The sequence below is a fragment of the Coregonus lavaretus genome (assembly GCF_964263955.1).
Source record: "Coregonus lavaretus genome assembly, chromosome: 12".
NCBI lineage: Eukaryota > Metazoa > Chordata > Actinopteri > Salmoniformes > Salmonidae > Coregonus > Coregonus lavaretus.
The window spans coordinates 41938049-41992060 of NC_139999.1; the positions used below are offsets into that span (position 1 = coordinate 41938049).

Below are 54012 nucleotides of genomic sequence, written 5' to 3' on the forward strand. Positions count from 1 at the left end.
GCGTTTCTACGGGCTAACAGCAGTAATGTTTGATTAAATATTATTATAATAATTTTGTCCTAAAATCCCAAATCAAATAGCTAAATTATCATTGGTATGACCTTCTTAACTTAAATCCAGCCCCGGGCCCTTAGACCTTAGGGGGTACCTTATCCCAAACCTTAACCCTTACCATATTCATTTGGAATGAGTGCCTAAATTTAACCCTTTAACTTAGAAATGTGACGTTTGGAGAAATGGAACGATAGAGAGCAGCAGAAGCAGCAAATTCGAAATGTGATGTTTGGAGAATGTGAATGAACGTCTAACTCTGCAGTGAGACTGTGAGAGCTTGTTTCAGAGACAGTCATAGATTACTTTACACATTAGGGCTGCCCCAGAGGAGTACTATTTGACATCATTTTGAATACTTTATCTGTGCTTGACTGAACTTGCCTGGTTTAAAACCAAAAATAACAAACCAGTGTCTAAGACTGGGATCAAACATGCAACCTTCTGATTTACAGTCATAGGATATTTTTGTTTCTCCTGCTGCTCTCTATCATTACATTTCTACACCAAACGTCACATTCTTAAGTTAAAATACTAAGTTTAGGCACTCATTCCAAATTGTTTAAGTAAGGGTTAAGGTTTGGGATAGGGTTCAAATATTAAGTTTAGGCATTCATTCTAAATGGTTTAAGTAAGGGTTAAGGTTTGGTATAGGGTTAAATATTAAGTTTAGGCACTCATTCCAAATGGTTTAAGTAAGGGTTAAGGTTTGGGATAGGGTTAAAAACAAAAATAACAAACCAATGCCCATGACTGGGAACGAACACACAACCTTCTGATTCAGAGTCATGGGATTAAGCCTACTTGATGGTGATAGCGCTCACTGTTGCCCCTAGTGGCCGTTTTTGACTGCATTTTCCGACGTCCTCAGGACATGGATAGACTTCCAATTTCGACTTCAATCTTGAACGACCTGGCATCTCTCTGTTCCTCCTGGAGTAAGGTGGGTTTCGCAACGTGCTTTTAGAGAAAATTGTTTTGTTCTCCAAATCCAACCTTTGGACCCATTATCAAATCCTCTTCACAAGGCTATTAATAGGACAGGAGCTGAGCAGCCTCATCAAGGCAGTCTGCTATGGAGTTAGGCTGGCTGGGGAGAGGTGTCCCTCACACCACCTAGCCAACCTGTTACTGTTATCAAAGACAAGGAAGCCGTAAAGGTTTGTCTTTGTCCCCAAATCATCAAGACCAAGACCAGCACAGTAATATTAATGATATTTTATCTACACTACAGTGCAAAATGAATCAAAGATATACTGAACAAAAATATAAATGCAACATGCATACATTTCAAAGATTTTACTGAGTTACAGTTCATTTAAGGAAATCAGTCAATTGAAATAAATTCATTAGGCCCTAATCTATGGATTTCACATGACTGGGAATATAGATATGCATCTGTTGGTCACAGATACCTTTAAAAAAAGGTAGGGGCATGGATCAGAAAACCAGTCAGTACCTGGTGTGACCACCATTTGACTTATGCAGCGCGACACATCTCCATCGCATAGAGTTGATCAGGCTGTTGATTGTGGCCTGTGGAATGTTGTCCCACTCCTCTTCAATGGCTGTGCGAATATGCTGAATATTGGCGGAAACTGGAACACGCTGTCATACACATTGACACAGAGCATCCCAAACATGCTCAATGGGTGACATGTCTGGTGAGTATGCAGGCCATGGTAGAACTGGGACATTTTCAGCTTCCAGGAATAGTGTACAGATCTTTGCCACATCGGGCCCTCTGTTCACAACGTAGACATCATCAAACCGCTTGCCCACACGATGAGGCCGGTTGGACGTACTGCCAAATTCTCTAAAACGAAGTTGGAGGCGGCTTATGGTTGAGAAATTAACATTCAATTATCAGGCAACAGCTCTGGTGGACATTCCTGCAGACAGCATTCCAATTGCACGCTCCCTCAAAATGTGAGACATCGGTTGCATAGTGTTGTGTGTCCTTTTATTGTCCCCACTGCAAGGTGCACCTGTGTAATGATCATGCTGTTTAATCAGTTTGATGGCTGAGAGGTAGTTTCCTGTGTGTCTACTTACCTGACCAGATGGAGACGTGGTATGCTAATGGCTGAACACCCAGGCTGAGCACCCTGCCAGATGGCCTCCGCTTGTTTGTTGACCTGGATGGTGTGTGTGTGTGTGTTCACTACTCCAAAAGGAGGTATCTGACAGAACCAATGCTGCTCCATCTCTTCTCCCCCTTGGCCTTGGCCTCTGGCTCACCTGACTCCCTCCTAATGTGGGCTCATCCCTGGGTGGTGAATAGTCATGACCTGGTCCTGGACAATCATCAGTGATAATCAATGTAATAATATCAAACAAAAGGAGCAGGTGAAAAGGGTCACAGGTGTGTTTGTACAGTAGGTGCCTGTATTAAACGAATGATTGAACTCTCATTGAACTGTGAATGTATTGGTGGGGGCTGTTTCCATGGTTTCAGCACAGCAGGTCAGACACCCCACTCCAACTCTCGAATCCCATGTCATAATGTCATGATGTCCCACTGGATGGCCAATGTCTGACATGGCCGGCAAAGATTTGGGAATAAATGTATTTATTGGGTCGACTTTAAATGGTACAAAATTGACATCTTTTAACTTTTAAAGTTAATCTCCGGTACTTTTGTATACCTTTTAGCCATTATTTCTGAATGTAGCGCCCACAAGCCAAAAGTGGTCCCCAAAAATTACGTACTACGTCACAAATGTGCAGATATGTGCACCACGTCATTGCTCTCTTGCTCTGCTGTGTGTGCATCTTGCTAGCTGTCATTCAAATGGTGAAGGGCTGAAGCTCATTGGCTGAAACGCAAATTGCTGGGGGGCTTGCCCACGTGGGGGAATATGTAGGGAAAATGGCGCTGCACAGCTTTCAGAAAACAGTCGCTTTCAAAATAGGGATCTTATGGCTAATTGAGGTAAAACAGTAATTCTTCTCATAGATTATGCATGTACAAACTACACATTGACAAATCCAGAGCATGTCTTTAATAGCAGAGATAGTGTGTGTGTGTGTGTGTGTGTGTATGTGTCCCACTCAGTGTTCAGAGCCAGTGTAATTAAATCATAAAGAACACTCCCTGGGACAGGCTCGTTAATCAAACCACGAGCTCCATCCCTCTGCTTTTATTCTTCAGGTCTGTTTCACTCATAATTTCTCCAAAAGGCTCTGCTAAAGCCACAAAACTCAATATTATCATTACATCAAAGACAGACGGAGAGTGGAAAGCGCAAAGGGGAAAAATATTGTATGTTTGTTCTTGTTTTCCAAGCCTCTCAAGTATCCTCACACCGGCTTTAACTAGCACTACCAGAAAAATGGCCAAAAGCAAAGCTTCACTTCATTAACAACATTCTATGAACCTTCATATCCCAACAGGATTCTTCTTTGGTGTGTCTGTGCTCTTCTTTGATTTACTTTGAATCTTCCCTTGAGAAAGGGACAGGTCATTGATGAGATTATGTGTCCTGGCTTTGAAAGGCAATGTGGTTCTGTAGAGATGGAAGGTTTCTGATTGTGAGCCTGTTCACTTTAATTAGCGTGTCACTGTGAAGAAAACTCATCTATATTCATTAGGGCCAGAGTTGTGTGTGTGTGTTCATTAAGGCCAGAGTGGTAAAAACCCAGGACAGGATCTAATAGGACACATCGTTATATCACCTACTTCACAGAAGATTATTTGTACAAAAATAAATACATTATTCTAATAAGGATCTGGTAAGATTTTGTATGTTTTACCTTATACACCGAGTGTACAACACATTAGGAACATCTTCATGTAGTGAGCAGGTGTAAGCAGGTGTTTCTAATGTTTTGTACACTCATTGTATGTCAGTGATGTATTTGTATATGTGTTGACCTATATGCCTCATATGACATACACAATTGAATACATTATTGTGGTGAATTACCTACAAAGATATGGTATGACATAATTGAGACAAAATATATGAATTATATGAGTCATCTTCTATGATTTTATAAGAAAAGTGTATGTTCTGAGAATGTAACCTCTACAAAATAAATGCTTCCCTTATAGGTTTCACATTGTTTTTTATAAGTCAACATACACAACTGCATCGCAGTGCTAGCTGTGCCACTAGAGATCCTGGTTCGAATCCAGGCTCTGTCGTAGCCGGCCGTGACCGGGAGACCCATGGGGCGGCGCGCAATTGGCCCAGAGTTGTCCAGGGTAGGGGAGGGAATGGCCGGCAGGGATGTAGCTCAGTTGATAGAGCATGGCGTTTGCAACGTCAGGGTTGTGGGTTCGATTCACACAGGGGGTATGAAAAAAAAAAAAAAAAAAATATATATATATATATATATATGTATGCACTAACTAACTGTAAGTCACTCTGGATAAGAGCGTCTGCTAAATGATTAAAATGTAAATGTAAATAATATTTGTATATGCATTTTAATATATGAGTTTATGTGGTTAAGACTGAGCAGTACCTCCTACTGGACAGTTGATGTATCTACAGCTATGCCTTTGGTCTCCCATCCAGGGTTTTAAACAAAGACCTGGTTAGCTTTGTTTTTTCTCACTGACTACTACTAACGTGCTATCGTGAGAATGATTGTTGAGAAATCTAAAAGCAGATTCACTGCTGCTATCAAAGTCATTCCTCTTCCTCCTCCTCCTCTCCTCCTTCTCCTCTCCTTCTCCTGTCCTCCTCTCTCCTCTTCCTGTAATCCTCTCCTTTCCTCATCTCTCCTCCTCTTCTCCTCCTCCCCCTCCTTCTGCTTTTCCCTTAGTCCTCCTAATCCTGCTCCTCCTTCCAGAGGACTTTGCTTATTTTTTCAACGTGTCACATTGTATGTTTCGATGACATCAGACAGTGGTATGCAAGTGCTTTGAAATGTGTATGTCCCATGTATATGAGACCTTAGAAGGCTTAGCTTACATGTCTCTTGTATGTTTTTTATATAATACATGCAACATTTCTGTTATGTCTAAATGTTAACCACCCATATAAGTCAGATATTACAGAATATTCTATGAATCGTGTTAAGTGTATTTGCTGCCATATGTATTACTTACAAGTTCCAGGTAGAATATATAATAATCTTGTTAAATTCTTCTATATCTTTTCCATATGGGGAAACCATTTTGAAACGTATTGTGTCCATCATCCATCATCTTTCATTTGAACAACTCTCCTCCAATGGCCAATTTGGTTGGAAAGGATGAATGAGAAGATTTTGGTTCAGTTGTACAGTGGTTGTTTTTGGTATATGATGAATCTACTGTGTTGAATCCATATGGTGAAGTCAACAATTACACAAGTTCTTACATATTATACAGTGGGGAAAAAAAGTATTTAGTCAGCCACCAATTGTGCAAGTTCTCCCACTTAAAAAGATGAGAGAGGCCTGTAATTTTCATCATAGGTACATGTCAACTATGACAGACAAAATGAGGGAAAAAAATCCAGAAAATCACATTGTAGGATTTTTTATGAATTTATTTGCATATTATGGTGGAAAATAAGTATTTGGTCAATAACAAAAGTGTCTCAATACTTTGTTATATACCCTTTGTTGGCAATGACACAGGTCAAACGTTTTCTGTAAGTCTTCACAAGGTTTTCACACACTGTTGCTGGTATTTTGGCCCATTCCTCCATGCAGATCTCCTCTAGAGCAGTGATGTTTTGGGGCTGTCGCTGGGCAACATGGACTTTCAACTCCCTCCAAAGATTTTCTATGGGGTTGAAATCTGGAGACTGGCTAGGCCACTCCAGGACCTTGAAATGCGTCTTACGAAGCCACTCCTTCGTTGCCCGGGCGGTGTGTTTGGGATCATTGTCATGCTGAAAGACCCAGCCACGTTTCATCTTCAATGCCCTTGCTGATGGAAGGAGGTTTTCACTCAAAATCTCACGATACATGGCCCCATTCATTCTTTCCTTTACACGGATCAGTCGTCCTGGTCCCTTTGCAGAAAAACAGCCCCAAAGCATGATGTTTCCACCCCCATGCTTCACAGTAGGTATGGTGTTCTTTGGATGCAACTCAGCATTCTTTGTCCTCCAAACACGACGAGTTGAGATTTACCAAAAAGTTATATTTTGGTTTCATCTGACCATATGACATTCTCCCAATTCTCTTCTGGATCATCCAAATGCACTCTAGCAAACTTCAGATGGGACTTAAGCAGGGGGACACGTCTGGCACTGCAGGATTTGAGTCCCTGGCGGCGTAGTGTGTTACTGATGGTAGGCTTTGTTACTTTGGTCCCAGCTCTCTGCAGGTCATTCACTAGGTCCCCCCGTGTGGTTCTGGGATTTTTGCTCACCGTTCTTGTGATCATTTTGACCACACGGGGTGAGATCTTGCGTGGAGCCCCAGATCGAGGGAGATTATCAGTGGTCTTGTATGTCTTCCATTTCCTAATAATTGCTCCCACAGTTGATTTCTTCAAACCAAGCTGCATACCTATTGCAGATTCAGTCTTCCCAGCCTGGTGCAGGTCTACAATTTTGTTTCTGGTGTCCTTTGACAGCTCTTTGGTCTTGGCCATAGTGGAGTTTGGAGTGTGACTGTTTGATGTTGTGGACAGGTGTACATGTCAACTATGACAGACAAAATGAGGGAAAAGAATCCAGAAAATCACATTGTAGGATTTTTAATGAATTTATTTGCAAATTATGGTGGAAAATAAGTATTTGGTCAATAACAAAAGTTTCTCTATACTTTGTTATATACCCTTTGTTGGCAATGACACAGGTCAAACATTTTCTGTAAGTCTTCACAAGGTTTTCACACACTGTTGCTGGTATTTTGGCCCATTCCTCCATGCAGATCTCCTCTAGAGCAGTGATGTTTTGGGGCTGTCGCTGGGCAACATGGACTTTCAACTCCCTCCAAAGATTTTCTATGGGGTTGAAATCTGGAGACTGGCTAGGCCACTCCAGGACCTTGAAATGCGTCTTACGAAGCCACTCCTTCGTTGCCCGGGCGGTGTGTTTGGGATCATTGTCATGCTGAAAGACCCAGCCACGTTTCATCTTCAATGCCCTTGCTGATGGAAGGAGGTTTTCACTCAAAATCTCACGATACATGGCCCCATTCATTCTTTCCTTTACACGGATCAGTCGTCCTGGTCCCTTTGCAGAAAAACAGCCCCAAAGCATGATGTTTCCACCCCCATGCTTCACAGTAGGTATGGTGTTCTTTGGATGCAACTCAGCATTCTTTGTCCTCCAAACACGACGAGTTGAGATTTACCAAAAAGTTATATTTTGGTTTCATCTGACCATATGACATTCTCCCAATTCTCTTCTGGATCATCCAAATGCACTCTAGCAAACTTCAGATGGGACTTAAGCAGGGGGACACGTCTGGCACTGCAGGATTTGAGTCCCTGGCGGCGTAGTGTGTTACTGATGGTAGGCTTTGTTACTTTGGTCCCAGCTCTCTGCAGGTCATTCACTAGGTCCCCCCGTGTGGTTCTGGGATTTTTGCTCACCGTTCTTGTGATCATTTTGACCACACGGGGTGAGATCTTGCGTGGAGCCCCAGATCGAGGGAGATTATCAGTGGTCTTGTATGTCTTCCATTTCCTAATAATTGCTCCCACAGTTGATTTCTTCAAACCAAGCTGCATACCTATTGCAGATTCAGTCTTCCCAGCCTGGTGCAGGTCTACAATTTTGTTTCTGGTGTCCTTTGACAGCTCTTTGGTCTTGGCCATAGTGGAGTTTGGAGTGTGACTGTTTGATGTTGTGGACAGGTGTACATGTCAACTATGACAGACAAAATGAGGGAAAAGAATCCAGAAAATCACATTGTAGGATTTTTAATGAATTTATTTGCAAATTATGGTGGAAAATAAGTATTTGGTCAATAACAAAAGTTTCTCTATACTTTGTTATATACCCTTTGTTGGCAATGACACAGGTCAAACATTTTCTGTAAGTCTTCACAAGGTTTTCACACACTGTTGCTGGTATTTTGGCCCATTCCTCCATGCAGATCTCCTCTAGAGCAGTGATGTTTTGGGGCTGTCGCTGGGCAACATGGACTTTCAACTCCCTCCAAAGATTTTCTATGGGGTTGAGATCTGGAGACTGGCTAGGCCACTCCAGGACCTTGAAATGCTTCTTACGAAGCCACTCCTTCGTTGCCCGGGCGGTGTGTTTGGGATCATTGTCATGCTGAAAGACCCAGCCATGTTTCATCTTCAATGCCCTTGCTGATGGAAGGAGGTTTTCACTCAAAATCTCACGATACATGGCCCCATTCATTCTTTCCTTTACACGGATCAGTCGTCCTGGTCCCTTTGCAGAAAAACAGCCCCAAAGCATGATGTTTCCACCCCCATGCTTCACAGTAGGTATGGTGTTCTTTGGATGCAACTCAGCATTCTTTGTCCTCCAAACACGACGAGTTGAGATTTACCAAAAGGTTCTATTTTGGTTTCATCTGACCATATGACATTCTCCCAATCCTCTTCTGGATCATCCAAATGCACTCTAGCAAACTTCAGATGGGCCTGGACTTAAGCAGGGGGACACGTCTGGCACTGCAGGATTTGAGTCCCTGGCGGCGTAGTGTGTTACTGATGGTAGGCTTTGTTACTTTGGTCCCAGCTCTCTGCAGGTCCTTCACTAGGTCCCCCCGTGTGGTTCTGGGATTTTTGCTCACCGTTCTTGTGATCATTTTGACCCCACGGGGTGAGATCTTGCGTGGAGCCCCAGATCGAGGGAGATTATCAGTGGTCTTGTATGTCTTCCATTTCCTAATAATTGCTCCCACAGTTGATTTCTTCAAACCAAGCTGCTTACCTATTGCAGATTCAGTCTTCCCAGCCTGGTGCAGGTCTACAATTTTGTTTCTGGTGTCCTTTGACAGCTCTTTGGTCTTGGCCATAGTGGAGTTTGGAGTGTGACTGTTTGAGGTTGTGGACAGGTGTCTTTTATACTGATAACAAGTTCAAACAGGTGCCATTAATACAGGTAACGAGTGGAGGACAGAGGAGCCTCTTAAAGAAGAAGTTACAGGTCTGTGAGAGCCAGAAATCTTGCTTGTTTGTAGGTGACCAAATACTTATTTTCCACCATAATTTGCAAATAAATTCATTAAAAGTCCTACAATGTGATTTTCTGGATTTTTTTTTCTCAATTTGTCTGTCATAGTTGACGTGTACCTATGATGAAAATTACAGGCCACTCTCATCTTTTTAAGTGGGAGAACTTGCACAATTGGTGGCTGACTAAATACTATTTTCCCCCACTGTATCAACATGTTTTAAACCACAATGCTCAAAATCATATAAAAATATGTTAAACTCAACTCAGAAATCTGGAATCAAATCTTCTCTCTGTCCATAACATCAACTCCGTGCATGGTCCATAGTACGACACTAATTGAAATATTTTGATTTATTTTAGCTCATGTAAATTCCAGATGGACAGGGATAGCAGGAGATTTCAAAACATGCAAATTGGTGTCAGTTGAACACCAAGGCAATGGTTTGTTTTAACGTGTGTGTGCATGTGTGTATAGATGTAGAGAGTTGGTGTGTGTGTATAAAGGGAACTCTAATCCTAGGCTTAATAAGAGTTGTGTCTTATTTTATGACAGCACACTGTAATCCTAAAATGTAGCATTACTCCCTCTGTGTGAGTACACGTGTGTGCGTGCATATGTGTGTTGAATATTATTTTCCCACATATGCCTTTGCATTTAGGTGACAGTTTTTCCTGTAGACTGTATGTCGTCACCAGGTTTTGTCCAGGCGTCATTATAATCGGCCAAGATTATCAAGCTCCTTCAGAAGAGAACAGACAGAGACAGAGGCTGCTGGGATCCATTGTTATAATAATAATAATAATAAATTGTTGAGTTTCCATCCTGAATACAATGCCTATCATTGTTTATTCTGGATACTCCATCTCTGTAAATGTTCTCCTGTGGAGGTGATAGTCATTTCAATATATTTGCACACCAAACAGCAGCGTGTTATCACGGTTTTAAGATTTTACAATACTTGGCCCTGAATTTAGCCTCAATACAAATACTCTGAACTGTTTTTTTTGTGTGTGTGTGTATGCATGTGTGTGCGTGTGAATCTGTTTAGGATGCATTTCCTCTGCCTCGCTGTCACAAGCTAAAGTCTTGCCCTGAATTCCCTCCAAACACCCAAGATGTTCCAACTTTCTGTCTTTCCTGGGAATTCCCATGGCAACCCAGCCAGCTGGCATGAGTGGGCAGAGCTGGACCAGGAATTGGAGCTCATTCATATACAGTGTATCTAGCTATTCCACTAATCTGTTTATTTATTTATCTATCTGTTTGCAGATTCACCTTTTTGTTTGAATCTGGGCCGCGGGGACACGAAAGGATATAAAAAATGTAGTTCATAATGTTATTTTTGTGTTGATCACCCATGTCTGTCTCTATCCCATAATACTATCCCTTAAATCTAATCTCTCTCTGTGCTTTGTGGGATTTATAGGGCAACATCATAATTTTCCTTCATTTGACACCTTAACTTGAACTGTGAACAGTGTTGTATCTCGGCTAGCTCTGCCACGGCTCATTGGTCAAAGCCTATGGGGAAATTAATGGTGTTTTTGGAGGGTTTTTGGATAAACGCCTTAAAAATAAGTTCTGTGGTAAACACAGTCTTAGGATATCTTATACGTTTTGTTCTTTGAGATAACCTTCATCAGCTAATGTCACTTTCTTACATTTAGAAGCATTTATGTAATCAAAACAAGCACATAAAGGCTTCATAATTCATAAAAGTCATGTTAACTGACTGATATTATCTCATAGAACAAAACTTAAGATGTCCTAAGCCTGTGTTAAACCCCATTCATTTCCCCATAGGCTTTGACCAACGAGCCATGGCTAAATCATTTCAGTTTTTTAGGACTACAAGCTGGCGAGCTCTATACATGTTAAACAGGTATTAGAGATGACCACATTGAGAGCGGTTATGCAATGGTTTTTCTCCTTATATATGAAGTAAAGGACATGTTTTCAGAACAGCATAAACATAATTTCTTGCAAACAGCTCCTTCAGAAGTTTATTTCCACAATTAAAGCAAAAACAACTAGTCCATATAGAAAGAAATCCCCTTTGAGGGGGCAGTCTGCCATCACCTGTAAAAAGGTAGCCTATTGAATGCAATGTGCTCTAACTTATGATAACATACACTGAGTGTACAAAACATTAGGAACACTTTCCATGACATAGACTAACCAGGTGAATCCAGGTGAAAGCTATGATCCCTTATTGATGTCACTTTCAATCCACTTCAATCAGTTTAGATAAAGGGGATGAGACAGGTTAAAGAAGGATTTTTAAGCCTTGAGACAATTAGGACATGGATTGTTTATGCGTGCGATTCAGAGGGTGAATGGGCAAGACAAAGTGATTGAAGTGCCTTTGAACGGGGTATGGTTGTAGGTGCCAGGCGCACCGGTTTGAGTGTGTCAAGAACTGCAACGCTGCTGGGTTTTCACGCTCAACAGTTTCCTATGTGTATCAACTATGGTCCACCACCCAAAGGACATCCAGCCAACTTGACACAACTGTGGGATGCATTGGAGTCAACACGGGCCAGCATCCATGTGGAACTCTTTTGACGCCTTGTAGAGTCCATACCCCGACAAATTGAGGCTGTTCTGAGGGCAGAAAGGGGTGCAACTCAATATTAGGAAGGTGCTCCTAATGTTTTGTACACTCAATGTATAATAACACATTGTTTTGTAAGAAAAATACTGTATATAGTTAAGAATATTGCAATTAAACCTAAACGGAGAACCAAATAGTGAAATTATCACATTTGATATTGTGTAATAGAAATAGCTCAACTGTACACTTAGAGTGTTCAATGTTCACCGTATTGAACATGGAATAAGTAATAAATAATCAAAGTTGTTCAGACAGTGGATGTATGATACAATGGAAATAACATTAGTCAAGTATTAATTTGTATTGTCTCTCAACTCAAACATTGTACTGGTAGTAGTAGTGGTAGTATAATATACTAGTAGTAATATAGGTGATTGGAATGGTTGGTAGTAGGTAGTAGAATTAGTCCCTCTATTAGTGGTAGTTGTAGCTAGAAATAACAAATAATAACAATAACTGTATTTTTCAGGACATAATGCACTTCAGGTATATGCTGGACTAATCTCTGAATGCAACAACATACAAAAAACTCAATCAAAAGAACACACTCTACTTGTAGTCCCTTCAAGTGCTGTCTCTGTGTGTAGGGGGCAGTACGGTTCTCCACTGGACTGAGGTTGAAGTCCTTCATTAGTCCTGGTGTTGATGTGGTCTCACACAGGGCACAGACGTCAGTTCAACATCTAGTTTTGATTTACATTTAGTTAAGTTGTCAACTAATGTGAATTCAACGTGAAATCAACCAAAAATGCCACCCTGTCATTCATTGGATTTAGGTACAAAGTTGGGTGAAAAAAAGACCAAATTCCCTTACGTTCATGACTTTTTGCAAATTCTATCAGTATTCCATGTTGATTCAACGTCATCACATTGAATATTTTGGTTGAAATGACGAGGAAACAATGTTGATTCAACCATATTCTGCCCAGTGGGCTAGTACAATCTGTTAGTGTTTTCTCCTATGGTCATTGTCAGGCATAACAATTGGAGTTGGCAAGACAGCACAAACAGATCTGGGACCAGGGCCTCATTTCCCAGTTGCGATGTAACTTAAGCATTATGATGATCGTACCAGATGCATCGTTATTTACGCACTACGTTTTTAATTGTGTTTCCTAAACTATCACGTAAAGAGAACGTTCACTAAGTGCGTCGTTAGACCACATGTCGATACTGATAGGATCCAAAGAAAAGCAGCGCTGCTCTCGGATCAGCTTTCTCCATTCAAATCTTACCTTAACATTATAATTATTTCACAATACTGACAACGGATCAGCTCGTAGAGAGATATTACCACCTATGGCTGCAAATAGGCTATTGAGGCGGCATATTATGCTTACCCAATAATAATACACTAAATCACAGATTGGGCACATTATTGCGCACATGTTGTCACACACCATGAAACACATTGAGGCAAAATAGAACTAAATTGATCCCACTGGGCACATGCTGGTTGAATCAACATTGTTTTCACGTCATTTCAATGAAATTACATTGAACCAACATGGAATAGACGTTCAATTGACATCTGTGCCCAGTGTGATTGAACATGAAATTATTTAAATATGATTGAAATAGCCTATATTGGCCCATGTAGCCTATGTATCTTTTAATGCAGTCATCTCGGTTTTCATTTGAAGCACCATTTTATCCTTCACTTGTTTGTAAAATTTGCTAACACTTTGGCAACTTTATATCTGTAGTCAACTTCATTCTGAAGTTATCGGCAGTCACAGTCAGACAGAGAGCCTAAACATCTTGATTCTATATTGAATAAAGTGACGCGGAAGGGCAAAAAAGCATCTAACAATGCACTTTGGTTCCTCTACAAGTGGTCTGGATCACTCGTAGATGTGCAAAGTTTTTTAAGGGCCACGTTACTACTAAAAGCTCTGGGAAAAACCTTGGCTATTAAAGATACATCGTAAGAAGGTTCTAACGATGATCTTAACGCTACGAAGGCTCTGGGAAATGACGCCCAGGCTAGTTCTGCTGCTCTAGGTCAGTAGTCCTGGGGCAGTTGGCACAGCCATTACAGCAGTCAACTACAGTAGGTGCCAGTGGCATAAGTATCTAAGATTATTGTTGATTAACTGAACTCCTCAGGTATTTGCCCTGGTATCCTGAACCCAGCCGTCTGCCCAGTCTTGTCCAGGCTGTTCCTGCTTCTAGTATACCTGTGGTAAAGCCATTCAGAAGTCAATATGGTTCCAATGGCCAGATATAAAGGTGTTTTAACAGTTTTAACTAAACTCTTGTGCCATTACAGCAGTCAGGTACTTGTGTCCATACAGTGACAGTATATAAGTGGCGTCCAGGTTAGTATATCAGGGGCGTTTTAATTGAACTCCTCAGGTATCTGTCCAGGTATCCTGAAGTCAGCTGTCTGCTGCGCTGTCTGGTCCAGGGTGTTCCTGGGGCTGGATGTGCAGGCAAAGCTGGCTCTGGTCTCCACCGTACAGCTGGTCCTCTGGAGGAACTGCAGGAAGTTCTCGTGGGCCGAGCCCTCGAGGCCACTGGACAGGGCCAGCTCGACGGGCTGGGCGGAGTAGCAGCGCCGCAGTTTACACAGCTCCTCCCTGATCTGGCGGTTCAGCAGCCCGTAAAAGAATGGGTTGACGGTAAAGGAGGAGTACGCTAGCCAGGTGACGGCCTCCTCTAGGTCAGGTGGGATTTTGGCCGGGTTGTTGATAGTCAGGTGCAGGTGGAAGGCAAAGTAAGGCAGCCAGCAGAGCAGGAACTGGCCCACAATGACCACCAGGGTGAGGGCGGCCTTGCCCCCGCCAAAAGGCCTTTGGTGGTGCAGCCTCCTGGGGGCGTTGCGGGTGGTGATGATAGTGGTCTGGCTGCTGATGGAATCCGACCGGTGTTTAAGATGGCTGGCCGTCCAAGATGGTAACGGTCCGTGCTGTCTAGCCGCCACACGTGCCACTTTATATACGTTACAGTACACAGCGAAGATGACCGCAGCGGGAAGGCAGAAACATGCCACTGTGAAGAGGACAGAGAAGGCCCGGCGGTGGCCGCTGTGGCTCCAGTGGAGAGAGCAGTGGGCGGCGCTGATGGAGCTCAAGCTGCCATAGCTGGGCCAGCCAAAAACAGTGGCCAGCCCCAGGAGGGCTGAGGCCACCCAGACCAGGACCATGACAGCTGTGGCCAGCTTCAGGGTCATCTTTACCTCGTAGCGCATGGGGTGGACAATGTAGTAGTAGCGCTCCACGCTGATGGCCGTGATGGTGAAGATGGAGGCTGTAATTCATATCAAATAAAACTTTATAAATCGCTACACACAGTACAACAATCAAATTAAAGTGATAAAAAGAGATGAATATTAGAACATAAAAAACACAAAGGACGTCTAAATCAAACAATAAAACCATTGATTGATTAAAGGCCATGTGTCCGAAATGGCACCCTAGCACTACTTTTGACCAATAGCATGCCATTTCGTTTGCAGCCCTAAATTGTATCTGTCCCTTGTACTTTACCTGCGATGAGGAACACGTTGAGGAAGACGTACACCTGGCACTCCAGCACTGTGAACACCACGCTGGCGAAGTACGGCGAGCAGGACACAATGCCCAGGGGCATGAGCAGCACGGCACACAGCAGGTCCACCGCACACAGGTGGCACACAAAGGCAAACTTCCTGAATTGAATGATTTTAACTTTATTAATCCCCAGAGAGGAAACAATATACACCCCAAGTCCCGTTCAGATAATCCCAACCATAAATTATCAGCATTATCATCATACTGCAGGCCCGCAACAAGTAACCATAATTGATTATTGTTTTAACCCATGTCCTCGATCGAGGCATTGGCCCAATGGTACAGTTCTAGACAATTTTGTATATATTCCAATTCAAGCCAACCCCATGGTATTTTCTAGTAGGGGGTTACCTGTTGAACATTGCATGTTTGTATTAGAAACTCCATCTGATCAGTATGAAAAATGTATGCACTCACTAACTGTAAGTCGCTCTGGATAAGAGCGTCTGCTAAATGACTAAAAATAAAAAATAAATGGAAAGAAATTCTGAAATCCCGCAGCTGCGGCCTTGGACTGATTCATGTAAATGCCAGAAGTTTGATTTTGAAAATGGATTTTATTGCAACTCTGGCTTCTCAAACCTTCTGGTTATAACTGAATCTTGGCTTCTCAAACCTTCTGGTTATAACTGAATCTTGGCTTCTCAAACATTCTGGTTATAACTGAATCTTGCCTTCTCAAGCATTCTGGTTATAACTGAATCTTGGCTAAAGAAGTCTATGCCAGACTCTGATGTGTATCTGACAGTTTATAATGTTTTTAGATCTGATAGAGTCGGCAGAGGAGGTGGTGTCACCATATACATAAAGAGCAATTTAAATGTTTATGTATCCATCACCACCTCTGTCCATATGCAATTTGAATGTCTAGTCCTAAATGTGGAACTCTGACGCTAGTGGGAATTTATCGCCCTCCCTCTGCCTCCATATGAGCTCTTAGCAAATTGTCTGACCTGCTGTCTAACTATGCTCAATCTGAATGACTGATAATGATTGCTCTTAATCTAGATTGGTTGATGCCAGTATCTGATGGGCTGAAAGATATTTGTACTGAGCTAAATCTAACTCAGCTAGTTTTATGGATATTACAAAAGGTGTACGGCAGGGGTCGGTACTGGAACTTGTTCTCTTTACTAGTTACAGTTGAAGTCGGAAGTTTACATACACCTTAGCCAAATACATTTAAACTCAGTTTTTCACAATTCCTGACATTTAATCCTAGTAAAAATTCCCTGTCTTAGGTCAGCTAGGATCACCACTTTATTTTAAGAATGTGAAATGTCAGAATAATAGTAGAGAGTGATTTATTTCAGCTTTTATTTATTTCATCACATTCCCAGTGGGTCAGAAGTTTACATACACTCAATTAGTATTTGGTAGCATTGCCTTTAAATTGTTTAACTTGGGTCAAACGGATCAGGTAGCCTTCCACAAGCTTCCCACAATAAGTTGGGTGAATTTTGGCCCATTCCTCCTGACAGAGCTGGTGTAACTGAGTCAGGTTTGTAGGCCTCCTTGCTCGCACACGCTTTTTCAGTTCTGCCCACAGATTTTCTATAGGATTGAGGTCAGGGCCTTGTGATGGCCACTCCAATACCTTGACTTTGTTGTCCTTAAGCCATTTTTGCCACAACTTTGGAAGTATGCTTGGGGTCATTGTCCATTTAGAAGACCCATTTGCGACCAAGCTTTAACTTCCTGACTGATGTCTTGAGATGTTGCTTCAATAAATCCACATAATTTTCCTTCCTCATGATGGAATTTTCCTTCCTTCCTATTTTGTGAAGTGCACCAGTCCCTCCTGCAGCAAAGCACCCCCACAGCATGATACTGCCACCCCCGTGCTTCACGGTTGGGATGGTGTTCTTCGTCTTGCAAGTACCCCCTTTTTCCTCCAAACATAACGATGGTCATTATGGCCAAACAGTTCTATTTTCGTTTCATCAGACCAGAGGACATTTCTCAAAAAAGTACGATTTTTGTCCCCATGTGCAGTTGCAAACCATAGTCTGGCTTTTTTATGGCGGTTTTGGAGCAGCGGCTTCTTCCTTGCTTAGCAGCCTTTCAGGTAATGTCGATATAGGACTAGTTTTACTGTGGATATAGATAATTTTGTACCTGTTCCCTCCAGCATCTTCACAAGGTCCTTTGCTGTTGTTCTGGGATTGATTTGCACTTTTCGCACCAAAGTACGTTCATCTCTAGGAGACAGAACGCGTCTCCTTCCTGAGCGGTATGAAGGCTGCGTGGTCCCATGGTGTTTATACTTGTGTACTATTGTTTGTACAGATGAACGTTCAGGTGTTTGGAAGTTGTTACCAAGGATGAACCAGACTTGTGGAGGTCTACAATATTTTTTCTGAGGTCTTGGCTGATTTCTTTTGATTTTCCCATGACGTCAAGCAAAGAGGCACTGAGTTTGAAGGTAGGCCTTGAAATATAAGTGAAATAATCTGTCTGTAAACAATTGTTGGAAAAATGACTTGTGTCATGCACAAAGTAGATGTCCTAACCGACTTGCCAAAACTATAGTTTGTTAACAAGAAAGTTGTGGAGTGGTTGAAAAACTAGTTTTAATGACTCCAACATAAGTGTATGTAAACTTCCGACTTCAACTGTATATAAACAATGTTGGTCTATCTGTTAAAACTTGTCATATTCATCTGTATGCAGATGACACTGTTATGTATGCCATTGCCACAACTGTTGAACAGGCTATTTTAGAGCTGCCATTCATTTTATCACTGGTGACAGTTTTAATACTCACCACTGCATCCTGTATCAAAAGGTTGGCTGGTCCTCATTAAAGTACCGTAGATCAATTCATTACTCCCTTTTTGTTTACAAAGCCCTTGTAAACAAGTTTCCAACTTACCTAACTTCATTGCTAACGTATAAAAGAATGAGATACCAAACCTGTTCACAGGGCTGGTTAACTCTTCAGATTCCTCGGGTCTCCACGGAATTAGGTAAATCCGTTTTTAGTTTTCATGCTCCACATTGGGATCACATACAAAATTCATTACATTTGGATTCCCTGGTGCCACAAGGGCATTTTAAAACCCTGATGTTAAATTTGTTCACTGATGTGTACAATTGTTTTGATTGATTTAGCAACTTGTTTATGATGGCTGTGATGTTCATGATGTTCAAATGTAATGTACTTGTTGATGTATCTTGTGTATATACAGTACCAGTCCAAAGTTTGGACACGCCTACTCATTCAAGGGTTTTTCTTTATTTTTTACTATTTTCTACATTGTAGAATAATAGTGAAGAAATCAAAACTATGAAATAACACATATGGAATCATGTAGTAAGCAAAAAACTGTTAAACAAATCAAAATATATTTTATATTTGAGATTCTTGAAATAGCCACCCTTTGCCTTGATGACAGCTTTGCACACTCTTGGCATTCTCTCAACCAGCTTCACCTGGAAATCTTTTCCAACAGTATTGAAGGAGTTCCCACATATGCTGAGCACTTGTTGGCTGCTTTTCCTTCACTCTGCGGTCTGACTCATCCCAAACCATTTCAAATTGGGTGGAGGTCGGGGGATTGTTGAGGCCAGGTCATCTGATGCAGCACTCCATCACTCTCCTACTTGGTAAAATAGCCCTTACACAGCCTGGAGGTGTGTTGGGTTGAAAAACAAATGATAGCCCAAACCAGATGGGATGGCGTATCACTGCAAGATGCTGTGGCAGACATGCTGTTTAAGTGTGCCTTGAATTCTAAATAAATCACAGACAGTGTCACCAGCAAAGCACCTCCACACCATAACACCTCCTCCTCCATGCTTTACGGTGGGAAATACACATGCAGAGATCATCCGTTCACCCACACCGCATCTCACAAAGACACGGCGGTTGGAACCAAACATTTCAAAGGACACATTTCCACCGGTCTAATGTCCATTGCTCGTGTTTCTTGGCCCAAGCAGGTCTCTTCTTATTATTGGTGTCCTTTAGTAGTGGTTTCTTTGCAGCAATTCGACCATGAAGGCCTGATTCACACAGTCCCCTCTGAACAGTTGATGTTGAGATGTGTCTGTGACTTGAACTCTGTGAAGCATTTATTTGGGCTGCAATTTCTGATGCTGGTAACTCCAATGAACTTATCCTCTGCAGCAGAGGTAACTCTGGGTCTTCCATTCCTGTAGCGGTCCTCATGAGAGCCAGTTTCATCATAGCGCTTGATGGTTTTTGCGACTGCACTTGAAGAAACTTTAAAAGCTCTTGAAATGTTCCGTATTGACTGACCTTCATGTCTTAAAGTAATGATGGACTGTCGTTTCACGTTACATATTTGAGCTGTTCTTTCCATAATATGGACTTGGTCTTTTACCAAATAGGGCTATCTTCTGTATACCCCCCCCCCCCCTACCTTGTCACAACACAACTGATTGGCTCAAATGCATTAAGAAGGAAAGAAATTCTACAAATTAACTTTTAAGAAGGCACACCTGTTAATTGAAATGCATTGCTGGTGACTACCTCATGAAGCTGGTTGAGAGAATGCCAAGATTGTGCAAAGCTGTCATCAAGGCAAAGGGTGGCTATTTGAAGAATCTCAAATATAAAATATATTTTGATTTGTTTAACACTTTTTTTGGTTACTACATGATTCCATGTGTTATTTCATAGTTTTGATGTCTTCACTATTATTCTACAATGTAGATAATAGTAAAAATAAAGAAAAATCCTTGAATGAGTAGGTGTGCCCAAACTTTTGACTGGTACTGTATATAAATATATATATATATATATATATGTTTTTTTTACTTTATGGTCTTAGGGCACCATTTTTAGATACATTTTTTAGGATACAGGTGAATTATAAAACATTTGCCAAATAATGTATTTAAAAATAATTCTCCATACATTTTAAATACATTCCAACATACAGTTGAAGTCGGATAGGTAGGTAGGTTGGAGTCATTAAAACTCGTTTTTCAACCAATCCACAAATGTCTTGTTAACAAAATATAGATTTGGCAAGTCAGTTAGGACATCTAATTTGTGCAATATTTTTCAAACAATTGTTTACAGACAGATTATTTCACTTATAAATCACTGTATCACAATTCCAGTGGGTCAGAAGTTTACATACACTAAGTTGACTGTGCCTTTAAACAGCTTGGAAAATTCCAGAAAATGATTTCATGGCTTTAGAAGCTTCTGATAAGCTAATTGACATCATTTGAGTCAATTGGAGGTGTACCTGTGGATATATTTCAAGGCCTACCTTCAAACTCAGTGCCTCTTTGCTTGACATCATGTGAAAATCAAAAGAAATCAGCCAAGACCTCAGAAAAACAATTGTAGACCTCCACAAGTCTGGTTCATCCTTGGGAGCAATTTCCAAATTGCCTGAAGGTACCATGTTCATCTGTACAAACAATAGTACGCAAGTATAAACACCATGGGACCACGCAGCCTTCATACCGCTCAGGAAGGAGACACGTTTTGTCTCCTAGAGATGAACGTACTTTGGTGCAAAAAGTGCAAATTAATCCCAGAACAACAGCAAAGGACCTTGTGAAGATGCTGGAGGAAACAGGTACAAAAGTATATACAGTGGGGAGAACAAGTATTTGATACACTGCCGATTTTGCAGGTTTTCCTACTTACAAAGCATGTAGAGGTCTGTCATTTTTATCATAGGTACACTTCAACTGTGAGAGAGACAAAAATCCAGAAAATCACATTGTATGATTTTTAAGTAATTAATTTGCATTTTATTGCATGACATAAGTATTTGATACATCAGAAAAGCAGAACTTAATAGTTGGTACAGAAACCTTTGTTTGCAATTTAAGAGATCATACGTTTCCTGTAGGTCTTGACCAGGTTTGCACACACTGCAGCAGGGATTTTGGCCCACTCCTCCATACAGACCTTCTCCAGATCTTTCAGGTTTCGGGGCTGTCGCTGGGCAATACGGACTTTCAGCTCCCTCTAAAGATTTTCTATTGGGTTCAGGTCTGGAGACTGGCTAGGCCACTCCAGGACCTTGAGATGCTTCTTACGGAGCCACTCCTTAGTTGCCCTGGCTGTGTGTTTCGGGTCGTTATCATGCTGGAAGACCCAGCCACGACCCATCTTCAATGCTCTTACTGAGGGAAGGAGGTTGTTGGCCAAGATCTCGCGATACATGGCCCCATCCATCCTCCCCTCAATACGGTGCAGTCGTCCTGTTCCCTTTGCAGAAAAGCATCCCCAAAGAATGATGTTTCCACCTCCATGCTTCACGGTTGGGATGGTGTTCTTGGGGTTGTACTCATCCTTCTTCTTCCTCCAAACACGGCGAGTGGAGTTTAGACCAAAAAGCTATATTTTTGTCTCATCAGACCACATGACCTTCTCCCATTCCTCCTCTGGATCATCCAGATGGTCATTGGCAAACTTCAAACGGGCCTGGACATGCGCTGGCTTGAGCAGGGGGACCTTGCGTGCGCTGCAGGATTTTAATCCATGACGGCGTAGTGTGTTACTAATGGTTTTCTTTGAGACTGTGGTCCCATTACTCTTCAGGTCATTGACCAGGTCCTGCCGTGTAGTTCTGGGCTGATCCCTCGCCTTCCTCATGATCATTGATGCCCCACGAGGTGAGATCTTGCATGGAACCCCAGACCGAGGGTGATTGACCGTCATCTTGAACTTCTTCCATTTTCTAATAATTGCGCCAACAGTTGTTGCCTTCTCACCAAGCTGCTTGCCTATTGTCCTGTAGCCCATCCCAGCCTTGTGCAGGTCTACAATTTTATCCCTGATGTCCTTACACAGATCTCTGGTCTTGGCCATTGTGGAGAGGTTGGAGTCTGTTTGATTGAGTGTGTGGACAGGTGTCTTTTATACAGGTAACGAGTTCAAACAGGTGCAGTTAATACAGGTAATGAGTGGAGAACAGGAGGGCTTCTTAAAGAAAAACTAACAGGTCTGTGAGAGCCGGAATTCTTACTGGTTGGTAGGTGATCAAATACTTATGTCATGCAATAAAATGCAAATTAATTACTTAAAAATCATACAATGTGATTTTCTGGATTTTTGTTTTAGATTCCGTCTCTCACAGTTGAAGTGTACCTATGATAAAAATTACAGACCTCTACATGCTTTGTAAGTAGGAAAACCTGCAAAATCAGCAGTGTATCAAATACTTGTTCTCCCCACTGTATATATCCTCAATAAAACAAGTCCGATATCTACATAACCTGAAAGGCCGCTCAGAAAGGAAGAAGCCACTGCTCCAAAACCGCCATAAAAAAGCCAGACTACGGTTTGCAACTGCACATGGGGACAAAGATCGTACTTTTTGGAGAAATGCCCTCTGGTCTGATGAAACAAAAATAGAACTGTTTGGCCATAATGATCAACGTCATGTTTGGAGGAAAAGGGGGGACGCTTGTAAGCCGAAGAACACCATCCCAACCGTGAAGCACGGGGGTGGCAGCATCATGCTGTGGGGGTATTTGCTGCAAGAGGGACTGGTGCACTTCATAAAATAGATGGCATCATGAGGAAGGAAAATTATGTGGATATATTGAAGCAACATCTCAAGACATCAGTCAGGAAGTTAAAGCTTGGTCGCAAATTAGTCTTCCAAATGGACAATGACCCCAAGCATACTTCCAAAGTTGTGGCAAAATGGCTTAAGGACAACAGAGTCAAGGTATTGGAGTGGCCATCACAAAGCCCTGACCTCAATCCTATAGAAAATGTTTGGGCAGAAATGAAAAAGCATGTGCGAGCAAGGAGGCCTACAAACCTGACTCAGTTACACCAGCTCTGTCAGGAGGAATGGGCCAAAATTCACCCAACTTATTGTGGGAAGCTTGTGGAAGGCTACCCAAAATGTTTGACCCAAGTTAAACAATTTAAAGACAATGCTACCAAATACAAATTGAGTGTATGTAAACTTCTGACCCACTGGGAATGTGATGAAATAAATAAAAGCTGAAATAAATCATTCTCTCTACTATTATTCTGACATTTCACATTCTTAAAATAAAGTGGTGATCCTAACTGACCGAAGACAGGGAATTTTTACTAGGATTAAATGTCAGGAATTGTGAAAAACTGAGTAAAACTGAGTATATGTATTTAAAATGTAGGTATAAATGTATGTAAAATATATGTCACAATATATGTTAAATGCATCAGGAAATGTATTTCAATAATAAATCCTGAAATACATTAAATAATGTATTTATCGATATATTTGGGAAATATATTCCAACATGCATAGAAATGTATTTGTAAGAGATATATGTTTATATTACAATATATGGCAAATATAAAGAAATTGACATATCATACAGTAACAAAATGGTGACTTTCTTAACAATGATACCTTAGTAGGCTCTTTGATATCTCAGAAGACAACTATTACCTCAGAACACAACATAACATATTAACTGGCATGACAATCCAACTCATGGGAGGCCAAAAGGCACAAAGAAAAGCCCGCCCCCAACAAGCCACGCCTCCAAGCCTTCTAATATGCTACAATATACACTGCTCAAAAAAATAAAGGGAACACTTAAACAACACAATGTAACTCCAAGTCAATCACACTTCTGTGAAATAAAACTGTCCACTTAGGAAGCAACACTGATTGACAATAAATGTCACATGCTGTTGTGCAAATGGAATAGACAACAGGTGGAAATTATAGGCAATTAGCAAGACACCCCCAATAAAGGACTGGTTTTGCAGGTGGTGACCACAGACCACTTCTCAGTTCCTGTGCTTCCTGGCTGATGTTTTGGTCACTTTTGAATGCTGGCGGTGCTTTCACTCTAGTGGTAGCATGAGACGGAGTCTACAACCCACACAAGTGGCTCAGGTAGTGCAGCTCATCCAGGATGGCACATCAATGCGAGCTGTGACAAGAAGGTTTGCTGTGTCTGTCAGCGTAGTGTCCAGAGCATGGAGGCGCTACCAGGAGACAGGCCAGTACATCAGGGGACGTGGAGGAGGCCGTAGGAGGGCAACAACCCAGCAGCAGGACTGCTACCTCCGCCTTTGTGCAAGGAGGAGCAGGAGGAGCACTGCCAGAGCCCTGCAAAATGACCTCCAGCAGGCCACAAATGTGCATGTGTCTGCTCAAACGGTCAGAAACAGACTCCATGAGGGTGGTATGAGGGCCCGACGTCCACAGGTGGGGGTTGTGCTTACAGCCCAACACCGTGCAGGACGTTTGGCATTTGCCAGAGAACACCAAGATTGGCAAATTCTCCACTGGCGCCCTGTGCTCTTCACAGATGAAAGCAGGTTCACACTGAGCACGTGACAGACGTGACAGAGTCTGGAGACGCCGTGGAGAACGTTCTGCTGCCTGCAACATCCTCCAGCATGACCGGTTTGGCGGTGGGTCAGTCATGGTGTGGGGTGGCATTTCTTTGGGGGGCCGCACAGCCCTCCATGTGCTCGCCAGAGGTAGCCTGACTGCCATTAGGTACCGAGATGAGATCCTCAGACCCCTTGTGAGACCATATGCTGGTGCGGTTGGCCCTGGGTTCCTCCTAATGCAAGACAATGCTAGACCTCATGTGGCTGGAGTGTGTCAGCAGTTCCTGCAAGAGGAAGGCATTGATGCTATGGACTGGCCCGTCCGTTCCCCAGACCTGAATCCAATTGAGCACATCTGGGACATCATGTCTCGCTCCATCCACCAACGCCACGTTGCACCACAGACTGTCCAGGAGTTGGCGGATGCTTTAGTCCAGGTCTGGGAGGAGATCACTCAGGAGACCATCCGCCACCTCATCAGGAGCATGCCCAGGCGTTGTAGGGAGGTCATACAGGCACGTGGAGGTCACACACACTACTGAGCCTCATTTTGACTTGTTTTAAGGACATTACATCAAAGTTGGATCAGCCTGTAGTGTGGTTTTCCACTTTAATTTTGAGGGTGACTCCAAATCCAGACCTCCATGGGTTGATACATTTGATTTCCATTGATCATTTTTGTGTGATTTTGTTGTCAGCACATTCAACTATGTAAAGAAAAAAGTATTTAATAAGATTATTTAATTCATTCAGATCTAGGATGTGTTATTTTAGTGTTCCCTTTACTTTTTTGAGCAGTGTATATTATCAAAAATCATTTTTATTGTACTTGACACATACCGAAAGCATATCAAAAGCACTAACATGCATTTAAATGACTACAAAAATGATACATTATCGGTCATATAGTGACTCCATGTCTTTCATGTGCATGAATCTATCAACTGATAACCTTTTATAAACGCATTTCACGCAATTCTAAGTCATTTTACATGACTGGAGATAAGCTGAATATTTTTTTTTATACCACAACAGAGCATGACAATGAATGAGCGCATGCTGCAGCACCGGAGACGTTTTGATTTCTATACAGGCAAAAAAAATTACGACGATAGTCTAAGGTTGGAACAGTGCTAAAGTTGTCTATCAAGTGTAAAAAATAAATAAATAATAGCACAATAGAACCAGTTACAACTGAAGTATCTGATCATCAATGATTTCGAGAAAAAAAACAGTAATTGTTTAACACAGCAGCCACATATCATCAGGTATGCACATGTAACTTTTTTTCATTTGGGAAACAATCATTTTATAATATATTCTATTTTATTCCATGATATTGTTGTTACAAAATAGATGTATGTTGATTGTGATTAGGGCATTGGAATATAAGAGCATCTGCTAAATTAACAAACTAGGCATGCATAGCTCACCACATGATCCTCAAACCAAAGACTGGCCAAACTCTGTTTCTAAAAGTGAATTCAAAGGCACTGTATAATGACTGCATAGCATAATAAGGCATTTTTCGTTTCATTATTATTGCCTTCTAAGTCATTTTTTTTCTTCATTTTATACAGCCTAAATGCTAAATTTATAGGCATGTTGTTGAAGTGCTGTTGTTGATGTGTTGTTGAAATAGTGAGCACTCATGCCAGGCTGTAGTGTGTCACAAATGCTTCACAATTGATTTCTTAAATGGCAGGCTATAGCCTTGAAATAATAATAACATAGCCTAAATAATTCATTTTCGTGCCTTCTTAGGCTACCTGGCTTGCTCCTGGCTGATTTAGAGTTAGTATGTTGTTTAATAGCCTGTTGAAATGTAAAACGTCAATTAGTGACAGACTCATTACTTCCCATGCAAAGTAAATTGTTTGGCTCCTCGTCCTCAGCTATAGAAGGTTGTAGCGCAGCCTCTGAATGTCATAGAGACAAACCAAATATAACCCATATGCATCAGTGTCACGTCTTTCCCCGGCATTTTACAGCTTGTTTCTAGCATAAAGCATTGCGGATTAAAGTGTCGTTATAGGTCGCTTTATATAATCAGGTCCATTACATATGTTTTCAAAATCTTAAATTAACAAGGGGTAGGCCTATGCTTTTAACCATTTTCTTTAACAAAAGCCACAATACCCTCCCATACCCCCTCAATTCAAGCCCTGGTTTTAACTTAACACACCAAGCTCTTCACTGACACAGATATTTAAGGAGTGCATGGTGACTGAAGGAATTGGCTGAACAAATCTATGGATAGCAGACTATTATTTCGTCTGTCAAACAGGTAGGCCTACCTCTTATTTATTAAATAGGAAGAAATAGGCTCCAACACTCTTGTTGTTAGTAGCCTAAATTAAAATTAAAATGAAGACTGTTAAGTGTGAAAAAAAAATGTATGCACTCACTAACTGTAAGTCGCTCTGGATAAGAGCGTCTGCTAAATGACTTAAATGTAAATGTAAATGAATTAGGTCTTATCAAATTAGCCTACTTTCAGCACCCATGCGCTGTCCATCTCCGCAGCTGCCACTTCATAGTAATGTATGCAAACTACTCAAATATGGTTTATTGTGAGGTCAATAATAACTCTGATAAATAGCTTCATTATGGGCAACGAAACATTGTTTTTATTAAAATAAATTATAGCAATAGCAAGCTTACCTCCTGTCCTCCTTCTCATCTTTACGGCTGAACAAGACATCAGTAGGCCTAGTCTGTGTGCACAGATATTGAATTTTTTGACAAATTGACTTGCCTCCTGAAGTGCCACCATACACAGCACAGTCATTGGTTAGGCAGCACAAAAGAGTTTACATCAGCAAGAGCAGGGCAGGCTGGGGCTCATGATTGGGAACGTCTATTCATTGCAGTGTGTGATGCACTGTAGCCTAGTTTTATATACACCATCCCAGCAGCGCAAAATCTCAGGAAGGAAGTACATTTTCTTAGAAATATAACTTTGCCCTGTGCTTCTCTTCTCTTTTTGTGCCAGGGACACCCCAGAGGTGTCAAGGTGTTTTCAACAGCTAGTCTGTTGCAATGTTTGGATTTTGTTGCAGCAAGAGAGGAGATGCTGGTCTCACATAAGTAGGTAGAATGAAGGGGGATTAATGTCTTCACTGCCATCTTGTAGAGTTGCGGGTATTCTCTGCTGCTGAACAGCCAGTGTGGACAGGCGCATCTCATTAAAACAAACGTGCAGGCCTTGGTCACAGGACAGCTCCAATAGTTTATCATCAAGAACCGTTGACAAGCTGTGAAATGCTGTCTAGACCAGGCACGCGCGTGAGTCCGTGTGCAATCGCACGCATGTTGATTTTGTCCATCCAAAACCAGACACAATCAGGACACGCAGCTTGAAATATCAAAACAAACTCTGAACCAACTATATTAATTTGAAGACAGGTCAAAACACATGAAACATTCATGGACATTTAGCTAGCTAGCTAGCTAGCTTGCTGTTGCTAGCTAATTTGTCCTGGGATATAAACATTGGGTTGTTATTTTACCTGAAATCCTTTTTTTCTGGATCTTTGTAGAATTCTGACCCATTTTGAGTCACACAAAATCGTGTGTTCTCTACTCCGACAATTAATCTACAGATACAAGGAGAAACCTAGTTAGATTCTAGTAATCTCTCCTCCTTCAGTCTTTTTCCTCCTCCTCCTCCCCTTTCTTCTTCTTCTTCTTCTTCTTCAGTGGGGTTTATCAGCAGTTGGCATCCAACGTTATAGTGCATTACCGCCACCTACTGTACTGGAGTGTGGGCCAGAGACAGGGAGAATTCTTCTTCTTCTTCTTTTTCTTCTGTGGAATTTACATGGCGGTTGGCAACCATCTTTAAGGTGCATTACCACCACAAACTGGACTGGAGTGTGGACCTCAGTTCATCTTTCAATCACCCATGTGGGTATATGCTCCTAAAAACTGATGATGTCCTCCCGACTGGCGCAGTGGTCTAAGGCACTGCATAGCAGTGCTAGCTGTGCCACTAGAGATCCTGTTTCGAATCCAGGCTCTGTCATAGCCGGTCGCGACCGGGAGACCCATGGGGCGGCGCACAATTGGCCCAGCGTCGTCCAAGGTAGGGGAGGGAATGACCGGCAGGGATGTAGCTCAGTTGGTAGAGCATGGCGTTTGCAACGCCAGGGTTGTGGGTTCAATTCCCACAGGGGGTATGAAAAAAATGAAAAAAGAACTAACTGTAAGTCGCTCTGGATAAGAGCGTCTGCTAAATGACTAAAATATATATATAAAATATATGAGGAGATGGGAGAGGCGGGACTTGCAGCGCTTCAAGCGTCTACATTTATTTTGCAACGCTCGCGCACACAACAGTGCCTTCCCGGGTGTGGATCAGATTGTGAGGGGAAGTAATCCCGAGTTTTGCTCAGATGTGACCACATAATTTTCCACGTCATCCATATATACATCACCCACGTCAGCCAGAGTTGAGAATAGGGGGAACATATCGAAAAGGCCTCTATATGCTCGGTCTCTCCAGACGCCCAGCTTTTTCTTGAAATCGGCAATTTTTTAATTTGCTTGGGTAATGTCACTTGCGTGTCCCTGCATGGACAGGTTGAGCAGCTGTCTCATCCGTAGGCCTACAGATCCCGATACAACGGTCCCATTGTAATCCATGTCCCTTATGTACTCAAACAGAAAATGTAATGTTTCACCTGCAGTTGTATTCTGAGGCAACTCTTTGCAACAACGAAATTCTTCATATACAGTGGGGAGAACAAGTATTTGATACAGTGTCGATTTTGCAGGTTTTCCTACTTACAAAGCATGTAGAGGTCTGTAATTTTTATCATAGGTACACTTCAACTCTAAAACAGCTGCAAGTCTCTTGGGGTATGTCTCTATGAGCTTGGCACATCTAGCCACTGGGATTTTTGCCCATTCTTCAAGGCAAAACTGCTCCAGCTCCTTCAAGTTGGATGGGTTCCGCTGGTGTACAGCAATCTTTAAGTCATACCACAGATTCTCAATTGGATTGAGATCTGGGCTTTGACTAGGCTATTCCAAGACATTTAAATGTTTCCCCTGTTGCTTTAGCAGTATGCTTAGGGTCATTGTCCTGTTGGAAGATGAACCTCCGTCCCAGTCTCAAATCTCTGGAAGACTGAAACAGTTTTCCCTCAAGAATTTACCTGTATTTAGCACCATCCATCATCCCTTCAATTCTGACCAGTTTCCCAGTCCCTGCCGATGAAAAACATCCCCACAGCATGATGCTGCCACCACCATGCTTCACTGTGGGGATGGTGTTCTCGGGTGATGAGAGGTGTTGGGTTTACGCCAGACATAGCGTTTTCCTTGATGGCCAAAAACCTCAATTTTAGTCTCATCTGACCAGAGTACCTTCTTCCATATGTTTGGGGAGTCTCCTACATGCCTTTTGGCGAACACCAAACGTGTTTGCTTATTTGTTTCTTTAAGCAATGGCTTTTTTCTGGCCACTCTTCCGTAAAGCCCAGCTCTGTGTAGTGTACGGCTTAAAGTGGTCCTATGGACAGATACTCCAATCTCCGCTGTGTAGCTTTGCAGCTCCTTCAAGGTTATCTTTGATCTCTTTGTTGCCTCTCTGATTAATGCCCTCCTTGCCTGGTCCGTGAGTTTTGGTGTGCGGCCCTCTCTTGGCAGGTTTGTTGTGGTGCCATATTCTTTCAATTTTTTTATAATGGATTTAATGGAGCTCCGTGGGATGTTCAAAGTTTCTGATATTTTTCTATAACCCAACCCTGATCTGTACTTCTCCACAACTTTGTCCCTGACCTGTTTGGAGAGCTCCTTGGTCTTCATGGTGCCCCTTGCTTAGTGGTGTTGCAGACTCTGGGGCCTTTCAGAACAGATGTATATATACTGAGATCATGTGACAGATCATGTGACACTTAGATTGCACACAGGTGGACTTTATTTAACTAATTATGTGACTTCTGAAGGTAATTGGTAGCACCAGATCTTATTTAGGGGCTTCATAGCAAAGGGGGTGAATACATATGCATGCACCACTTTTTTAATATTTATCGTTTAGAATTTTTTGAAACAAGTTATTCTTTTCATTTCACTTTACCAATTTGGACTATTTTGTGTATGTCGATTGCATGAAATCCAAATAAAAATCCATTTAAATTACAGGTTGTAATGCAACAAAATAGGAAAAACGCCAAAGGGGATGAATACTTTTGCAAGGCACCGTATGAAGCCTCCAGTAAACTCTCATTGTCTGTGAAATTATTGTGCAGCAAATAATAATCTGGTTTATCCTCGAGATGTGGATACTTTGTTTCTAAATGTCTGCGCATTTTCGATGGCTTCATAGCATTGTTGCTCAGGCAAGTCAGACATATCACACAGACCGGTTTTGGCGGGCAGGTCTCATTTGAAAAGGATCCAGCAAGAGAGAGAACATTCAGGCTGCGCAGCAGGGTTAGCTTGTGTGTGTGTGTTTTTGGTGTAGCTATACTTAGTCATGGAAACACAATTTGTTTACTGTGGCATGCATAGTTCAGTGCATTGGGCAAGTCTGCCTATGGCAAGTATTTATTTGAGTCAAATATGCCGCAGACCACAAATAAAAACAAAATAATATTCAAGACAAATATGCTGCAGACCTGCAAGCATTCCTCATTTTTTACATTTTACATTTTAGTCATTTAGCAGACGCTCTTAACCAGAGCGACTTACAGGAGCAATTAGGGTTAAGTGCCTTGCTCAAGGGCACATCAACGTCATTTAGCAGACGCTCTTAGCCAGAGCGACTCACAAATTGGTGCGTTCACCCTATAGCCAGTGGGGTTTGAAAAAGACTGGTATAGGCTATGGATCATTTTATTGAGACCACACTAGGCGCACTTGATATTGCGTGCCCAGCAGAGAATCAGGGATGAGTGTCACGCCCTGGCTCTGGGGACTCTTATATGTTGACCAGGGTGTGTAGGGTCTATGTTTTGTGTTCTATGTTCAGTTTCTAGTTCATGTGTTTTCTAGGTTGGCCGGGGTGGTTCTCAATCAGAGGCAACGAGAATCAGCTGTTGCTTGTTGTCTCTGATTGGGTACCATACTTAGGCAGCCTGTTGTGCACTTGTGTTTTGTGGGATCTTGTTCCGTGTTGGTTTGTGTTGATAACCGAGGACTTCACGTTTTGTTTGGTTGTTTTGTATTTTGTATCGTGTTGCCAGTACACTATTAAAAAGATGTACGCATATCACGCTGCACCTTGGTCCAATCATTATGACGATTGTGACAATGAGGGGCATCATTGGGCACACATGAGATACTATAATAAGCAACTAATTCTCAAACCCTGAGCAATATGACATTGAATTGATTACAAATGGCATGACACTCCCCCTGACTGAAATTGAAAAAGCCTGACCCTCCCCCATTTTCCACAGTTTAACATATATATTTTTTTACTTTTACCCCTTTTTCTGCCCAATTGGTAATTACAGTCTTGTCCCATCGCTGCAACTCCCATACGGACTCGGGAGAGGCGAAGGTCGAGAGCCATGCGTCTTCCGAAACAAGACCCTGCCAAGCCGCACTGCTTCTTGACACACTGCTCACTTAACCTGGAAGCCAGCCACACCAATGTGTCGGAGGAAACACTGTACAACTGGCGAGCAAAGTCAGCTTGCCCAGCCCGCAACAAGGAGTCGCTAAAGCTCGATGGGATAAGGATATCCCGGCCGGCCAAACCCTCCCCTAATCAGGACAACACTGGTCCAATAGTGCGCCGCCTCATGGGTCTCCCGGTCAGCTGTGTCACAGCCTGGGATCAAACGCCTGGGATCAAACGTAGTGACGCCTCAAGCACTGCGATGCAGTGCCTTAGACCGCTGCGCAACTCGGGAGGCCCCTCAGGGTAACTATTGTGTAAATTTAGACCTCTCCCTTAGCCTATTTAATTAGGCTGAAGAAGGGCACCTACTATAGTCATATTTTTTTACCTGTTGAGATGGTAAAATTTGTTTTTTTATATGAAGTTGAACTTGTGCTCTTTATAACAGAATGTTAAAATGACAATTTTAATTATATCACTGCCAAAGTTTTGGCTTGGTGGCCCAAAATATTATCTACAGTAATTAAAAAAGCCGAATTAGGAACTACTTTGGCCACCCTGTAGTCTAGATGTCATAGCCATGCATTTCTGGAATATTGTCAGGCATTACATGCATTTGAGCAAAAATGCAAATGTTTGTACACGCATCTCTGGAATACATTTTAAGGTATTACATGCATTTTAGCAAAGATACAAATGTATCTATATGTATTTGAAATACATTTTACGTGATGTTAAATATATTGAAATGTATTTTTTTTCTGTATGGGTTCATTAGACCAAATTGAACTTAAGCACTGATGTCTGGTGAAACAAGTACAATAGATATATATATAAATTCCATAAGATACAACTTTTAATAGTATAAGCAATAGAAACAAGGGAATTGTGCATACATTATCAGTGCATTAGAAAATCATAAGGGACCCAAGTTCATTTTATGTTTTCATGTATTTATAATCTGGTGTATTTTTTATCTGCCTGCCGGCCAAAACAAGATGACCACAATGGAAATAAGTTGTTAAACTGTTTTGTGTTATCCTTGTTGATTATGCATTGTATTCACTTGTGTGTTATCCTTGATGATTATCCATTGTGGTTGAATTATGTTTTTAAATGGTCAAATATATCAAAAAGTACGAAGGTACCTGAGGTGCGGGGCCTTGACCACCACCAGCAGCACGGCTGTGTTAGCCAGCAACGCCACCACGTTCAGGGTCACCATGAAGAATATCCCCGACAGGTCCTTGAAGCGTGTCTGGGCGTTGGGCAAGGTGCCCAGCTGTCTGCTTGGGGCTGAAGGGAGGGGTGCCCCCAGTCCCCCCCACAGGCTCTCATTGGCTGTCGTATCATTGAGGTCAGGGGTCAGCGGTGAACCTGAGTGTTCCATAGTTCACAATGAGAGTTCCAGAACAGACATAATGAGCATATCATTAGGCCTAGACTCCCCCATCTTTCACTGGTGTGGTGAGCCAGATGATTCCTTCTGCTTAAGAGTCAAACAGTTATACTGTTTCCCTGTTGGAAGAAAAATGGACTGGGTTTGTTTTTGGGGATACTTTTTTATTGGCAGTAAATCATCATAAGCCAAGTTCTGTAGGCCATTACATCTTGAAATACACAGTGGTGAAAACAACACAAACACTGATATCATAATTCAACATTGCAAGAGACATGCAACAGGAGTTTAAAGTGAGATTACCTCTGCATGCGTAAACACTGTTAAGCCCTGTTCCGTTTTCATTATTGTAATGTCCCACTTAATACTGTCGAGGGATAATAACAACTATTTAACATCAAATCCACAATGGAAGTGACATTTTTCTGTTATTTAGGAATATAATCTGCTTTCATTTTGTAGACACTTTACAGTAGGCCTATCCCTTGTGTTCACAAGTATCCATAGATTTAACCCCTCTATGTTGTTACTGCCTATTAGTTTCAACACAGTTGATTGACACAGATGTCTACTACTATCTACCTTAAATATATGGAAAAGGACATCTATAACATTTCCCTTTGGATTGTGGGACTATTTATAAAAGAAAGGATGCTCTCTCTCGCTCCCCTCCCCCCTCGCTCTCTCTCACTCTCGCTCTCTCTGTAAGAGGATATTAGGACAGGGACCTGATCAATAGGAATAATTCATGGAGGAGAGGACACTCTCTCCCTCTCTCTTTTTCTCCTCCATCCTTCTATCTTTCCCTAACCTTTTGAAATGAAAGATAATGAGCTTGCTTGTTTTAGCCATGCAGCTGCGGGGAACTGGTACTGTTGATTGGTATGTGCCCAGTGTCACCCTGCATGCGTAGAGCCTGCATAGGGACACCAAAGACACACACATCCTCTTACCAGGACAGACTTGCTCTCCATCTCCATCAAATACAATATAGTTCAGTGAACACTGTATTCAGCTTTTGGTAACAACAATGCACAACATAGGCCTCATCACATTAACATTTCACATGCTCCTGTTTATCAGAACCGTATGTGTGTATTGAGTGTCTTCTTATGTACTGTAGCATCTAAACCTTTTTAAGGTGTGTCACATGTCAGAGGGACAGTGAAATCAGGTGTGTGGATGACTTCAAAGCAGCTTTACACATGTCTCACACATTATGCCCTGCTCCCCTTCATGTGCGTGCCATGAAGATAAGAGTGAAACAACCCCAAAAACCCCAACCTTTAATGTTTTGCTGTTCCTGTTTGTTTCACATACACACACACACTGTCACCTGAATCACTGCTGTGCTAGGAGCATCATCAGTTTCCCAGAACCTATGACTATGCATGCTGTTCTGTTGTGTCCTGTTTCCATGTGCTTGGTGACAGACTAGTGCTGCTCTACTGATGCTCTCTCCCTCTGTAATCGGCTCTGGTGGCCAACCGGCAGATTGGCATGCCATGTTAGTAATGAGATTTATCCACAGTACGAAAAGGACTAGTCAGTGCATGTACGTTCTCGTGTGCGTTATGTAAGGATGTCCCCGTTTTCATCCTGTCCTAGTATTAAGCCTACATACAGCATATGGCATCTCCTTTTAAGGTCTAAACTAGGCTTCTGAACTGGCCATTTTAAGCCATGCAATATCATTTGGTTCAATATCACTTCATTCTCAGGAAGATTAATTTTATAAAAGTCTATTATAAGTATTTTGTCCATCAAAATGTATGGTTTTCGAAAATGTCTAGACCAGGACAATTGAAAAAGGACTGTCAGTTTCGGGAGACCAAGAGGGTATTATGTACTTGAATGAGTGATCTAGTACAATTTGATTGAAATGAAAACATCTGCCACAAATAAATCACACCTCTTTATGTGAAACATCCTCTTGATGATCAGCATACAACAGCCTTTAGGCTGTTTTTGTGCATCGATTAACACCCAACACACTGAGCTCCAGCTAAATAATAGGCTACCTGAGCATATTTCAACATGTACGCTAAGAATGTTCATATATCTAAAATCGAATTACACAATAAGGGTTATCAATATAGGCACCACTTCAAAGTGCCAATAGTGTTTATTTCAGGCACCAAATCTATTTGGTAAACCTGGACTTGCTTACACACACAGGAAATACATTTTTTGATTAAAATAATTCTAATCAAATTTTAAATTATTAAATCATAACTCACCTGACATGAATTGTGAATGGATGTTTATCATAAACACATAAAATCCTCCCGTCCAACTTCCGCTCCTCAAGTTATATAGGGTTAACTACGTGGATGGTCCAGGGGTTCTTCTGTTCCCAGGTGGACTGGAATTCCCTTATGTATCTTATGTATCCAGGCGAGCCATAAAGCTTTGAAGTCTGGGTCAGTGCCAACAGATGTAAGACAACAGGTGTACCCTTCCCTAACTCTCCAGACCTCTCTCAGTACCCATCAACCTCTAGATCTGACACCAGGGACGGCTCGCTAAGGCTGGGCACTCCGGTCCTTCTGCTCCCCCTGTTCCTGGTCCTTGATTGATAAGTATCCCTGATGGATGGATATCCTGTGGGAAGGACTCCTGGGTAGGACTGGTGAAGGTGTCAGAGGAGAGGAGAGATAAACTGATAGGTGATGTGCAGACTAGGGACCTCAGAGATAGCACAGCTGGCTGGCTAGATGGGGGAGGGGCTAGCCACCGGTCAACATTAGAATCACATTATCAACAGAGGATCATTGGTGAGGATGCTTTTGTGAAACCAAGCCCACCCTCATTGTCCCGCCCACACTCTGTTTCGCTCTCTCTTTCTCTCAGTCAGTATATGGCTGTGACTGTCACACATTGTTTGCTATGCATCAGCCTACACACACTTCTCTGTCCTCCTCCTGTCCTTCCAGGACTCCCCTGGGTCCTACGAGTACACACACAATTAGGGGTTCAACATGTTTTATTGTATTTGGATAAACAGTTGCAAAACATATTTTAATAGCATCAGTGAAGACCAGACTGGATATTGTGAGATGAGAGGGAATTGGAAATACATTTCTTTAATAGGCACACTCATTATAGTACAATGTGTTGTTAAGGCTACTATGTGAGTGAATATATCACAAATAAAATCTATAATACATTTAATCTACAGTACTCTTAAATCATACAAACTGAGACAACGTCAAAATCCTTCTGATCAAAAGTGACATCCCACAACTAAACTGCTACACACTGTTGGAGGAACAAAACATTGCATTTAGAGGACAGAGTACAGTACTTGCAATGTCAACAATTGTGTGATTCTAACCTGGTATATGGTTGTTTTAACGGCTCCCAAGTCTGTTCTTCAACAGTTTGTCTTCATTATTCAACTATGTTCTGATTGCAGCTCGGATCGCACTGTAATCCTCAAACGCTATCCTCACGTGCTCTGGAAAATAATATTATTTAAACATGTTTTATCAATATATCTTATCATTTGAAATGAAAATAGGCTTTAATATGTGGTCTCCGAAAGAGGTTCCGGTTTAGTATAGGTACAACTGCCCCAGAGTCCTGGTAATTTAAAATTTGATTAGAATTATTTAAATCAAAAAATGTATTTCCTGTGTTCACACCCAAGACAGGCACACACACAATTTACAGAGGAGGGAACTAATGGTAATGGTTTCTATGAAAGAAGATAATAAAAGAGCATATTACACAGTTGTAATAAGGTGATAGCAATGTGCTGTGGTAACAGTAGCGTACACATATTAGGGTTGGGCGGTATCCAGATTTCCATACTGTGCCTGTGCCATCCGGTATTACTGGTGGTGCACACAAGGGGCGCACATTTTTTTTACCAGAATGCTAACAAAATGCTAACAAGTACTAAGGAATTCTCATACCGAATGATAGGTAAATGCTCATAAAGTTATGCAAGTATCTCAAAACGCAGTTTGCAGCATGCACCAATTTTTTTTTTATGTTAATCTAGGAGGGGATGGTCTCTGCTGTTACCAAGCTTGATCTTACAAGATAATGTTCGCCACTTAGCTAACATTAGCAAGTTAGCAAAACCTAGTTGGAGAGAATTTATTTGGCACATCTTAGATAGTTAACTTAATAGTTACGATATATAGCTGGCAAACATTAGCTGTGAATTTTATACAAGTGTAACTTGATCACCTCACTTAAGTTGCGCTGCAGAAATGACTCATCTCACGAAGCTACCATTTTGCTCCTTGTGCTTCTTTGTAAACAAACACAGGTGACTGGCTCAAACCGCTGTTTTGGGAAACTAGTACCGGTAAGCTTCATAATAAAAAATAAAAAATAATCTAATGGGTGAAATGATGAACTCGATCTGCTTTATCTATTACCTAGAGCACAAGTTGACTGCAGGTATTTAAAAAGTACTAATATTCACTTACTAGAATGCTAACAGAATGCTAACAAGCACTACGGAATGCTCATAGAGAATGCTAACTAATTGCTAACGAGCGCATTGCAAACATTTTGTACAGTTTCTGCCCTAAACTATACAAGCATACAAGTAACTCAAAAATGCTACTGACTGTTTGCTGCACGCACAAAACGAATATTAGCCAACAAGGCTCTTGATCCAGGAGCGAATTCGCTGCTGTTACGAAGTGAATGCTTGATTTTGGAAGAAGCTAACAACTTAGCTAGATAGCTAACTAGCTACTAAATCAGCAAACCAAATGCACAACTGCAGAGCATTTAGCAGATTTTACACAGTTAACGTAATAGTTATAAGATATCTAGCTGGCAAACAGTTTAGTTGTGAATTCTATACTGTAATTAGATCACCTGGCGCATGCTGCACTACAGGTCTCTCGTCTTTGTGTGCTTGTAAACAAAAACCATGTGCACGTGACTGAGGACTACCATAAGCTACATAATAATGTGACAGGTGAAATGAAGAACGCAATGTTCTTTATCTCCTGACATATTGCACAAGTTGACTGCAAGTATTTCCTTAAAAAGTAGCTACAAATATTCCAATTTATAAAAAAAAACCTCAAATAAATAGTTTCAATGGTATTGATGGTATTAAAAAACCTCCCATTGTTTTTTTCCAAATACCCCGGTATATGGTACATATGGTATACCGCCCAAGCCTAACACATACAGTGCATTTGGAAAGTATTCAGACCCCTTGACTTTTTCCACATTTTGTTACATTACAGCCTTATTCTAAAATTGATTAAATGTGTTTTTTTCCTCATCAATCTACACACAATACCCCATAATGACAAAGCAAAAACAGGTTTTTAGAAATGTTTGCAAATGTATTAAAAACGGAAATATCACATTTACATAGGTATTCAGACCCTTTACTCAGCACTTTGTTGAAGCAACTTTGGCAGCGATTACAGCCTTGAGTCTTCTTGGGTATGACGCTACAAGCTTGGCACAGGTTTTCATCAAGAATCTCTCCGTACTTTGCTCTGTTTAGCTTTGCCTCGATCCTGACTAGTCTCTCAATCCCTGCCGCTGAAAAACATCCCCACAGCATGGTCTGAGAGTCTTTAGGTGCCTTTTGGCAAACTCCAAGTGGGCTGTCATGTGCCTTTTACTGAGGAGTGGCTTTTGCCTGGCCACTCTACCATAAAGGCTTGATTGGTGGAGTGTTGCATGAGATGGTTGTCCTTCTGGAAGATTCTCCCATCTCCACAGAGGAACTCTGGAGCTCTGTCAGAGTGACCATCGGGTTCTTGGTCACCTACCTGACCAAGGCCCTTCTCCCCCGATTGCTCAGTTTGGCTGGGCAGCAAGCTCTAGGAAGAGTCTTAGTGGTTCCAAACTTCTTCCATTTAAGAATGATGGAGGCCACTGTGTTCTTGGGGACCTTCAATGCTGCATAAATGTTTTGGTACCCTTGCCCCCAGACCTATTTCTCGACACAATCCTGTCTCTGAGCTCTACGGACAATTCCTTCGACCTCATGGCTTGGTTTTTGCTCTGACGTGCACTGTCAACTGTGGGACTTTATATAGACAGGTGTGTGCCTTTCCAAATCATGTCCAATCAATTGAATTTACCACAGGTGGACTCCAATCAAGTTGTAGAAACATCTCAAGGATGATCAATGGAAACAGGATGCACCTGAGCTCAATTTCGAGTCTCATAGCAAAGGGTCTGAATACTTATGCAAATAAGGTACTGCAGTGTTTTTGTGTTTTCTTTTTATAAATTAGTAAAGATTTCTACAAACCTGTTTTCACTTTGTCATTATGGGATATTTTGTGTAGATTGTTGAGGATTTGTATTTATTTAATCCATTTTATAATAAGGCTGTAACAAAATGTGGAAAAAGTCAAGGGGTCTGAATACTTTCCGAAGGCACTGTATAACACAGGCACAGAAATTTGACTAAATACACAAAACGTATTTTCATCAGGTCTGGAGCACTATAATTCAATTGTGTATTTGAATAAATAAAATATAAATATTGAAACCGTACATTAATTTCTTCCATCAACTTTTAAATCCATTAGTTTTACATGGGGATTACATTAAAATAGGTTATTACCACATTGATGATACTGCATCTTCAGTAACCATATTGAATCATCAACCTCCCGAGTGGCGCAGTGGTCTAAGGCACTGCATCGCAGTGGTAGCTGTGCCACTAGAGATCCTGGTTCGAATCCAGGCTCTGTCGTAGCCGGCCGCGACCGGGAGACCCATGGGGCGGCGCACAATTCGTCCAGGGTAGGGGAGGGAATGGCCGGCAGGGATGTAGCTCAGTTGGTAGAGCATGGCGTTTGCAACGCCAGGGTTGTGGGTTCGATTCCCACGGGGGGCCAGTATGAAAAATTAAAAATTAATAATGTATGCACTAACTGTAAGTCGCTCTGGATAAGAGCGTCTGCTAAATGACTAAAATGTAAAAAAAATGTAATCTCTGTGGATGCCATATCATGGGTCGTTATCAGGACGTGAGCTCTACGTTCGCAGCTTTTGGTATTTCCTAATAATTGGACAAGCAACACATTACAGATTTTAACACATCATATTGCTGCTAAAGTTACCCACCCACCAGTGTATAAAATGTAATTGCTAAGACAGTGAGAATGGATACAAATACTTGTAAGTACATAGAAAAGCTGGCACTAGCTAGTAGCGAGATTAAGTATTACTGCGGTGTGTATTTGGTCGCAGTAAGTATTTCAGTGTGTGCTTGATGGCAATGAGAAAATGTGCTTCTTAAATTAAATGAGATCATTCCAATTATTTTAGGTTTGTGCTTAACATGTAACCTTAATGTAAAAACATGATTTAATCCTGTTAATTATTTACTTGGTTTAACTGCGTTCTGCTAGGAAAAATGTGTCAGGATCACAACTATTTGGGAAGGATTTTGCCACTGCATCTTCTTCTTCTTCTTCTTCTGTGGGTTTTATGGCAGACTACATCCAAAAGTTGTATTGCCGCCACCAACTGGACAATTTGAAACCAAAATAAAAACAAATAAATCCATACTTAATAGTGATTCTAACAATCCACCCTAATAAAAATAGTACATTGCCAAAACAAACAAAACTCCCACTTCTTCCTTCTTTTAGTTCTCCATATCTTGCTTCTCAGGCTCTAGGACCTGAGAAGGTGGTACGGCTTTTGCTAATATTCCATGTAAATCCTTTGCTGTGAAATCTTTCAGCCCCAGGAACCGCTCCGCCGCAATCACAATGATTTCAATCTTCCTAGATCTTTTCTCCACCTTGGCAGTGCCATTCATCACCATTGCGATAAAGGCCACAAAGTCCACCTTTTTAACCTTTAAAATGTCAGGATCCTCTTGGTGTAAGACAACCCCTGCAGTCTCAATTAAAGGCCTATCCCCTACCATGGACTCTTCTGGTGCAACATTCAAACCCTCAACCCTTTTCACAGCTTTTGCAAATGAAATGCTCTGTACAACCCTGACTTTGGCCACCTCATTCTCTTTTACCCTTGTGGGGCATTCAGAAGACGTGGCTTCATGATTCCCACCGCAATTACAACATGTCACATTTGCGTCACTTTTATAACACATAATATGATATTTTCCACATCTTGTACATTTCGGCTTCTCCCTTCTGCAAACACTTTCTACATGACCAAAACCATTACAATGTTCACACTGCAATGTTCTTGGGATAAATGCTCTAACTCTGTAGTTAATATAACCTAACCTCACTTCATTAGGTAGAGACTCCATTTCAAAAAACTAAAAGAACAGGTAAAATCTTCACTTTTCCCAATTCACCACTCGATTCATCCGAGGTGCTTCAATCACTCCAGGAATATTTTTAATATTTTCCAAATCAACTCCCACGAAACGCCAGATATAACCCCCTTAAGGGGTGCCCTGTTCCGAAGCGACACACACACAACACTTTCAAACTTATCAAATCGATTAAGACACAACGCACTTTCCTTCTGATCCGCAGAATCATTAAAAATCTAAACAAGCCCGCCTCTCGTGATCCTCACATCCATCACTTTATCCAGCACTCTCTCCACCAGGTTGGATAACTGAAATGGTTTCTTCAAGATTGGTACTCTGCTCAGCTGCTCCTTATTAACAAACCGTACTCCTACTAGATACGAAGGGTCATTCTCATGTACCCTTCTTAGGCAGCGGGGTAAACCAATAGGAGCAGAGCTTCCCAATGGGGCGGAGCTCCACGAGATAGAACCGATTATTCACAACCCTAATTCCGGTTATTTTGCTCCTGCACACGTTTCCTGCTGAACGTATCTGCATTCTCAGCCAATCAAATCTGGACTTTAGTTTCTACTTGCTCGATAGTCCAATGAGAGCTCTGTACTTGTGGGCGGGACAAACCAATGACTCAATATTATCCAATCAACACCTCTTATTGAAATGCGTGCGTTTATGGTATCCATAGTTCGGTTGAATCAGAAGAGAGAAAACCCATGTGGGTCGTAGGTTGATTTGAGTGGACGAAATGTGTGCCAACTAGTGTAAAGATTGTAACAGTGTCTCATAGTTAGTCTATCTATATACTTTAATCATGTCGTCTTTCTTTATAAAGAAAAAAGGACCTCCAAAGGTTTTCAAAAAGAACGAGAATTCAGCCGGTTCAAAACGAAAGGTACGGAGCTAACGTTTGCTAGCTACACTTAGCCTAGGACTTATCTTGCTATTTACATATTACAATGCTGTCTAACACGTAGCTTTCTTTTAATCTTTGATGTTTGTTTGTGTTTTGTTGCTTTAGAATGATGGAGACACAGGAAACAAACTCAAGAAAAAACTAAATTCAAAGCACAATGAAGAAATCTCCAGTGACTCTGAAACAGAAGGGTAGGCTAACTTACTCGAAGTGTAGTTGGCTGGCTAGCTAACTAACTTAGCTAAGTTGGCTAACAAACTGATTAATTTTAGCCGTATGAGTGGACAAACCATGAGTTGAATCAATCTCTTTATGTAGCCCTTCACTGCACAGAAAAAGGAGGGCCAATGTCGAAGAAGAGTTTGATGAGACCCCACAGGAGAAAAAACTACGATTAGCTAAACTATACCTCGACCAATTGAGGGATGAGGGTAAGGGAATAGCTACTGTACCGAGCTATTATCAATTTCAACAAAACTCTCCTAAAATGGTTAACGTTTAATGAAATTTAATGAATCTGATGCATTACTGGTCTGTCTTCATGTCTTATCAACAGAAGAAAAGAAGGCAGAGGAGGAGTCTTTTGAGATGGACCTGATTGCTGGAAGACTTCAAGAAGAAGTGGTAAGTGTAACTAGCTACAGCATTATAATAATAATAAATAATATGCCATTTAACAGACACTTTTATCCAAAGCGACTTACAGTCATGCGTGCATACATTTTTGTGTATGGGTGGTCCCGGGGATCGAACCCACTACCTTGGCGTTACAAGCGCCGTGCTCTACCAGCTGAGCTACAGAGGACCACACAGCATTGTGTTGCTTGTATGGCCCTAGAAAATGTCACATGAGTTTGGTTGCTATTTATCTCATAGTAAAAATTTTATTTTTTCCTCAGCTTGAGCAGAAAGGACAGCTCCAACGGATGGTTGCAAAAGATGTGAGTGTCTTTGTTTTGGTGTCTCCCATAAAAGCACCCTGTGCATGCCCACCATTCACTATTTTACTACTTAGAATGAAACTATATGTGTATGTATGTGTGGTATACTATTATTGATACTGGAACATGGTGTGCTATGAGTTTTGTATGGCCCGTAAAGTAAGTTGTCAGTCCTCTTCATGTGTCCCTATGTTGTCGTGGTCTCCAGCTCCTGCCACCAGATGTGTCAGAGATTCGTCTGTTGAGGGGCCACAAGCTGCCAGTCACCTGTCTGGTCATCTCTCCTGATGACAAACACATATTTTCCGCTGCCAAAGACTGCGCAATCATCAAATGTGAGTCTGGACAATATATTTGTTTGTATACTCTCTTCGCCAAAATAATCTATGTTTGATGTTGTACTGAAATAGAATGTGCAAAATCAGTTGCATGTGACCTAAAATGCTACACAGTCAGTGGGCTTACTCATGCATTCTCCCATTGTCTTCTGTAACTGCAGGGGATGTTGAGAGTGGTAAGAGACTGCATACGATAGCTGGTGGGAGGAAAGGAACAGAGGATCGCCATGTGGGACATACGGCCCATGTCCTATGTATGTCTATATCATCGGACGGCAAGTACCTGGCTACTGGAGACATGAATAAGTTGATCATGATCTGGGAGGCAGCAACATGTAAACATCTATACAAGTTCACAGGACATAGAGGCCCGGTATCGGTAAGATATACCCCATTTCACCCCTTCCCTTATTCATTTTTCCATCTGCTTTTATTCTTGCTTTCTCATCCTTTCATATTTACCTTCACAAACGGTGCCATCTCTCCTCCACAGGGCCTTTCCTTCAGGAGGGGCACCCATGACTTGTACAGTGCCTCTCATGACCGCTCCATTAAGGTGTGGAACGTGGATGAAAATGCCTATGTGGAAACACTGTAAGTAGCTGAATAGTAATGTCTATGTTTCTTTAGGTTTGGGCATGTGATTTGTGTTTTATTGACTGTGTGTCTCCCTAGGTTTGGTCACCAGGATGTGATCACAGGGCTGGACAGTGGGAGTCGGGAGCGCTGTGTGACTGCAGGGGGGAGAGACCGCACTGTGAGGGTGTGGAAGATCGCTGAGGAGTCCCAGCTAGTGTTTCATGGCCATGAGTGAGTCCCCCTGGTCTTCTTCTCCTTCTCTGTATTAGTCAGTCTCACAACACTGTATAGGCCTAGTCTCTGTTGGTCTGCGAGAGTGTCTAATCCTTGTGTGTTAACCTACTGGTAATGCTCCTCCCACTTATTTTCGCTCTCTCTCAGGGGCTCCATCGACTGTATCCAGCTCATTAACGAAGAACACATGATAACAGGCGCTGATGATGGGTAAATGTGGATTTATACTCCACTAGGTGTCGTCGTACTCCACCTCTAGCGGTTCTGCAACCACTTTGTGAGGGAATGGTTCCTTACAAATGCACAAATATTTTCATTAGTCTAAAAAGCTTTCTCTTGTCCTCCCCCAGCTCTGTCTCCCTGTGGAGTGTGAACAAGAAGAAGCCCCTTAGCACGGTGAAGGCAGCCCACGGTCGGCATGGCGACTCGGGGCTGGAGCAGCCCTACTGGGTAGCGGCCGTGGCGGCTCTGCAGAACTCTGACACCGTAGCCTCAGGTACCAACGGCTGTGAGTCACCAGCTTTATAACACTCATCTACAGTCGTGGTCAAACGTTTTGAGAATGACATAAGTATTGGTCTTCACAAAGTTAGCTGCTTCAGTGTTATGAGATTTGTCAGATGTTACTATGGTATACTGCAGTATAATTGCAAGCATTCCATAAGTGTCAAAGGCTTTTATTGACAATTACATTAAGTTTATGCAAAGAGTCAATATTTGCAGTGTTGACCCTTCTTCTTCAAGACCTCTGCAATCCGCCCTGGCATGCTGTCAATTAACTTCTGGGCCACATCTTGACTGATGGCAGCCCATTGTTGCATAATCAATGCTTGGAGTTTGTCAGAAGTTGTGGGTTTTTGTTTGTCCACCCGCCTCTTGAGAATCGACCACAAGTTCTCAATGGGATTAAGGTCTGGGGGGTTTCCTGGCCATGGACCCAAAATGTCGATGTTTTGTTCCCCGAGCCACTTGGTTATCACTTTTGCCTTATGGCAATGTGCTCCATCATGCTGGAAAAGGCATTGGTCGTCACCAAACTGTTCTTGGATGGTTGGGAGAAGTTGCTCTCGGAGGATGTGTTGGTACCATTCTTTATTCATGGCTGTGTTCTTAGGCAAAATTGTGAGCGAGCCCACTCCCTTGGCTGAGAAGCAAGCCCACACATGAATGGTCTCAGGATGCTTTACTGTTGGCATGACACAGGACTGATGGTAGCGCTCACCTTGTCTTCTCCGGACAAGGTGTTTTCCGGATGCCCCAAACAATCGGAAAGGGGATTCATCAGAGAACATGACTTTACCCCAGTCCTCAGCAGTCCAATCCCTGTACCTTTTGCAGAATATCAGTCTGTCCCTGATGTTTTTCCTGGAGAGAAGTGGCTTCTTTGCTGCCCTTCTTGACACAAGGCCATCCTCCAAAAGTATTTGCCTCACTGTGCGTGCAGATGCACTCACACCTGCCTGCTGCCATTCCTGAGCAAGCTCTGCACTGGTGGTGCCCCGATCCCGCAGCTGAATCAACTTTAGGAGATGGTCCTGGTGCTTGCTGGACTTTCTTGGGCGCCCTGACGCCTTCTTCACAACAATTGAACCGCTCTCCTTGAAGTTCTTGATGATCCGATAAATGGTTGATTTAGGTGCAATCTTACTAGCAGCAATATCCTTGCCTGTGAAGCCCTTTTTGTGCAAAGCAATGATGACGGCACATGTTTCCTTGTAGGTAACCATGGTTAACAGAGGAAGAACAATGATTTCAAGCACCACCTCCTTTTAAAGCTTCTAGTCTGTTATTCTAACTCAATCAGCATGACAGAGTGATCTCCAGCCTTGTCCTCGTCAACACTCTCACCCGTGTTAACGAGAGAATCACTGACATGATGGCAGCTGGTCCTTTTGTGGCAGGGCTGAAATGCAGTGGAAATATTTTTTGGGATTAAGTTTATTTTCATGGCAAAGAGGGACTTTGCAATTCATCTGATCATTCTTCATGACATTCTGGTGTATATGCAAATTGCCATCATCAAAACTGAGGCAGCAGACTTAGTGAAAATTAGTATTTGTCATTCTCAAAACTTTTGACCATGACTGTACAGCTCTGCAGAACTTTGACACCGTAGCCTCAGGTACCAACGGCTGTGAGTCATCAGCTTTATAACACCCATCTACACTCAGTGTAGAAAACATTAAGAACACCTTCCTAAAATTGAGTTGTCAGAGTAAAAACTGTTATTATTAAATGTATAAGGCCATAAAAAAAAAGTAGTTATAACTTATATTCAACATGTACTGAGTATACCAAACATTAGGAACACCTTCTACCATACCCCGTTCAAAGGCACTTAAATATTTTCTTGCCCATTCACTCTCTGAATGGCACACAATCCATGTCTCAAGGCATAAAAGTCCTTTAACCTGTCTCCTCCCCTTCATCTACACTGATTTGAAGTGGATTTAACAAGTGACTTCAATAAGGGATCATAGCTTTCACTTGGTCAGTCTGTCATGGAAAGAGCAGGTATTCTTAATGTTTTGTACATTCTGTATACACACAGCACTGCATAACTATTGACACAGTAGCCTCGGCTGTGGGAGTGCTATTCACCCAACTTTACTATACTGTCTCGTCTATATCTATCACACACCCCGTTTTGAGTTATTTAACAATCAACCCCGAACTTCCACCCCTCCTTGTATACTGTAAATCTATGCAGTGTGCATAGGAATATCAGCATGCTCTGTATTAGTGCATACATTCATAGCAAACCTTGGTCATATATTAGGAGTTGACTGCTAATATTTACTTGTCCAATTGATGATGCTGGAATGGAACAACTGTTGTCTCGTCACGCTGCAGGTTCCCACAACTCTAAGGTGCAGCTGTGGGGATGTGGTCAGGGGTTCCGTCATCTGGAGCCTCTCTTCAGCATCCCTGTGGTAAGCAAGTCCCAGCTACACTGCTCCATACATAATACACCTTGCATTGCATTCAATCATTGTGTAGCATGACAATATGTGGGAAGCGCCATTGGATATAATTCAACATTAAGCATTGGGCCTATTTGTATAGGCCTATATGTGTATGGGGAAGTGTCTAGTAAGGGTGTTCTGCACTAAAACATCTGTCTTCTCAATACAGCGTATTCTGTTTCCTCTCTCTTGTAGACTGGTTTTGTCAACAGTCTAAAGTTCTCCAGTTCTGGGAAGTTCCTGGTGGCAGGAGTGGGACAGGAGCACAGGTACGTACCCACCTACTTACCTGTCATACAGAGCTATAGCCCAGAGCATACTTACTAGCATTATACACTGACTGACTTGTTGATTGATTGATCAGAAACCTCACTATATTGATCATATACTCAGTGCCTACCCGCTTTTTTTTTTTTTTTACAAGCCTGTTTTCAGTATTCTGTATGGAAGTAGTTGCAATGAGGACAGGTGCCCATGGGGTGGCACTGTTATTTCACGCTCAAATCCTAAGACTCCCTAGACTGCTTCAGTGGCAGTGATGGCATTACCTCCTTTCTGCTTTCCTTATTACAAGATTAAATGGCTTTTTATATACCGGATAATTTTACTCATAACTTTATTCATGCATTATCTCTGTTTTTGTCAACGGTCTGTTTGTTTTTGTTAAAGTCTTAGTTTTTGTTGTTTACAGGCTTGGTCGCTGGTGGAGACTGAAGGAAGCGAAGAACGGACTTTACATTATTCCTCTGAAAAGACAACAGCCAGAGCAGGAAGAGGTGAATGGAGAAGAAAATGGGGAGTAGCTGATCTGTGTATGCTTTAGAATATAATATGTATGACATTTGATTTTGTGAATTAAATTCTTTACAGAAAAACGATTTGTATTATTGCCTATCAATTAACTACAGTAAATGGTTTGTTAAACTACTTTTTCATTCCAATTTAGAACTGACTGAAGTCTTGTGCTCTGTCTGCGACTTATATCAGTCTGTGCTGTTGGTGCCTGTATTCTCTCAGCTACACAGCTTGTGGACTGTAGTTTGAGGAATCCCCTGTGATTTGGATATTTGAAAATGAAATTATTTTGACAGCTTTTGTCACCAGAGGTTGTGTTAATGAACTAAAATGCTTCTTATTGTAAATTCTGCTCGGCTTCAGTCAGGGTTCGCTCCAAATCATGAATGTAAAATGAGTAATTTCATGCTTCAGTTGCACTTCTCCACTCGGATGAAATTTGCTCTCATTCGATAACCAGCGGGTAATTTCCTCTGTAGTTTATCTCCGGTAGAAAGTTAAAATGCAAGAATAACTTCAAGCAAAACATTAAAATGTAGCTGGCTACATTCTATGATAAACATTAGAAATATGATGGCCATACACCGTTTAGCAAAAAAAAATACCTTGGCTTTTCAGTGTAAGCTAATTTACTTGTGGCTGCTAGCCAAATAGCGTTGCTTTTATCTGTCAAACTATTTTCTGCTGAATGTGTTGCACTAATGTATTTTGTGTGAAACTAAAGTGGCATGCCCCTTCTCTATTGAAGCAAAACAACTCTTGGCTTTAATTATAAAATGCAGGTGAAATTGATTAAAATGTAGATTTTGGCCTGCTGCCAATCTGAAGTGAAAAGGTTCAACTCTTGGGAATATAGGTGGTGCACAGACCATAGCTTTGGTGGCCTAGCCCATAGGGCTTAAAAACAGCACTAGCTAGATTTTTAGAAGGTGCTAATAGGTGTTCACACTGAGGTTGAGATGGGTAAGACCTTTTGGATGTTATGGCAAAATGTAGATTTCTACCTAAATAGACATACCCAAAAGTAATTATTTTTCATGAGATGGCCATAAACAATAACTAGTAATGCTGCATAGTTCTAGGAAGATCTGGAACTCACCTGGTAAAAATAATTATAAATTGCTGAGGTGTACTCACTTGAGGACACAAACTTAAGTACAAATATAAAATATAATTTCTTTTTCTATTCAGAAGTGGGGGAATAGGGCTTGAAATGCTTTATAAATATAGTACCAATCAAATTATTAACAACATACTATAAGATTTCACCTTATAACTAACTAAAATAAATATGAGCATATTTATTGACAGTTCAAATTTGACCCCTTTTTCATATGGATGATGACAGAGCATTTTCTGAGAGACGCAGAGACAAAATTTGAATGAATGTCTGCAGACTCCGCTTGATACACAAAGTGATTTCATCCCTCTGTGAGAAAGTGGGGTTGAATGAAGTTGAAGGATGGGACTAATAACAATTAACAGCAACTAATAAGATAACTAATGTAAAGCATACTGTGTACATAATACGTTTATAGGTTGAGAGCATTTGAGAAAGAGCACAGTTAGAAAGATATGGCATATAGAAGCAAACTGGATGGACATCATGAAAATGATCGGAGAGATTGAGGGTAGAGGAAGTTCAAGAGTAAAATCAAACAAAATTGAATTATTGTAAAATTGACTGTCCATAAAATGTATATAGTATGTATAAGCTGGAAGTAGAGGCCTAAGCATTGTTGTTCACTAGTTTACTCCAATTAGGTGAAGCGGTGGTGGAGTTGGAAAGTAATGAAGGGAAATATATATTTTTAAAGGATATGTGTATATATATATACAGTGGGGGAAAAAAGTATTTAGTCAGCCACCAATTGTGCAAGTTCTCCCACTTAAAAAGATGAGAGGCCTGTAATTTTCATCATAGGTACACGTCAACTATGACAGACAAATTGAGAAACAAAAATCCAGAAAATCACATTGTAGGATTTTTTTGAATTTATTTGCAAATTATGGTGGAAAATAAGTATTTGGTCACCTACAAACAAGCAAGATTTCTGGCTCTCACAGACCTGTAACTTCTTCTTTAAGAGGCTCCTCTGTCCTCCACTCGTTACCTGTATTAATGGCACCTGTTTGAACTTGTTATCAGTATAAAAGACACCTGTCCACAACCTCAAACAGTCACACTATGGCCAAGACCAAAGAGCTGTCAAAGGACACCAGAAACAAAATTGTAGACCTGCACCAGGCTGGGAAGACTGAATCTGTAATAGGTAAGCAGCTTGGTTTGAAGAAATCAACTGTGGGAGCAATTATTAGGAAATGGAAGACATACAAGACCACTGATAATCTCCCTCGATCTGGGGCTCCACGCAAGATCTCACCCCGTGGGGTCAAAATGATCACAAGAACGGTGAGCAAAAATCCCAGAACCACACGGGGGGACCTAGTGAATGACCTGCAGAGAGCTGGGACCAAAGTAACAAAGCCTACCATCAGTAACACACTACGCCGCCAGGGACTCAAATCCTGCAGTGCCAGACGTGTCCCCCTGCTTAAGCCGGGGTGGGGGTGGAAACATCATGCTTTGGGGCTGTTTTTCTGCAAAGGGACCAGGACGACTGATCCGTGTAAAGGAAAGAATGAATGGGGCCATGTATCGTGAGATTTTGAGTGAAAACCTCCTTCCATCAGCAAGGGCATTGAATATGAAACGTGGCTGGGTCTTTCAGCATGACAATGATCCCAAACACACCGCCCGGGCAACGAAGGGGTGGCTTCGTAAGAAGCATTTCAAGGTCCTGGAGTGGCCTAGCCAGTCTCCAGATCTCAACCCCATAGAAAATCTTCGGAGGGAGTTGAAAGTCCATGTTGCCCAGCGACAGCCCCAAAACATCACTGCTCTAGAGGAGATCTGCATGGAGGAATGGGCCAAAATACCAGCAACAGTGTGTGAAAACCTTGTGAAGACTTACAGAAAACGTTTGACCTGTGTCATTGCCAACAAAGGGTATATAACAAAGAATTGAGAAACTTTTGTTATTGACCAAATACTTATTTTCCACCATAATTTGCAAATAAATTCATTAAATTCCTACAATGTGATTTTCTGGAAAAAAAAATCTCATTTTGTCTGTCATAGTTGACGTGTACCTATGTTGAAAATTACAGGCCTCTCTCATCTTTTTAAGTTGGAGAACTTGCACAATTGGTGGCTGACTAAATACTTTTTTCCCCCCACTGTATGTTTGTAGGCTGATGCTGCATCCTTTAGCCATTGGAATATACAGACTGTGCTGGCTAATAATCAGTGTTGTTTTGCTCAGTATTGATGGTCGATTCAGAATGCTGATACACTTGCAGCATTTATGGAAAGGAGATTACATTTCTGAGGTTATTAAGACGAGGTAGTTGCTCTTTACAGTTCATTGCTGGTGTCTCCGGAACCACTGTGAGAGAGAATAGTAATATTATGTAGATGTTGCATCCAATAGTCATTTGAAACAGATTCAATTCTTTGTTTCTCTAGGTCCCTGGGCTGGGATGATCACTGGTTTCGGAGATGCTTAGCCGACACTGATTTAGTCGATTCTTAATTGCTAGTTGTAATGTAAGCAGTCCCTAAAGGAGTAAGGACCCTAGCTTGTGAGTCCCTGGCACATATTAGGGTTGAGGAACAATAATGTATACTGCTTCCATTCCGGAACACTTGATGTGCAAATACCTATTGGCAATGACTGCTTTAATCCATCCTGTCGAGCTACAACCAAAACTGCCTTGAGAGTTTTGTGAACAAAATACACACTGCCAATTTGTTTTAATAATAAAAAATAACACTTTATTTACATAAATTACAAGAAAGCACAAACTGGTTCACCAAAGTCTACGTTAAAACATTGTCCTTTATACTGATAGTAACCTAGTTTTTAATCATCACTTTCACTATGGTTAATCTCATGTCATTAAAATTTTACATTTTAGTCATTTAGCAGACGCTCTTATCCAGAGCGACTTACAGTTAGTGAGTGCATACATTTTTTTATTTTCATACTGGTCCCCCGTGGGAATCGAACCCACAACCCTGGCGTTGCAAGCGCCATGCTCTACCAACTGAGCTCCATGGGACAAATGTATGCTGAAGAAAAATATAAATGCAACTTGCAACAATTTCAAAGATTGTACTGAGTTACAGTTCATATAAGGAAATCAGTCAATTGAAATAAATTCATTAGGCACTAATCTATGGATTTCACATGACTGGGAATACAGATATGCATCTGTTGGTCACAGATACCTTAAAAAAAAGAGGGCCTCACAATGAGCTTCAGGATCTCATCAAGTTGCCATCGATAAAATGCAGTTGTGTTCATTGTCCGTAGCTTATGCCTGCCCATATCATAACCCCACCGCCACCATGGGGCACTCTGTTCACAACGTTGACATTAGCAAACCGTTCGCCCACACAATGCCATACACATGGTCTGCGGTTGTGAGGCGGTTGGACATACTGCCAAATTCTCTAAAATGATGTTGGAGGCGGTTTATGGTAGAGAATGAACATTAAATTATCTGGCAACAGCTCTGGTGGACATTCAGCTTCTTGATATGCTACACCAAGGTGAATGGATTAACTTGGCAAAGGAGAAATGCTCACCAACAGGGACGTAAACAAATTTGTGCACAACATTTGAGAGAAATAAGCTTTTTGTGCTTATGGACCATTTCTGGGATCTTTTATTTCAGCTCATTAAACATTGGACCAACACTTTACATGTTGCATTCATATTTTTGTTCAGTGTAGTTTAAAAAGCAGGGGCAAAATGAATTCAATAAGTGTTTTGTGTTAATAATACTAACTCTAGTAGTTAAAAGAGAAGTAAAACATTTAGATATCGTATTCACAGCACTGTAATGACAAGATAAGAAAAACCTTTTGTGACACCATGATCGCTTCACATGAACCACCTCATTCACAAGACTGATTCTCTGTAAAGTGTACAGCTAGGGTTGCAAAGCTACTGGTAATTTACCAAAGCTAATGGAATCTTCTGGAATTTTGGTAATTAACAGAATCTATTGCAATCTATAGCTAGGGTTCCATCCAATTGCGACAGATTTTAATGCTAATATTCAAATATCTGCAAAAACAATATGCACATTTTCCCAGTGATGTTTCCATCAAATTGACTTGTGGGGAAAAAGGATGTGTGTGATGACGTAGTGCACATAAAAATAATTTTTGTGGTTTAATTTTAATTCCCATGTTAAATGGGGTTACATCTTATTTTCAACTCTTCTAATGGTTTTGTCACTATATATTTTGCGTTATATAGCGAATGTGCCCACTCTGGTCTTGGCACGTGTACTCTAGCCAACAGCTGGCAGGTACAGTGCAGATATAGCCTACATGATGAGATTATTATGGACAAGAGCGAGATTATTTTTATTT

General features: G+C 41.5%; 2 protein-coding genes across 3 annotated transcripts; one reads left to right on the top strand and one right to left on the bottom strand.

Annotated features, from left to right (window-relative positions):
* Positions 1 to 14063: 14063 nt before the first annotated feature.
* On the bottom strand, positions 14064 to 33537 carry LOC311138141 (putative G-protein coupled receptor; the record flags this gene model as incomplete). Its single annotated transcript, XM_084172810.1, has 3 exons — positions 14064 to 14974; positions 15214 to 15374; positions 33296 to 33537. The coding sequence occupies 3 exons, from the start codon at positions 33535 to 33537 to the stop codon at positions 14064 to 14066; spliced, it is 1314 nt and encodes a 437-aa protein (XP_084028936.1).
* Positions 33538 to 42459: 8922 nt separating this feature from the next.
* On the top strand, positions 42460 to 48637 carry LOC311138388 (U3 small nucleolar RNA-interacting protein 2-like). Of its 2 annotated transcripts, none has more exons than XM_084173056.1 (14): positions 42460 to 42689; positions 42816 to 42901; positions 43029 to 43141; positions 43267 to 43334; positions 43610 to 43651; positions 43860 to 43986; positions 44151 to 44368; positions 44483 to 44583; positions 44665 to 44799; positions 44950 to 45012; positions 45153 to 45298; positions 47656 to 47735; positions 47964 to 48037; positions 48460 to 48637. In XM_084173056.1, the coding sequence occupies exons 1-14, from the start codon at positions 42609 to 42611 to the stop codon at positions 48569 to 48571; spliced, it is 1446 nt and encodes a 481-aa protein (XP_084029182.1). In that variant the 5' UTR covers positions 42460 to 42608; the 3' UTR covers positions 48572 to 48637. The 2 variants fall into 2 exon arrangements, with proteins under 2 accessions (XP_084029182.1, XP_084029181.1); XM_084173055.1 differs by having other exon boundaries at positions 42475 to 42689; positions 45153 to 45310.
* Positions 48638 to 54012: the final 5375 nt, after the last annotated feature.

What these genes read in the sequence shown, in the direction of transcription:
- LOC311138388 (XM_084173055.1), top strand. Translation starts at nt 42,609, where the DNA reads ATGTCGTCTTTCTTTATAAAGAAAAAAGGACCTCCAAAGGTTTTCAAA. An exon ending in AACGGATGGTTGCAAAAGAT is followed by an intron (nt 43,652 to 43,859) that starts GTGAGTGTCTTT and finishes CGTGGTCTCCAG; the next exon opens with CTCCTGCCACCAGATGTGTC. An exon ending in GGAGTGGGACAGGAGCACAG is followed by an intron (nt 48,038 to 48,459) that starts GTACGTACCCAC and finishes TGTTGTTTACAG; the next exon opens with GCTTGGTCGCTGGTGGAGAC.